Source organism: Zootoca vivipara, chromosome 1, assembly GCF_965207765.1.
Source record: "Zootoca vivipara chromosome 1, rZooViv2.hap1.1, whole genome shotgun sequence".
In the NCBI taxonomy this organism is placed as follows: Eukaryota; Metazoa; Chordata; class Lepidosauria; order Squamata; family Lacertidae; genus Zootoca; species Zootoca vivipara.
The window spans coordinates 116,121,321-116,193,409 of NC_142582.1; the positions used below are offsets into that span (position 1 = coordinate 116,121,321).

Below are 72,089 nucleotides of genomic sequence, written 5' to 3' on the forward strand. Positions count from 1 at the left end.
TGTCAGGCTTTTAAGCAGGAATATACGTATTTCATCTTCCCGGGGTCCTTTTTTGCTGCTTGAGGCTAGATCTCTGCTGTGTTCTCCTTCTTTTTCTTATATGATTTTTTTTCCGGCTTACATTTTGTGTTTGCTGTGCTCTTAACTTGCGATCCCCCTGGAAGGACCTTTCGAGGGAAAAGGTGGCACTGAAAGCAGATGAACAAAAGAGAAGGGGCAAAGAGCACCAGCTTCTTCTCTCTGCATTTTCACTCGACAGATCATGCAACAATGTTCTGGTGCCTTTCCCCCCATTGTTCCCCTAAAATACCTGTGCAGACACATTTCTGTCACATTACACGGGTGGGCGGCTGGGAATTCCATCAAATTACTGATTATTTATTCAGTTCCCTAAGTGGTGCTGAAGTATGAATGAAAAATGTAAAGAGTTCCTTAAGTGCATTTTCTTCTGGCAATTCAATCCAATCAGGCTCTGGTATTAAAAATTCAGCATCTCTCGTCTGCTTTCTGTTGTAAGGAAACAACAGGGGGTGGAGTGGGGGGGGGTTGGGGGTTGGCAGACGTTCTGCACTCTTGTCTCCAGGCAGGGCTCCTCAGATCCATTTGGACGGGGCTCACCAAAGGCAGCAAATTTCCAGATGCTTCGGTTGGGTGAATCCCACGGGGCTCCCTAGTGCAAAGCACAGAACACAATAAAAATGGGATGGTGTTCATATGGGGACAGTGTTTAATTGACAACACTGTAAATGCATTCAAAGGTTACCATTCAGGATACAGATTTATCTTGTTTTAAGTCTTGTGTCTGCCCCACTCTTCAAAAGGAAGAGGCAGGGGGACGTGGAGCTTGTTGGATCAACGTCTCAGCTTGCAACTAGCCATGTGATTCACCCGCTGCACCTGTAAACCTTATCTTGCCTATATATATATCCCAGATCTATACATTTATTAAACACTGGCAGAAATAGAAACCCGAGTTTGAGTTCTTCTGGCAGCAAGGGCCAGCTCACACTCTGCATAGCCTACCTTTCAACCAACAAGTATTGCCAGGAAGGATGGATGATGATGATGATGATGATGATGATGATGATATTTGTATGCTGCCCATCTGACTGGCTTTCCCCAGCCACTCTGGGCAGCTCCCAACAGAATATTAAAAACACGATAGAACATCAAACATTAAAAACTTCCCTAAACAGAGCTGCCTTCAGATGTCTTCTAAAAGTCTAACAGTTGTTTATTTCCTTGGCAACTGATGCGAGGGCGTTCCATGGGGTGGTTGTGACTACTGAGAAGGCCCTCTGCCTTTGCCCTATTGAAAGATTAAAGAGTGATACAGACAAAAAAAAGGTCCTAGCCATGATGGGGACTAAGGCACTAGCAGAAGAGATTTGAAAAAGTTAGACAAACACATGAAGGATGTGAAGGTGTGAGGGAGGAAACTGAGGACTGGTGGTTCCCCTGTTTTCTGCCCCCACCCCCACCCCCACCCCCCGCCAGACCTTCACTTCTCTAGTCCAGAGGCAGAATGCAATTGTGGGTGGATGGTTATCTCCATCTTGTGAGATTAAAAACAGGGGACTTCGCTAACTGGGCCATGAGTCTCATTCAGCAAGCTAATCCTCGCATTCCAAATGTTTGTATTGTTTAAAAGAGGTCTAAGAAAGGAGAACTTTGAATTGCTTTGGGGACTAGAACACAACATACAGTAAATGCAAACACACATAAATACATGCACATTTTTAAAAAAATCCTCTTTGGATGCCAGACTCAATTGTCAAATTTCGTTAGATGTGCTTTATGAAGCAAAAGCAGAGCTTATGCACACATTCAGTGCAACAAAGGATTTCCTACTATGCCTCAGGAAATCTGACAAACCCAACCATTCACTAATTGACGTATGTTCCAGTGCTCTGAGCGGGGTGGGGGTGGGGACGACAAAAACCTGTCCTCCCCCCTTTGAAGTAAACAGCTTTAAAGCAAATCTTCATGAAGCACTCTAATAACCCATAGTCTGTTTTTGAGTGAGTGGTGCATAGATGTCTATGAGAAAGTTCAGTTACTCCCAGGCAAGCATGTGCCGGTATAAGATAGTGCAGCCTGCATTTGGCTTCCCAAGTGATATCGAGTTACGTATTGCATAATTTGTTCAAGGCTCTGAGTCAACCTTTGCCAACCCGGTGCCCCCTGTTGTCTGGTGGTGACAGTGACCACAATGGGAGTTGTAATCTAAGCTGCCCAGAGGTCACCTGGTTGATGAAGGCTCTTCTAAGGCATGGGGATGTTTTCTTTGTTTCTTTATTTGGGATAATTAACTAGAGAATCCCTTATGAGGAAAGTTTGCAGCACAAGGGGACAAGATCGAAGTTCTATAAAAATTATTCATGGCCTGGAAAAAGTGGATAGAGAAAAAGATTTCTGCACTGCTACAACACCTGAGCCTCTAGTGACAAAGATGCATCTAGGACAGGCATTGCCAAACTTCGGCCCTCCAGATGTTTTGGACTACAATTCCCATCTTCCCCAACCACTGGTCCTGTTAGCTAAGGATCATGGGAGTTGTAGGCCAAAACATCTGGAGGGCTGCAGTTTGGGGATGCCTGATCTAGGACCACTACCAAACCACATACCTGCTCCTTCAGAGGTAGGGCACCCAGACAGGCCAACTGACCTTTTTCTCAGGCATGAGAGCCACTCACCCACAGAGCCCTCCCCCTTCCTGGGCTTCAGACTGAATTTCCCCCCCTCGTCCAGCTTGCTGCAGCAGCTAGGCAGTGTGCTGGTCCAGGGCTACAAAACTACAAACAATTGGAGGTCCCCACATATGGGAACACAAACAGCAACATGACCTGGAACTTTGTGAAAACTTAATAAAAATGTACATATATTGAAGTCTCATGGTTGCAATGCCCATTATGGACAACGAATAAACTTACCAATACTGTGGAGTGCTGGTAAGGGTTGGTTTTGACATTACAGTGGTACCTCAGGTTACAGACGCTTCAGATTACAGACTCTGCTAACCCAGAAATAGTACCTCGGATTAAGAACTTTGCTTCAGGATGAGAACAGAAAATGCACGGCGGCAGCGCAGCAGCAGCGGGAGGCCCCATTAGCTAAAGTGGTACCTCAGGTTAAGAACAGTTTCAGGTTAAGAACGGACCTCCAGAATGAATTTATCTTCATCATCATCATTTGAATTTATATACCGCCCTATACCCGCAAGTCTCAGGGTGGTTTACAGAATAAAATCAAAATAGAAAACCACAAAATCCATTTTCATTTGGTTACTCACCAAAAATATGAATGCAAAAGAAAGGGAGGAATTACAGAAACGGACAGGAATAGAAGTAAAAACAAAAGCAAAATATTTAGGTATTTGGATAGCACCAAGATGTATTAAATTATATGATGATAATTATAAAAGAGTATGGAGGGAAATTAAGCGAGACATGGAAATATGGAACAAATTGTCACTATCACTGTGGGGAAGAATATCAGCTGTTAAAATGAGTATACTCCCGAGGATGATGTACTTATTTCAAATGATACCGATTCTAGGAGGTATGAAATGTTTTTCAGAGTGGACAAAGGAATTTATCTAGAGTGGTAGAAGACCTAGAATAAAATATCAACTGCTGACCGATAGGATTGAAAGGGGGGGATTTGCTCTCCCAGATTTAGAACTGTACCATGCGGCAGCAGGTTTGATATGGTTAAAAGAATGGATAATTCTGAAGGACACGGAATTACTGGACCTAGAGAGGGTCGACAACCGTTTTGGTTGGCATTCATATCTAATCTATGATAAGGTGAAATCTCATAGAGGTTTTCTGAACCATCTGATAAGGAAATCACTATATCTGATCTGGATTTAATATAAGGGTATTTTAGAGCCTAAAATACCTCTGTGGGTTTCACCAAAGGAGGTGGTAACAGTCAAAAAACTCAACATGGATACCAAAAATGCCACATACCATGAATTGTTAGGGGGAAAACAAAATGAATGATCATTTTTTAAAAAAAGAAGAAGTAAAAGAACATCTATCTGATTGGCTTCAATATTTTCAAATAAACCAAAGATTCATATTAGATAAAAAATTGGGACTTGCAAAAGAAAAATCAAAATTTGAGATAGAACTGACTCAGAGGAAAGGAAAATACATTTCACATATATACGACCTGCTATTAGAATGGGAACTTAAAGAAGAACAAACAAAATCAGTGATGATAAAATGGGCCCAAGATTTTGGATACAATGTCCCAATAGAACAAGGGGGAAAATTATGGAAACAAGATATGAAATTCACTGCCTGTTATAACCTAAAAGAAAATATATTAAAAATTATGTACAGGTGGTATCAAACGCCAGAAAAAATTGCCAAAATGTTTAAAAATAATTTGGATGTATGCTGGAGATGTAAAGGAGAAAAAGGATCCATGATACATATGTGGTGGAGCTGCCCAAACATAAGCAACTATTGGAATTTGATATATGAAGAACTGAAAAAAATATTTAAAAGTACATTTAAGGAAAAGCCTGAGATTTTTATTAAATTCAATACCAGAAGAAATTAAAACAACAAAAAGGATTAGTGGGATTATGTATGAAGAAATTAAAACAACAAAAAGGATTATGTATGGATTAGTGGCAGCAAGGATCCTGATAGGCCGTAACTGGAAATCAGATAAAGTACCAAATATAGCAGATGGGCAAACATTGATGGTAGAATATATTCAATTGGCAACAACATCAGCAAGAATAAGGGGGCAAACAAGACAAAAAGCAAAGAAGGAATGGGAGATGTTTGAAGAATATTGATTTAAAAGCGGAATATCGAAATCCCTAATAGCAGGCTTAGGCTGAATCTGATTTATTATGTATGGAAAAAGTATTAAGTAGTTAATATATTCTTGAATGTGCGATAATTTGGGGAAAATATGAATTACAGACTGGATAATTGGAAGAACAATTTCTTTTCTTCTTTTTCTTTTTAAATTTGTTTGGTGTTAATCCTTTTTTCTTTTTGTATTTTTCTTTTTCTTTTTTACTCTTTTTCTTTTTGCTCTTTTTTGTGCCTGCAATGGGGTTTTTTGTTGTTGTTGTATACTGTCTGGGGAAATTGTGTATGTATGAAGTATGAAATGTTTGTAATTACACCTTTTTAAAACAATAAAGATATTTTCTATAAAAACAACAACAAAAAACAAAATCCATAATCAAAATAAGAACAACAACCTAATAACCCAAAAAGAACTTCACAATTTAAAAAGGCATAGGACAGGCTTCCTCAAACTCGGCCCTTCAGACGTTTTGAGACTACAATTCCCATCATGCCTGACCACAGGTCCTGCTAGCTAGGGATCATGCGAGTTGTAGGCCAAAACATCTGGTGGGCTGAGTTTGAAGAAGCCTGGCATTGGATGTCAATCAAATCAACCAAAGGTCTGGTTTATAAGAGTGTTCCTGTACATAGGCATGCACATATATAGACAAGAGATGCTTCATGAGTCATAATGCCCATTTTGCCCATGGCCCCATACTCCAAGTGGCCTTGCTGCTTCAAATGCCATAAAGTGAACTCTATATCCACGTTCTCTTTTTTTTTTTTTTTAAATATTTTTATTAATTTTCCAATTAAAACCAATTATATCACATTCAATATTTCAAATTATACACATATATATATCAATCAAACCGAATGTTATGCCAAATCATCTAAATAATTTATTTTTGGGTTCCCATGCTTCAAGAAATTGGGAATTCCTCGCAACTGTCCACTGCCGTCTTATTTCTAAAGTTCAAATCGTCTCTATATCCACGTTCTCAATGCTGAGTAATAAACAAACCATGAATCTAGAAGAAGTGAAGTTGGGGAGAGTCAACTAAATTACTTTCATTAGTGCAATTTTTATTAAAGGGTATTTTACCTATTTATGAAGCGCACAGAATGCTTTTCACCACAATGTGGTCCACACCTCACAGCTTCCAATCAAACACAATAAAACCAGGACAATTAAAACAGAGGACAACAAAGATCTGCAGGCAGCAATTAATGTTAACAAGACAGCAGGGCAGACTTTGCCTGAGAGAACAGCTATGCTTTAACTAGGCAGCAGCAGCAGCAGCTTATCAAAGCTGTAGCCATCAATATTTTCCTGGGCAGGGAGGGGGGAAATTCCAGAGTTAGGGTCAATGCGTCCAACCATAGAGGCAGAGCGTAGTCAGAATGGCTAGTAGTCATTGAAATTCTCATCCTCCGTGCATCCTCTTCTAAAGCCATCCAAGTTGGTGGCATATCACTGCCTCCTGCAGGAGTGAGTTCCGTAGTTTAACTATGTGCCATGTGAGTAAATATTTTATCTGTCCTGATTCCTCCAGCCTCCAGCTTCATTGGATGCCCATGAGGGAGACCCAATGAGCATATACAAGAAATTAAGGTTTCACCACAACATATACAGCTTTACACTTTTCTTTTACGCCAAACTGCATTTGCCAGTTTACCACCCATTCACTCGGTCATCCTTTTGGTACTCTCCACCTTGTTTTTATCACCCTGAACCATTTAGTACAGGCCCACGCCTGATCCTTGTGGGGTGAGGGTTGGGGACACTCCACTTTCTACATCTCTCCGTGCAGAGAGCTGTTCTTTTATCCTTACTCCCTGCTACATAACCAAGTCCTGATACAGGAAGCCCTCTCCTCTTGAATCATAGGATTGTAGAGTTAGAAGGGAGCTGGAGGATCATCTCCAGGCATGCCCAACAGGTAGGTCGTGATCTACTGGTAGATCACTGGACATATGTGGTAGATCACCAGCTCCCCCCAAAGAAGCCTGCACCCCTAGAAAGAGGCTTTCCTCCTCCCAAAAAAGCTCAACAACTTTGACCTGAACCCCCAAAAGGGGGTAGATTACTGCCAGTTTTTAACTCTGTAGGTAGATCGCAGTCTCTTGGGAGCTGGCCACCCCGATTCCGTTGCAGGAATATGCAGCTGTCCATCAGCACCGCGCTCTAACCAACGGAGCTATTTCTTATTTCGTAACTGCGCAGCTTGCTCAGGAGCCTTTGGTGAGGCGCCTTGTAAAAAAAATATATAGAAAGAAAGCCTTTTGAAAATCTAATGAGTGCCTACGAACAACGGAGATGCTGTGCGGCTGGGCAACAGAAGTGACCTGTTGAACGTCTGCCTGCCTCTCATATCATCCGGGCATTTTTTTTTAAGTCACAGGAGAACTGCCAAGGGGGAACACAGACACACTCCATCTCTGTGTGCGTAATATGTGTGTGTTTGGCATCGTAGCTGGGGACTCAGGTGGTTGGCTGGCTTAGCAATTTCCCTTGCACCAGGCAGAAGCCCTCGCTGGAGCAGGAGGCGGAGAGAGGAGAGCCTGTCCCCCTTTGTCTGCTGCTGCTGCTGCTGCGACTAAGCGGCCCGGGAAAGGGGGCGTGGCCAGGCAGCAGCGAAGGCGGCTCCTCGCGCGGACTAGTTGCTTGTGGAGGCTCGAGCTACAGCAAGCATCGGGGCGGACCATGTTCCGAGGAAGCTGGGGACAGCCAGGCAGCCGCGCGGGCTCCGCCACCCCAGGGAGCTGGAACTGGTAACGCGCCCCAAGCTGCTGCTGGGGGAGGCCCCTCCCCAGCCCCCCAGAGACGAAGCCACGCCGGGGGGTAGCAGCAATCTCAGCACCAGCTTCACCGCCAGTTCGGCGAGGAGCACCAACAACAACAGCGCCAGCAGTAGCAGCAGCAGCACCTCGGGATCCAGCAGCACCATGGATCTCTCCTTTATGGCCGCGCAGGTAAATGGCGAGAGGCAACGTCCCGACCCCACCCCGTGATGCTCCGCGAGGGTCCGCTGAGCCTTCGAACCGCCCCTCTCCGCGCCCCCGAATATTGGGGGGGCGGGCGGGCGTGGGTCATCCACCTCTGACATCCATAGCTGTCGTGATGAATGAGGGGGGATTTTGCGTAAAGCGCTTAGGATTCCAGCGGAACCACTTTGAGGTTCTGGGCGACTAAGCGGGATACAAGTCCCGTCGAGTGAATACAATGAAAAGAATGGAGGAGGCTTTGTATAGAGGGGCGACCTCGAAGCCGCCCCTCGCTAGGAAAGGGTGTTGCGGTTGCACAGGTTTCTGGGTGGATGCTTTGAGATGCACTGATTTCCCCCCCCCTTTTCTATTTTTAGGCGAGGAGCTGGAGGAGGGGAGTGGGGAAGCCTCTCTCTCTCTCTCTCTCTCTCTCTCTCTCTCCTTTGTTACTGTACTTTCCAGCCCTGGGGTTTTTGGGCGTAGTGAAATAACCCCGAGAAGAGCGTGGGGTGGGAGGGATAAAGAGGTTTGTGCGAGATTTTTGTTTTCCTCCTTATTTTGAATGCAACAAGCCAATTTCCCCCTGAAAGAGATGAAGGGCTGCGTCTCCCTTGCAGCAGCAAATAATAGAATTCTCCAACTGTACTGATTTCTTTCATTTGCTTAAGACGTTTCTGTCCCACTTAATAATTTGCATTTCTAATAATAATAATGTATTACCCGTCCATCACCCTAAGGTCCCAGGGTGTATGCAAAATTCAGTATGCTTGGAAACCTGATAAATGTGGGATAATTAGATGTGGTGGTGTGTAGCATCAGGAAGTACACTTTCCTGTGGGGATAGAGCAGATGGGTAGGAATAATTTTCAAAAAACAACAACCCTATTTCCATGTATATATAATGTAACAGCACTATCCTCTACTCAGAGTAAGCGCCACTAAATTCAAAGGGATTTACTTCCAATTATTATAGATATAAGATTTGAGCTTTACCTGTGCTTGTCTGCTGAGAAATAAGCCCCACTGTGCTGCTCTGTGCCTGGTCCATCCATCTTTCCATCCTCTCTGTCTTAACCTACCCATCCAGCACAGCCATGCTGACTATGGCTGATGGGATTTGTAGTCCAAAACATCTGGGAAGTATCAGGTTAGCAATGTTTGATCTACTGTTAGATTTCTGGCTTGCAGTAGATAACCAAGGATTTCCAACACCCAATTGTTTAACGATAGCAACAACAACAACAACAACAACAACACACACACACACACACAGAGAGAGAGAGAGAGAGAGAGAGAGAGAGAGAGAGAGAGAGAGAGAGATGCTGAAATGAGTGGGGGACAAGGACTTAAGGGAAAACAACAAGTGCAGTTTTGTATGCGAAGACTGAAAACTGAGTTCCTAGACATGCACAGCACAGGCAACCTCCTGGACCACAAGACTAGAGTGTGGTGCTGATAATGCCAAGGTTGCAGGTTTGATCCCCATATGGGAAAGCTACATATGCATTGCAGGGGGTTGGACTAGATGATCCTCAGGGTCACTTCCAGCTCTATGATTCTATATATGTAAGGTGCTCTGTTCATTAATTCTAAGGGTGTATCCACCCCTTTCCTAAACTACTATTTAACACAGAATCATAGATATGTATTTTGGACTGGACTGGACTGGACTAAGCTCCAGCTAGTGGACTTCAGTATTCTAGGGTAAAAAAAAAACTTAGTTGATTCTGCAAGCTTGATGTCTGCCCACCCCTGCCTTATGGCAAAAGGTTTAGTAGAGCCTCAATGAAGGATTAAAGTTTAATTTCCTATATGGAAGAGCTGAAGGGAGGAAGCTCCTGCTGGTTCTTATCTCCCCAGCTGGTTTCTTGACTGACCTCATATAGTGTCACTGAAGTCGGTCATAGGATAACCAGTGTTAGAAACTGAGATATGAAAGCTAGGAGCTAAATGGTACCTTAAACCTAGGTTATGGGCACAACGACGGAATGTCTCGGCACACTTTTTTATAACTAGAATACAAAGCTGAAAATGAATGAACTGCAGCTAAAATATTATGTTCATTTTTCACATGGTCTAGTCCAGGCATCCCCAAACTGTGGCCCTCCAGATGTTTTGGCCTACAACTCCCATGATCCCTAGCTAACAGGACCAGTGGTCAGGGATGATGGGAATTGTAGTCCAAAACATCTGGAGGGCCGAAGTTTGGGGAAGCCTGGTCTAGTCCTTCCCTTGCCCACTTTCCTAATATTCTTAAGAAAGTCTTCAGAAAGTAGGTGGAAGTGGGGAGGCAGAAGAAGGTCCTCCTTTCTGTCCACTCTGCAGTTTTACTCCAAAATCTTAGGCGCAGTACTGCGCCCAGAGCTCAGAAAAAGCTCACACTAATGAAATTCCCTGTCGTAAAATGCACCTAGAACATTGGGAGTTTTGAACAATGAGGGTAATATATCTGGTGTAATTCTACTGTTCTTCCTGTAAAAAAAGAAAAGAAAAGTGATCTTTGGGCCTGACCAACCAAGAAATTCTCCTGCACAGCCCTAGAGAAATGAACAAGAGGCGCATGAGACATGGGTGCCTTTTTGGTGGTTCCCATTAATTGAAATGGACTGTGTGTGGGTGTATACCTTAGAGTGCTCTTTGTTTGGAAAAGGTGGGTTGTTGTGGTGGTGGTGGAACCCCTTCACCAAAATAGATTTAATCAAAGTTCCCACCTCCTGGATAAGTAGGCACCCAGAGTATGTTTTGAAAAGTTTCCTGTCTTTGCCATAAGGGCAGCTGAAGTTAGAAATCTCAATAATAATAAACAGCACCTCCAGTTGTCATTGGTCATTACTGGCATGCTTTCTCTCCCTTTTTCTCAAACATGGCATCTTAACAGTAACATTAGGAGCACAGCCAATATATTCTTGCCTGCTGGTTACTATCTAGCTGTCTGGCCCATTCATACTTATTGCAAAAGCTTTGAGCTTATGTCAGGTGATTTCATGTTAAATTGAATTAGGCTGCATTAAGGAGAGATGAAATATTTGTCTGCTGGTAATCCTGACAGGCTTCCCCGCCCCCGCCTGACATAAATTCCTGTCTCTTCTCTCGGGAAGGGATGAAAACCATTTGCGAAATGGCTCTCCAGTTACTCAGTTATATTTTGCATGATGTATTTCAGTAATAGGTAAAGGTAAAGGGACCCCTGACCATTAGGTCCAGTTGCGGACGACTCTGGGGTTGCGGCACTCATCTCGCTTTACTGGCCGAGGGAGCCGGCGTACAACTTCCAGGTCATGTGGCCAACATGACTAAGCCACTTCTGGCGCACCAGAGCAGCGCACGGAAACACCGTTTACCTTCCCACCACAGTGGTACCTACCTATTTGCACTGACATGCTTTCAAACTGCTAGGTTGGCAGGAGCAGGGACCGAGCAACGGGAACTCACTCCGTTGCGGGGATTCGAACCGCCGACCTTCTGATCAGCAAGTCCTAGGCTCTGTAGTTTAACCCACAGCGCCACCCACGTCCTTATTTTGGTAATAGAGAGAGCCAAAAGAATGTGGTTGTTTTACACCATAGCTCAGTAGCTTTGCATTCAGCAGGTCCCAGGTTCTGCCCTTAGCATTTGTAGGAAAGGCTGAGCGAGAACCCTGCTTAAAACCTGACTTAGTAAAAGACAGCTTAGAATCACAGAATTGTAGAGTTGGAATGGACCACAAGGGTCATCTAATCCAATCTCCTACAGTGCAGGAATGAAAATTTTATTCCTGTTTTTGACTGTTTTTGCCCCAGCCACTCTGGGCGGGTACCAACAAAAGTATAATAAAACATCAGCTATTAAAAAACTTCCCTATACAGGGCTGCTTTCAGATGTCTTTGAAAAGTCAAATAGTTGTTTATTTCCTTGACATCTGATAGGAGGGCGTTCCACAGGGTTCCACTGCCAAGAAGGCCCTCTGCCTGGTTCCCTGTAACCTCACTTCTCACAATGAGGGAACCAGTTTCTACATCTATCTTACATTGTATTTAATTTATGTATTGGATTGCATGCTTATCATACCCTCCCTTTGTTCTACATATGCACTGCTCTGATACAAACCTGAAATGGTTTCCTACTATAAGAACTGCTTGCAATATTTATGAAAATATGTGGATTTTTTTGCCCAACAGGTGGCATATATTTATGATAAAAGAAATCGGGTTGTAGTTGTTGTTGTTGTTTTTTTAAAAAAATCTATAGAGGGAAGGATGCAAACTACAGCGTTTGGGGGCAAGAATGAACTTCCCTCAGTCCTGAGTTGCTTGTGTTTTGCAGAGACAGTCTCCTTTAAAAGTAAGAGTAAAGAAGTCTGAGCTAGGCCTTGTGGCTTCCCTCCTCTGTAAGGATGAGCCAAGAGCTGGCTAAGAAGGCAGAATTACTGAGCTCCTGTTAGTGGAGCTCATGCTGATTGCACGGTCCTTTTGCGTTTCTGCATCTTAGAAACAGAGCAGGAGCAAAAAAATGAATCCCGTCCGTTATCTGCTTGGAAATGTAGGCCTTCCAAGTTTCGCTCCTGGCCTGTGTATAAGTATCCATGACAGTAATGAATGTTCCATTCCCGTTTGGCAATGTATTCTTTTCTGGAACAAATCCAAGAAAATGAGCTTTAAAAAGAGAAAGAGGTTATATATTTTTTCCAGGGGTTGGGGAATAGAGAACCTGGTGGAGACACCACATGTTAAAAATGCATGAATACCTGCCTAGATGTGGCACACAGACATCAACTGCTCAGAGATGAAAAACACACGGCTTCTTTGATGCTTGGCAGCAAACCTTCATAGTGTCACAATCTGGGTTTCTCTCATGGGAAGCTGTTGACCTGGTTCCTAAGATAAATTAAGGAAGTTCATGGAAGGCACCTTAAGGTGTAGGTTTGAATTAGTGCAATGTCAGTATATGGCTAACAGGAAACAGTAAGTAATTGGTCCCATCGCTTGGCTCTGGGGCTCCATTTTGCATCGGTTTCATCTGCCTCCCAAAGCCCCAATTTTGCACTTGGTTTCATTTGGGGGACCTCAGGCTTCTGGTGGGTGGGGTGGAAGCAAAGTCAATTCAGCAAACCTGAGATCTGCCTGTGCCAGTCCAGTGGGCTTCGTCAGATGCTTCTCCACAAAGCTTGCTCTGTGTCTTTGGAACATATTGCATGACAATATTGTTGTTGTTTCATGCAACAGATGACCGGACAGTCACCCCCACTAAATTGTTTTAGTTCTTTAATTCTTAACAGGAATGTGTCTGTGGCTTTCAGTTGCATTTTTAAAATTATCTCCTATATGTGCCTTTTTCCCCCGTGTATAAGACTATATTTTTTCCTAAATACGGAAAAAATACGGTAGCCTGGTGGGGAGGGGAGGGGGGTGAAGCTGCAGTCATGCATGCTGGCCCCTTGGAAGCTGGGGTGGAATCCAGAAATAATAATAATAATAATAATAATAATAATAATAATAATAATAATTTGTGCTCATCTTGCATTATTGCCGGAGTGAGCCGGCGTTCAGCTCCCAGGTCATGTTGCCAGCATGACTAAGCCACTTCTGGCGAACCTGAGCAGCACACGGAAACGCCGTTTACCTTCGCTCTGTAGCGGTACGGTACCTATTTATCTACTTGCACTTTGGCGTGCTTTTGAACTGCTAGGTTGGCAGGAGCTGGGACCGAACAATGGGCGCACACCCCATCGCGGAGATTTGAACTGTTGACCTTCTGATCGGCAAGCCCTAGGCTCAGTGGTTTAGACCACAGCGCCACCAGCATCCCTTAATGTCTTTTATTAGGACCAACTGAATATCCCAAGGCAGTGAGAAATCGTTTGCCACCTGCTGCACATGCCTACCTGAACCTTAAGGCTTGGGGCTGCAAAAAGAACTGAAAATATGGTTCTTCTTAGGATCCAAACTGTGATCAAAGCTGCATGGCTCGGGGTAGCTGGGAGGTGTGGCAGATCTGGCCTTTGTGGAGCACAGCCAGTGGGCAGATGGTGGTAGATGTGGGCACGAAGCAGAGGAGGAGGCAATAGACATCCATTCCCTTGGGAAAACGCCCTGGGAGATGTTCTGGGAATGTTTTTCCCACATTGGTGGTGACAGATGAGTAATTCAATCCAAATTGCATTAAAAGGTGAACCGACGTAATTCGCTCTTTCCGAAACAGTGCACAAACCAAAACAGCCCTCCTTTGAAATTTGCACTTCTCTGAATTTTGCCACGCATTTCTCCAGCCAAGTAATGTGCACAAAAATGGGTAAAGTGTGGATGAAGGTGTATATATTAGTGAAAATAGCATACAAAAATGCATGATATTAAGGGAAAGTGTTTTGCAAAAAGAAAAAAATGCATGTTAGGCAAAAATTGCATGTGTATATCAGGAGGAAATTGCACTAAAATGCTGACGAATGCTCATTAAAACTCTCATGAAAACTTTTTTAAAAATTGCAAAGTGAGGTGGAAATGTGGAGAACTACATTTAAAAATCGCCAGATTTGCCAGTCATTGGTCCAGAATCTATAAAACTACCTAATTGCACCACAGATTTCTATAACACAGGAGAAGACTCCATTCTGGCTGCCATACAGACATTTTGAGGTGGGGAGCCTCTACATAGCCCTAACTTCCCTAGTGGGGTTTTAGAATGCTTTGGCCGAATCATGCCTGTAGGGGCTCCCATAAGACCATTGCGTCCAGAATCTAAAATTGCCTAATTGCACCAGTGGACATAGGCCTGCTTGGCAGTGCAAGCAGGCAGTGTTATGTCTTCTCGATATGCCTCTGCTTTGGGGGGGTAGAAAGCCCTGTCCACCCTGGATGGTGCTGTATAACTCTTTGGCAGGGAAGTCTGTACCAATTTGCAGTCTGCCAAATTGAAAAAGCATGCACACATCATTCACATCCCCTGATGTAACCGAAGGGGTGATCATCATTTTGTAGTCTCGACTCCATTGCAAAGAGCTAAACTCTTTAAACAAGCATGCCTACTGTGACATGCTAAGGTTTCTTTTCTTTATATCCAAACAGGGTTCGGTTCTTGACAATTGATTAGTTTCAATGATTGGGTTAAAAAGAACAGCCCATCACCCATTCCCACCCACCCCCCACCACCCTCTGTACATATATATATATAAGGGTCTGACACTTCCGTTTCCAGTGTATCTGAAGAAGTGTGCATGCACACGAAAGCTCATACCAAAATAAAAACTTAGTTGGTCTTTAAGGTGCTACTGAAGGAATTTTTCTATTTTGCTTCGACTCAGACCAACACAGCTACCTACCTGTAAATGGGTTAAAAAGGAAAAGGGAAAAAAATCATCCCAATCATAATTTTGCAAGCCAGGCATTTGGTCTAAAGTGGGAATACTATTCTACCTGGCTCTTGTTAGGTTGTTAGATCCTTGAAATGAAATGCGGCGAGGTGGAAAATTAGAACAATGTCGCCAGGAAGTTCAGCAGTGACCAAATGTGTTAGTGCAGGCACCGCTTCCACGTGAAATGCTTCGTGGCACGAAATCCCTTCAAGGAGTGTGGAATGTTAATCCTTTGACACTCGGTTGATCCATCAAAACCTCCAGCTGTCAAATCTGCTAGGTCCTCGATGAATGTGATGCACAATAGCACAAAAGTGGGGTGTCGCTGGTGGCAAAGCACTAACCAACCTGTGCTTTGGAGACAGGATTAGGATTGTCCAAGGTGAAAGTATCCTTTTAGGTCAGGGGTCTGCAACCTTTAAGACAAAAAGAGCCACTTGGACCCGTTTCCGAAGAAAAAAAATAAACTGGGAGCCGCAAAACAGGGACGTAATTAGAAATCAGAGGGCCCCATAGCAAAATTTGCTATGCCCAATAATCAATGCCCCAAAATGCCATAGAAAATTAATCAGGGCCCCAGTGTACCATAAATCATAATCAGTGCCTGATGTAAATAATAATTAATAATGAGGGCCCAATGTCATCCTCATCATTATAAAAATAACTTTGAGTTTGGGCTGCCTTGATTACTGGGAATGGGCAAATCTCTGACTCCCTTATTAGGACACCTGTATGGTTTCATGTGTGTTGCTCCCATCAAGTGAACTTATAAAATTTCCTCATATTGAATCAACCCATTGATTAATACATCTACCTCAATCTCCTGACCAGGCCGGCAGGAGGCCACAGGCAGGCCGCAGGCAGGAGCAGCAGCAGCAAACACGCGATCCGAGCCCGCAAGCCTTTTCTGCTGCTGGGCGGGAAGAAGCGCGCCTGTTTAAAAAAATAAATAACTCTGCCCCCGCCCCCGTGAGCCTATTGGCTGCAGAAATGTGGCGGGGAGGGGCTGATGCAGGGAGGGGGCCGACCACGCTCCCTGGGCTGCTAACGTCACCTTGCGTCCTTTTTGCACAGCGCACGCGCACAGCGGAGTTGTGGACTCCGGCGGGCGCCGTGCGGGGCGCAGGCGCACAGCGCGCCGCCGCACCTGTGTGCTCTGGCGGCGGTGGGCACCGCGCGAGTGTCTGGTGGGCGTGGCGGGCGCCAGCGCATGGCTCAGGCGGCGCATGGCTCGGACGCCTCCTCCCCTCGTATCCGCTCCGGAGCTGCAGCAAAGGTGTAAAAGAGCCACATGCGGCTCCGGAGCCACAGGTTGCAGACCCCTGTTTTAGGTAATTCACTGTCCAGCCAGAAGGCCTTGGATAAATAGCATCAGTTGTGTCTTCTCCTACATACATTCAAAAGGAAAATGTGGTTGCATTGGCAGGAACTTTAATTGTATCACAATAATGTAGTGATGCAGAATGGGAAAGGGCCATAGCTTGGTGGTAAATCTCATGTTCAGTCCAGGCATCTCCAGATAGGGCTGGGGAAGACTCTTGCCTCAAACCCTGGAGAGCCATTCATCACAGGGAAGCTTCCTGTGTTCAAGATATATGGAGTAGTGGTCAGAGTGTTGGTCAATCAAATCCCTACTCAGTTGTGAAGCTCACTGGGTGACCTTGGGCCAGTCACTATCTCTTAGCCTAACCCATTTCATAGGATTGTTTAGAGGAGAAAATGGGGAGGAGGAGAACATTGTATGCCACCTTGAACTTCCTGGAGGAAAGGTGGGATATAAATGAAAAAATATAAATATAAATTTATCTTAAATGAGATTGGTAGGATCAGCAGTAGTGGGGAGATTTTTTTGGTAAATAATTTTTATTAGGTTTTCACAGTTACATTTTCACAAATAAAAACAAATACCTTTTCACAAACCTTCTGTTTGAGATTCTTTAAATCTCTGGACTTCCCTCTATACCCTCTTCTGGTTGCTTATATTAACAAATTTCTTCTGCATATCCATTCTTAAACTTTTTCTATTATTATTTCCCTTAATTTTATCTAATTTTCTACTAATTGTAAGCATTTACTTAAAAGCCTCAACTTGTTTACAGTATTTTTATCAACTTGTTTACAGTATTTGTGCACATAAACAATAAACGATTCCCACTCTTTTTAAAATTTCTCGTTATCATAGTCTCTGAACTTATGCAGTTAATTTTGCCGTTTCTACATAGTCCATTAGCTTGATCTGCCATTCTTCTTTTGTCGGTGTCTTTTCTTCCTTCCATCTTTGTGCTAACAGTATTCGGGCGGCTGTTGTAGCGTACATAAATATTTTCTTCTGTTATTTAGGTAGTTCAGTTCCTATCAATCCTAATAAGAAAGCTTCTGGTTTTTAAACAAAAGTTAATTTAAACATTTTCTTCAGCTCATTATAGATCATTTCCCAGAAGCTTTTAATAACCTTACATTCTCACCACATATAATAGAACATACCCTCCTTTTCTCTACATTTCCAACACTTAGCTTATTAGAAGTGGTTTTTAAGTTTCTCCTGGATATCTCTCTCTCTCTCATATGTGTGCTCACGTGCTATTCACAACACATTTCTGAGAAGAGTAATACACATAGGGTTGCAGTTGGCTTTTTAGCAAAAAGGTTAATCTGTTTCTCAAATCCCGATTAACCCCTATTTGTAGGTTTAAACAGATTTTGCATGTCTTCAAAGTACAAGTGAATTTTTCAGAAGTGGATAGTCAGTGCATGGGTTTATATGAATGAACACACATGTATATCTGCTTTAACTGTTCGTCTTTGGATAGTTGTGTTTTGTTTGTGGTGATAACGTTCCCTTTCTGCTGTTAGCCCAATTACCACTCATTCCCATTTGAGAGTGAATTTTGTACTCACAAGCTCTAAAGGTTCCAGCAGTCAGTGAGTTGGAAAAATGCTTTTAAAATTCTGTCCACATCTCTTATTGGCTACAAGCGTGTTTGAAATCCTAGGTTGATAAGAAAGGTTGTCCTGGCTGCAAGAGGCCAAATCCCTTGTGGTGTCTGAAAATTCAGCGATGTACATTTTAAGTCATATGAGGAATTTATCTTTCTGAGTTTCCTAATGCCCAGCAGGCTCTGAATCTAGAAAATGAAGAATGCATTACAGCTGGATTGTCTGACCTGCTTGCAAAAATTATGCAAGGTGCCACCCGAAATACTGATACCAGCCTTCTGCAGCCTTCTGCATTTCAGAGATCTTGGACCATTATCTGTGCTGGCTGGGGCTGAAGGGAGTTTCAGTCCACAACATTGGACTGGGGAAGGTTGGGCAGTGTCATTGTCTGGGATCCTAGTTTGATTAGCAACCACAAAGCAATGAGTGCCAAAGCAAATGAATACAGTGCAGTCTAATGAACGTACGGAGAATCTGATACATGTCTATTGAGAAGTAAGCCCCACTGAATTTAATGGGGATTATTCCCAAGTATAAGGTTGCAGCCATATTTGAACAGACAACCGAAATAAATGAGTTCATGTCCTAGTAAGGCTGTTGGGGTTGACAATATTCGTTGCACGGATCAGGAAACACTCCAGCACCCCAGAAAGCAGGTTTGATTCCTAGATTTTACAAGCGTTAGTTTCTGCTTGCACAGGGAGCTCTTCTTTGGGAATTTGCCAGGGTGATGGAAGCTGGAGAATAAGCATACCCCACACTTCTTGGTGTGACACAACCTAGCTTGTTGGTTGGGGTCATAACCAACCAATCAGGAAGTGGCATGGGGAAACAGGGCCAGGTCTGACCTGAGTGGAGGAACTCCTTTCCTCTGTTCTGCTCCCTTGGGAATTAAACGCTAGACTTCCTCAAACCTAGTTACAACATTTCCAGAATGTACAAAGCATTTTGCCCTGGGGTAATAGAATGGAAAACGTTGTTGTTGTTGTTGTTGTTGTTGTTGTTGTTGTTGTTGTTGTTGTTGTTGTTGTTGTTGTGTGTTGGAAGGCGCCCAGAGTCGCCAAATATTAATAGTAACAACCAGATCCTATATAAAAGGTCACAATAACTTTAAAATAAACAACTTGTATCAAATAAAGCAACATTCAATAATCCATTAGAATCCAATAGTAAACAGTAAAATTAAACATCAGCAAATTATAATTAAACAGTTTACACTTATCAGTTGCTTGCTTTCTCTCCCTCCATGCTTAAAAAAGGGGTGACACAGCAAATTTAAATTCCCAACTTCCCCTCTTAGGAAACAAATTGCAATAGCATAAATTGTTTTTCTCGGGATGTTGGTGTAATAGACTTGTCTCTTGAATAATCAGAGGGGTAGAGAGCTCATCTGTGTAATGCCAAACCATAGTTTGTTGTTACGTCTGAACTGAGTGACAAAGAAGTGCTCAGCTGCCTGAACAAGTCCATTCTTTCTCATTGAGTCTTCCACAACCTGATGCCCTTTGGAGATGGTTGGGCTTCAGCTCTTACCATCCCAGGGAGTCCAACAACCTCTGGAAAGCACCAGGTGGGCAAAGGCTGATTTAGTTTTTAGACCTACTTAATATGTCTCTGCACATGGTTTTGGGCAGACTTCAATCATGGCAACACAAACCATCATCTAAGCGTTGTGATGCCATGATTCACCCACATGGCTCAGCACGCAGAGCTGTTCTGTGTGACATGGTTCTGATTTGCGTTTAGTTTGTGCAGTCTTCTACCCCATCGCTTTTAGTTAGCCCTCCTCTCCCGGTTTAAATCCCAGTTCACTATAATGGTAAGACACAGTGAAAGGGCATGTGAGGACGCAACGGAAACAGATGTCTTAGGCATGGCTAGCACCTGTGAAATGACCTATTAGTGGAGTAGCCTTTGCCAAAACAATGGGGGGGAGCTGCCATTTTTGCAACTCTTGAATTTCACACTGCTAGTTTGAACATACCAAGGAAATGACAGATGGCTAGGAGACTGAAATCATACATTTTAATGACAGATTTCGTGCTGAAGGTGAGGCAGATGGCATGCTTTTCCTGACAAGTGTGCTCAGAGATGGGAAAAAAAAAGATGGGAGTGCAGCGACTGAGGAAGGAGCAGAAGGGCTGCTGCCTCTTGGATCTGCCTCTTGGATCTGGGTGACCCATCTTTTTGACCTAGGGCAGCAAATCTCATACGTTTGTTAGGGGGGACCTAGGCCTCTTCCTCTTTCCCCCTTGACCTCAAGGTTTTCAAGATGGAGGTGGAGGGAACAACCATTGTCACCTGCAATTCCTGTGCAATGTTTGTTTTCTTGCCAAAGGATGTGGGTAGCTACACCTGCAACAATTGCAAGTTGGTTGCCCTACTGGAAAACAAGGTTGCCCTTCTGGAAGAGAAGGTGCAGCAGCTTCAGGGGCGTGTATCTACGCTCCAGAGAATTAAAGAGCTGGAGCTTTTCTTGGATGCAGCAGAGCACACTGTCTGCACCAAGGAGGAGACAGGGGATCTCCCTGAGGAGGAGGTCAGTTCCCCAACACAGCAGCCAGATGTATGGAGGAACGTGACTCATAGAAGTAGAAGGCCCAGGGATCGCTCTGAGTGCTTAGAATTACACAACCGTTTTGAAGTGCTCATGGAAGACGAGGAACAGACTCCACCTGAGGATCTCTCCCTCATCACAGTTGATGAGGAATATGAAGACGAGCAACCAAGTCAGTCCTCTGGAAATATGCAGGTAACCTTGGAAGGGACAGCACATAGAAGAATCCCAACCAAGCCTATGAAGAGGCGTGTAGTGGTGATTGGGGATTCCCTACTGAGGGGTACAGAAGCAGTGATCTGTGGGCCTGACAAGATGTCTCGAGAGGTGTGCTGTCTACCTGGGGCCAAGATCAAAGATGTAACAGAACGGCTGCAAGGAATCATAAAACCCACCGACAAATACCCCTTCCTTTTGGTGCATGTGGGAACCAATGACACTGCAAGCCATAGCTTACAGAAGATCAAAAATGATTATGAGGCTCTGGGCAGGAAGTTGAAGCAATTAGATGCACAAATTGTCATCTCTTCTGTCCTCCCAGTTGAACGACATGGCCCAGGGAGAGAGGGAAAAATAGGGGAAGTGAACAACTGGCTTCGCAAATGGTGCAAACAGGAACGGTTTGGATTCCTAGATCACGGTCTGCAGTTTCTTGAAGATGGACTTCTGGCAAGTGATGGACTGCACCTCACAAAAGTTGGGAGGAATGTTTTTGCCACAAAACTCAAAAACCTCATCAGGAGGGCTTTAAACTGACTTATGTGGGGGAGGGAGACAGTGGTCCTGAAGGTAGGAGTCTATCAAATGCTGAAGATGATCATCCAAATGTCAAGGACCAAATGGAGCAAGCAGCATGCAGACCTAGTGGTGGGACGAAAATATCCTTAAATAAGAGACATGGGGGAATGATCAACGGTCTTCAATGTCTGTATACTAATGCACAGAGCATGGGAAATAAACAAGATGAACTTGAGCTCTTGGTACAGCAAACTAAATATGACATAATAGGCATCACTGAAACCTGGTGGGATGAGTCTCATGACTGGAATGTAGTAATAGAGGGATACAATCTATTTAAGAGAAATAGACCAAACAGGAAAGGAGGAGGAGTAGCTTTATATGTTAGGGATATGTATACCTGTGAAGAGATCCAGGATTTAAAACTTCAAAGCCAAATTGAGAGTATCTGGGTCAAAATTAAGGGAGAGAAAAACAACAGTGATCTCATTGTGGGAGTTTACTATAGATCCCCAAGCCAAACTGAGGACACAGATGATGCCTTCCTGGAACAGATGGCCAAGCATTCCAAAGGAAGTGAGATAGTAGTAATGGGGGATTTCAACTATCCTGATATTTGTTGGATGTCAAACTCAGCCAAGAGCATAAGGTCGAACAGATTCCTCACTGGCCTTGCAGACAACTTCATTGTCCAGAAAGTGGGAGAAGCAACAAGAGGATCAGCCATTTTAGATCTGGTCCTAACCAATAGTGATGACTTGGTTAGTGGGGTAGAAGTGGCAGGATCATTAGGTGGGAGTGACCATGCTCTTCTGGAGTTTATTATCCAGCGGAAAGGAGCAACCAAGCATACTAAGGTCCAAATTCTAGACTTTAAGAAAGCCGACTTCAGAAAACTTAGGGAAACGCTGGGTGAAATCCCATGGACAGTAATACTAAAAGGGAAGGGAGTTCATGATGGTTGGGAGTTTGTTAAAAGGGAGATATTAAAAGCACAACTTCAGGCAATACCAATGAGACGGAAACATGGAAGGTGCCTAAAGAAGCCAGGCTGGCTATCTAAAGAACTTTTGACTGAGTTAAGATTTAAAAGGGATATGTACAAAAAATGGAAAAGGGGGGAAATCTCCAGAGAGGAATTCAAACATATAGCCAGCACGTGTAGAGACAAAGTCAGAAAAGCTAAAGCACAGAATGAACTCAGGCTCGCCAGAGAGGTTAAAAGCAACAAAAAGGGCTTTTATGGGTATGTCCGTAGCAAAAGGAAAAACAAGGAAACAGTGGGGTCACTCAGAGGAGAAGATGGTGAAATGCAAACAGGGGACAGAGAAAGGGCAGAACTCCTCAATGCCTTCTTTGCCTCTGTCTTCTCCAAGAAAGAAAACAACGCCCGACCTGAAGAATATGGAGCAGATGATTCAGCAGGGGAAACACAGCCCAGAATAAGTAAGGAGGTAGTACAAGAATACTTGGCTAGTTTAGATGTATTCAAGTCTCCAGGGCCAGATGAACTACATCCAAGAGTATTAAAAGAACTGGCAGAGGTGATTTCAGAACCACTGGCAATAATCTTTGAAAATTCCTGGAGAACAGGCGAAGTTCCAGCAGACTGGAGGAGGGCAAATGTTGTCCCTATTTTCAAAAAGGGGAAAAGAGAGGACCCAAACAATTACCGCCCAGTCAGCCTGACATCAATACCAGGAAAGATTCTAGAGCAGATCATTAAGCAAACAGTCTGTGAGCACCTAGAAAGAAACTCTGTGATCACTAAAAGTCAGCATGGGTTCCTGAAAAATAAGTCATGTCAGACTAATCTGATCTCATTTTTTGACAGAATTACAAGCCTGGTAGATGAAGGGAACGCTGTGGATGTAGCCTATCTTGATTTCAGCAAGGCCTTTGACAAGGTGCCCCATGATATTCTTGTAAAGAAGCTGGTAAAATGTGGGCTAGACAATGCTACCATTCAGTGGATTTGTAGCTGGATTACTGACCGAACCCAAAGGGTGCTCATCAATGGCTCCTCCTCATCCTGGAGAGTAGTGACTAGTGGGGTGCCACAGGGTTCTGTCTTGGGCCCAGTCTTGTTCAACATCTTTATCAATGACTTGGATGATGGGCTTGAGGGAATCCTGAGCAAGTTTGCAGATGACACCAAGTTGGGAGGGGTGGCTAACACCCCAGAGGACAGGATCACACTTCAGAATGACCTTAACAGATTAGACAACTGGGCCAAAGCAAACAAGATGAATTTTAACAAGGAGAAATGTAAAGTACTACATTTGGGCAAAAAAAATGAAAGGCACAAATACAGGATGGGAGACACCTGGCTTGAGAGTAGTACATGTGAAAAGGATCTAGGAGTTTTGGTTGACCACAAACTTGACATGAGTCAGCAGTGTGATGCAGCAGCTAAAAAAGCCAATGCAATTCTGGGCTGCATCAATAGGAGTATAGCATCTAGATCAAGGGAAGTAATAGTACCACTGTATTCTGCTCTGGTCAGACCTCACCTGGAGTATTGTGTCCAGTTCTGGGCACCACAGTTCAAGAAGGATACTGATAAGCTGGAACGTGTCCAGAAGAGGGCAACCAAAATGGTCAAAGGCCTGGAAACGATGCCTTATGAGGAACGGCTTAGGGAGCTGGGTATGTTTAGCCTGGAGAAGAGAAGGTTAAGGGGTGATATGATAACCATGTTCAAATATATAAAAGGATGTCATATAAAGGAGGGAGAAAGGTTGTTTTCTGCTGCTCCAGAGAAGCGGACACGGAGCAACGGATTCAAACTACAAGAAAGAAGATTCCACCTAAACATTAGGAAGAACTTCCTGACAGTAAGAGCTGTTCGGCAGTGGAATTTGCTGCCAAGGAGTGTGGTGGAGTCTCCTTCTTTGGAGGTCTTTAAGCAGAAGCTTGACAGCCATCTGTCAGGAATGCTTTGATGGTGTTTCCTGCTTGGCAGGGGGTTGGACTGGATGGCCCTTGTGGTCTCTTCCAACTCTATGATTCTATGATTCTATGATTCTATGATTCTAAACAGGAATCGGCCAAAAGAAACTTTTGCTGTGAAACACCTTGCCTTCCTCTGTAGACCATCAGCCTTGCACACAGAATGCCCTGTGTGCAGCAAAGTGTGTGTATGTATGTATGTATGTGTGCGTGTGCGTGCGTGCGTGCACACACACACACACACACACACACACACTTTCTTGGGAGACTCCACACAATACTGAGGCACCCTTGAATGTTTTTACAGGATAGAATTCATAATGAACTGGAAATACTTGTGTGAGGGACAAGGGATACAGGGAAGTCCCTCCCATCTTAAGTTCCAGCCCATCACCAAGTGCTGGAGAGAGTAAGGAGAGCTCTGCCTCCAGCGGAGAGTCAGGAAGTGGTGTCCGAGGCTCAGGCAGGGTTGCGGAGCCCATGCCTCAGGTGGGACAGGAAGTTGGACGCACGGGGGGGAGGCCAATCCCCCCAACTCCCGAATTGCGACGCAAACGTAGGGGGAAGAGGTTGGGTCTGCCAAAGTTGTGGTGCTGGAAGAAAACGCGCCAATCGCCATTCGGGAGTTCTGACACCTCACCTTAAGGATGCATTTTCATTGCTCTGAACACTGTAAATAATCAGCACTTAATAAAAGCCTTAAAAGACCATGCTGGAGTCGTTACTCTAGAGTAGCCACACCAAGCCCTCTGACAGCAACTCCCGAATCTTTTTTTGGCTACTTTGGAGTGCAGCGATGAGCGCTCAAGAGGCTGAGCATTGGAGGCTGGAGGCCGAAGCAGCGAAGCAGGAGCTACAGAACCTCACAGCGCACGCACAGCAGCAATTGCATGCCGCTCAGGAGGAAGCGCGAGGGGCGCAGGAGGAGCTGAACAAGCTGGTGGACCAGGTGAGGACAAAAGAGGAGACTGAGAAACAGCTAAGGGTGATGGTATTAGACCTGCAGAAAAAGTTGGAAGAGGAGAAAGCCGCTAGAGGTGGGGGGGCACCCCAGCCGCAGCTAGTCCAAGTGAGAAGGGGACAGAGCCTAGTCACCAAGTTCAGCGGAGACCCGAGGGAGTACCTCGGATTCGAGACAGAAATAAATTATGCGCTGGAATTGCATGCAGCAGAATTCCCAGATGACGCGCACAGAGTCTACTTTATCATAGAGCATTTGACGGGGGCCGCCCGGGAATGGGTAAGACCGCTCATCGCGCAAAAAAATCCTTGCATGAAGAACGCAACTTTATTTCTAGAAGCTTTAAAATTAATGTACGCTAGCGACAGTGAAATGGAGGCCACTAAACAGGAGCTTCATGACTTAACACAAGGAAAATCGACAGTTAGGGACTACTGGGCGAAATTCACCATGCTGGTGCACAAACTGGGGTGGGATCTGAACAGTGAGCCAGTGAAATCAGCCTTCTACCTGGGTTTGCATGCAGACGTTAAGGATGAGCTGGCAAGAGGTCCTAGACCGCAGACTATGGATCAGCTCAGCAAAGCGGCGCTAGCGGTGGGGGTGAGACAGGAATCCAGATGGTATGACAAACAAGCGACGCGCGCAGCAAAACCTTGGTTCCCACGCTCTCAGGACAGACCACATCACCAAACCCCACCCCAGGGACCGCCCCCAGACCCGCCCAGACCAAGCCCAGAGCCGGAACCGATGGAGATCGGGGGAGCGCGCGCGCGGGCTTTTCAAACCCCGGCGGCGCCAAGACGCAAGGAGGGAAGAGGCGGGAATTGCTTTCTCTGCAACTCCCCCCGGCATCGCGTCAGAGACTGCCCTCATCGCAGAGAGTGGCAAGGAAAGGCGGGAACGGTTGTACCTTCCCCCACTGACGTAGCACCACAGCAGGGAAACGAGACAGCCTGGCTGCAGGAGACAAGGGGCAGCAGCCAGGCACAGTCAGCAGTGAACAGCCCCAGCCCGCCCACCCGCACAGAGAGGAGCAGAGCCAGCCCACCCCTCCCAGAGCAGGAGTGGTTCTAGAAGTCACGCTGACGCTCCCAAATGGCTATCCCCTGACAGTCCTCGCCTTAATTGACAGTGGTGCCTCTGCCAACTTCTTCTCGAGAAACTTTGCAGAAGAGCACCAGATCCAACTTCTGCAGCTGGATTTTCCCCTGCATGTGGCCACCATTGATGGCAGAGAGTTGCTGGGAGGGGCCATCACTCATCAAACCCCCCCCCATGAGAATGACAGTGGGAAGGCACTCAGAGACACTGGCTTTCAACGTCACGACCATCTCAGACCCCCCCATCGTTTTGGGAATGAGCTGGCTGGCGCGCCACGACCCCTCCATAAGTTGGCACCAGAGATGCATCACGTTTGGGTCGGACTTTTGTCTGGAACATTGCATGCAGCACCAACCAGGGGAGGGGCCTCCGATAGCCACGGTGGCCACCATGCACGTCAAAGGGGGTGAGGCGATACCCAAGCCGTACTGGGACCTGCAGGAGGTCTTCAGCGAAGCGGAGTCCGACCACCTACCTCCACACAGGCCTTTTGACTGCCAGATCAACCTGGTGCCTGGGGCAACGATACCCCCAGCCAAGCTGTACGCCATGTCAGACCAGGAACTGGAGGATCTGCGCGCTTTCATCGACAAGAACCTCAAGCGGGGGTTCATCAGAGAAAGCAAGGCAGCAGGGGGCAGCCCGGTCTTCTGGGTGGACAAGAAAGACACGCAACAGCGCCGTCTGGTGGTGGATTTTAGACGGCTGAATTCGGTGACAGAGCCAGTGGCTTTCCCCATGCCCAGAGTGGATGATCTTCTGACAGCGGCACGCAGGGGCAAGATTTTCACCAAGCTAGACCTAAGAGGGGCGTACAACTTGATCAGGATCCGGGAAGGCGATGAATGGAAAACCACGATGTTCACGCCTCTGGGCTCTTTTGAATATCTGGTGATGCCCTTCGGGTTGCAAGGGGGCTCAGCCTGCTTCCAGGCCTTCATGCACCACGTCCTGGGGTCCCTCCTCTTCAAGAACTGCTTGGTCTTTCTGGATGACATCCTTATCTATTCCAATGACCCAGTGCAGCATGTGAAGGATGTCAGGGAGGTGTTGCAGCGCCTGAAGGACAACCACCTGTATGTGAAGCTGGAGAAGTGCAAGTTTCACACCAAGGAGGTGGACTTCCTGGGCTACAAGCTGTCAGACAAGGGGCTGGCGATGGACAAGGACAAGGTGCAGACCATCCTGGACTGGCACAGCCCCAGGACGCGCAAAGATGCCCAACGCCTACTAGGCTTCGCTAACTTCTACAGGAAGTTCATCAAGAACTTCTCTCGTGTCACGGCTCCCATCACCGACTGCCTGAGAGGCAAGCAGAAGTTCAGGTGGACACCGGAGGCACAAGCAGCGTTCGAAAGCCTCAAGAGGGTATTCGCTTCAGACCAACACCTGTTCCACGTGGTGCAGGATGCGCCCCTACGCCTGGAGACAGATGCTTCTGATAAAGCTGTGGGAGCGATTCTGTTGCAACTGGACGCCAACAGAGAGTGGAGACCCTGTGCCTTCTTCTCCAGGAAGCTGACCCAGCCTGAACGCAACTACACAGTGTTTGATAGGGAACTTCTCGCGATCCACGCTGCGTTCCAGCACTGGCGACACTTCCTGGTGGGCGCCAAGCACCCCATCCAGGTGTGCACAGACCACAAGAACCTGGAGTTCTGGAGAACGGCCAGGGTGCTCAACCAGCGGCAGATACGGTGGGCAGAGTTCTTCTCGAACTTCAACTTCTCCATCCACTACATCCCGGGGGAGCAGAACGTCAGGGCGGATGCCCTCTCCCGCAAGCCAGAGTACATGGAGGAGGAGTTGCCACCAGCACCCAGGCACGTTTTCCCCCCATCTGCATGGTCATGCGGTGCAGCAGTGGTGAGCGAGGCAGAACTCACAGCACTGACGGCAGCGGATGAATTTGCCACCCGCATCTTCAGAGACCTGAGAGGGGGGAGGGAGCAAGCCAAGGACTTTGAGGAAAGGAGGGGTTTGCTTTTTTACAGGGGAGCCCTGTACCTCCCAACCAAACAGCTGAGAGGTAAGGTTCTCAAGCAGATGCACGACAACCCAACGGCGGGTCATTTCGGAAGGGACAAAACCACTCACCTAGTCATGAGACACTTCTGGTGGCCAGGGGTGCGGGAGGATGTTCGGGATTATGTCAGGGGATGTGACACCTGCCAGCGAGCAAAGGTGGTCAGAGCGCCACCAGCAGGTTTGCTGGAGCCATTAGCCACACCGCACAGGCCGTGGGAAGTAGTGTCCATGGACTTCATCACAGACCTGCCGTCGTCCAGGGGCAAGACCGCAGTGTTGGTGGTGGTGGACCTCATGTCCAAAATGTGCCACTTTATACCGTGTGCCAGGGCGGTCTCGGCAGAAGAGACGGCCAAACTGTTTGTGGACCACGTATTCCGACTGCATGGATTGCCTTTAAGAGTTATTTCGGATCGTGGCCGCCAATTTGTTTCCAGGTTCTGGCGACGGCTAATGAACCTCCTGCAGGTGGAGGTCAGCTTGTCGACGGCTCGGCACCCGCAGACCAATGGACAGGCGGAGCGGGTCAACGCCATTCTGCAGCAGTACCTGAGATGTTACGTCAGCCAGAGGCAAACGGACTGGGTGGATCGCCTGCCACTAGCAGAATTTGCCTACAACAATGCGGTGCACGTCTCCACAGGGGTGTCGCCCTTTAAGGCCAACTACGGGCGCGACCTCAGATCTTTCCCGGAGAGGGAGGGGGAGGAGGAGGAAGAGGGCCCACAGGCAGAGGATTGGGCAGAGGACCTGGAGACGGTGCACCAGCAGCTCAGAGAACACTTGGAGAGGGCCAAGGAAGCGTACAAGAAAGGGGCAGATCGCCACAGGCGGCCGGGAGAGGTCATCAGGGTGGGGGACAAGGTTTGGTTATCCTCGGAAGGTCTTCCCACCAGGGGGCGATGCAAAAAGTTAGCACCCAGGAGGCTGGGCCCCTTCACGGGCACGCAACAGGTCAACCCGGTAGCCTTCAGGCTAGCACTGCCGGAGGACATGAGAGTGCACCCAGTGTTTCATAGATCACTGCTGTCGCCGTACAGGGAAAGTACCAGGTTCAGGGACAGCGATCAACCTCCAGAGGGAGGGGGGGAGACGGGAAACGCCCGACAGCTCAATGAGGCAACTGAGATTTTAGACTCAAGGAGAGGGGTGAGAGGGCTGGAGTACCTGATAGCATGGGAGGACACTCCGCCATCCCACAATGAGTGGATACCGGCCACGGAAGTACCTGAGGAATTTTTAGTGGAAGAGTTCCACGCCCTGTTCCCCCACAGGCCCAAGCCCTGGCACATGGAAAGGGAGGGAGAGGGGGAGGAGCAGGAGGAAGGGATAGCAGGCAGCAGCTCCCCATGGAGATGGGAAGCGGAATTTGAGGACACGGAAGAAGAGGTGTGGGTTTCACCGAGGTCGACGACGTCAGAGGCAGGAGAGGACTGGCAGAACATTTTTACTCCCACCAGCTCTGATGCCACTGACTTCTTGGGATTTCCGTCTTCTCAGGGGGAAGGAGAGAGATCGCAGGATTGGGGGGAAATTTTCACACCCACAGGCTCGGATGCCACTGACTTCTTGGGATTTCACTCGTCCCCAGCAAGCAGAGAGCCACTAGGGAGGGGGAGAGAGGAGCCTGGGAGGGGGGTGGATGTGAGGGACAAGGGATACAGGGAAGTCCCTCCCATCTTAAGTTCCAGCCCATCACCAAGTGCTGGAGAGAGTAAGGAGAGCTCTGCCTCCAGCGGAGAGTCAGGAAGTGGTGTCCGAGGCTCAGGCAGGGTTGCGGAGCCCATGCCTCAGGTGGGACAGGAAGTTGGGCGCACGGGGGGGAGGCCAATCCCCCCAACTCCCGAATTGCGACGCAAACGTAGGGGGAAGAGGTTGGGTCTGCCAAAGTTGTGGTGCTGGAAGAAAACGCGCCAATCGCCATTCGGGAGTTCTGACACCTCACCTTAAGGATGCATTTTCATTGCTCTGAACACTGTAAATAATCAGCACTTAATAAAAGCCTTAAAAGACCATGCTGGAGTCGTTACTCTAGAGTAGCCACACCAAGCCCTCTGACAACTTGGAACAAATCTTTGCAAACTTTCTAAAGGAAGGGTAGCCTGCCGTGTGGCTTAAGACGTTTGCTCTTAAAAACAGATTTAAGAGGTGTTTCACAGGCCCATGACACAAATTAGCATAGATTTGTATAGAGTGCCTCTGGGCAAATTAAGGTGGCAGGTGGATGGGTGCTCTCTTGCAGTGCCCCATCAATATATTGAATTTTAAGTGCAGGACTAAGGGACAGGAGGTCTGGTGCCTAATATAAAAGTTCTGGTGCTCATAACCTCTGGGAAAACCCATTAACAATGTCCCCTGTCCAGGAATATCAGCGGAACATAGAAAAATGCCACAAACTTAGTCTGATTATTGGTCTATCTAGCTCAGTGTTATCTGTACTGGCTAGACCCTGCTCTCCAGGGTTTCAGGCAATGGATTGAATGTGAGACCCTTTTCATGCAGATGACTTTTCATGCTTTATTACTGAGCCCAGGGTCTGCTAGGCTCTCAGTGTGATGACCCTATATGAAGTGTGGGGGACATTTGGCCTTCTAGAAGTTGCTGAACTAAAGCTCCACGCAGCCCTGGAAAGCATGGCCAATGGCCAGTGGTTGCTGGGGGTTGCCATTGTTGCTGGCATCATGGAGTGCACCTCCAGGAGTGAAGTCGAACCACTGCATTAGCATCACTGAAGTGACCTCCCTGGGGCACAAGCCTGGGCAGTGCGTATGGAGGTCCTGGGCTGCCCAGACGACAAGATCCTCATCTCAGCCTCACTGATGTGGTCCAAAGGAAAGCAGAGCAATATGTTTGATCTGAGCTTGCAGGAATTGCCAGAAGGAGGTGTACAAGGTGCCATCCAACTGCCTTAGGGACTCCTCTCCAGATTTGTGTGGGGTTTAGCCTTTTCTTCTCTCAAAGATATACTGCAAGGCAGCAGAGGTTTAGGAAGAGAGTTTTCCTTCTCCCAGGTGGGCTACTTTCCCACATTTACAAGCTCCATCTGCCCCTCATTACAGCATGTTCAAAAACTGCCTTCTTGACTGTTTGGTCTTGTCTGCTCAATCTGCCGAAGCCCGTCTTCACATGCAAGTTTTGTCTAGGCCAGTGTTATCTGTACAGACTGGCAGCTTTGCAAATGTACTGTTGTGTGCTTTAGAGTCTCATAAGTCACTTTGTGAAGGCAGGGCACCCTCAAAGTAAAAACAAACAAACCTCCATGGCATCTCTGTTAATTTTTGCTTGGTGTAATCTATGTACAGGTGGTTGGCTGTTAAATGTACAATGAATGATGAATGATGATTCCATTCACCATTCTCCGGTGAATGGAAGCTGATGTAGGAAGCAAACACAACCCATTCATAACAATAAACACTGCTGTAATGCTTGTTTCAAAGGTTGCTATTTGAATTCTACAGACTAATATTTTTACCGATTCAGATCATTCACTCTGTTGTATCTGTGCTGTGTTGGTGTTTGCTGACTGCGTCTTAATTGGAGGACGCAGCTTACATGAGCCAAGTTCTTGTGTTAAAATAGCATATGTGGTGGCTGCTTGGAAATGGAACTGACGGCCTTGCTTTTGTGTGGGAAGCAGCTACCGCTCTTGCAGTCGCTGTGTTAGCTATTGATCACAGATCCTTCAGATGAACAGCTTTGTAGCATGGAATGGAGCAAAAGCAGATGTGCTGGCAATAGCAGCTTGGAGAAAAACCAATCAGGTCACATAAATGCATCTTAGAGTTCTAAGCAGGTACATTTTCATGTAATGCAACAAGTCTTTGTTTCCTTGCTGAAAGCTATGCATTGGTATATTTATACACACTTTTCATTAGTGGGAAAGGCCATTGTATGAACAAGGGAAGAAGGTTTTTCTCTTTTTTTTAGCTTAGTAAAATGGGAGCATCGCTCTTTGTTTTACTTTCATCTGATTCTGCCTTTGTTTTACTTTCATCTGATTCTCTTCCTTGCTTTCAAGCCATTCTGTTTACTCTTAAATGATCTCATTCTTTCATCCATAATAGCAGAGCAGTGCTTTAAGAGAAATAATGATAGTACAATCAATAGCTTGTTGGACTGGGTAATTCTTTTGATAAGCTTCTTAATCTGAGCATTTTCCTTTTCATTCAAGTACATTAGTAACTTCTCTTGAGCATGCTAGGGCTTTGTTCAGAGAGCAGTGAGATCTTAACTGTTTTGCACACATCATTTAAACTGTGCACTGGGAGCCAAACTGGATGTTTTCCCAAGATCCACAACTGATCTCTTGACTTTCCTTTTTAAATAAAAACCAAATGCAACTGGGGTTTGTTTTTTGGGGGGAAGGGGTGTGTGCTTCTAATTGTGACTGGTGACAGAGTGAGCAAAAAGGTGCAAGACTGCAGTCTAAGACAGTTCTTCAAGTTGCAACTGTAGAAATTAGAATCATAGAATAGTGGAGTTGAGGGACCCCAAGGGTCCTCTAGTCTAACTCCCCTGCAATGCAGGAATCTCAGCTAAAGCATCCATGACAGATGGCCACCCAACCTCTGCTTTAAAACCTTCAAGCAAGGAGAGTCCACTACCTCCTGAGGGAGAGACCATTTCTGTTAACTCTTCAGGTTTAGCAAAGTCCTTCCCCTGGATTCCCATCCTCTTTTAGGCAAATTATGAAATGGGAATGCCAGCAACTGAAATTTCTAGGGGCTCACCTTTGATACTAAGACCATAGGAAGAGCCTGCTAGATCAAGCAACAGTCCTCCCAAGGCCCAATTAGTTCAGCATCCTGTTCTTACAATGGTCAACCAGATTCTGACGAGAAGCCTGAAAGCAGAAAGCAACAGCACTCGCAGCAACTGGCGTTCTGAGATGTACAGTGGTACCTCGCAAGACAAAATTAATTCGTTCAGCGAGTTGCTTCGTATAGCAAAAAATTCATCTTGCAAAAGTGCGGTTTACCATTTACCCGGTCTACCCATTTAATTAATGCGTTCCTATTCATCTTGTGAAGCACGGCCATAGGAAACTTCGTCTTGCCAGATGCCTTGTGCAACGCAAAACGCTTTCGTCTTGAGAGTTTTTCATTGCACGAGGCATTCGTCTTGCGGGGTACCACTGTACTACCTCCCACAGCAGAGGTAGAACATAGTGATAGTGTTGGGTTGCCATGTGTCCTCTTTTTCCAGGACACGTCCTCTTTTTCAGGGGTAAATATTGTGTCCAGGCGGATTTTTAAAAAATTCGCCCAAATGTCTCTGGCTATAATTTCTGGATGGGACATAGACATAACTGGTGGCTGAAGACTTGCTTTCCTCTTATCTTCTCCTGCCCCCCTCAGCAATATATCACAGCTTCTATAGCCTACATATAGTAGGGGTATTTAAACGAGAGTCGTCCTAGCGTCCTCTTTTTTTGCTCTTCAAAATATGGCAACCCTACAATAGTGTCTCTAAGTAGTCATTTATAGCCCAATAGTCACACAGCACATAGTTAATCTATGAATTTGCCCCCAGGAGAGGTCGTGATGGCCACCAAGTTGGATGGCTTCAAGAGGATTATACCAGTTCAGGGAGGCTAACGCTATCAGTGGTTACTTCTTCCGTCCTTACTGGCGGCCAGCATTCTAGGTTATCGCAATTGAATCTCTTTATACTCTTCTGTACAATGCTCCTTAAATCATTCTATCATGCATTGGTGTTTTTATCTCAATGGAAATACTGTACCCAAAAAACCTATCATTTACGCTCATTAGGGTACTGGGTTTCGAGTACATTTCCCCCACCCCTTTTCATTATACACTGTAAACATTTTCCCAAAAGGAAGGTAAAACCCCCTAACGCTCTGAAATCAGTGACCTAATTATGTATGACAGTCATTAGCCCAGTGGAACAGCAGCCTGCCTGAGAGCATCTGTTTGAGAAAGCCCTGTGTTGCCGTTTTACTCTGATGCATTTGAAATGCAAATCGCAGCGCTAATTAGACAGCCTTTCTGCATCGAACCACATAGGTCTTTTCTCTTGAAGCTTGCATGCAACTGTCAGGCAGGCTTCAGAAGAGTTTGGGGGGAGGGAGTTCCTCTTGTCGCTGCCCACAGCATTCTCCGTTTCCCAAATGTGCAAGAACGTTTCTTATGAGGCAAGCGATCTGAGGATGGATCTCTGTAACCTTGCATGCTCACAGAGCCACTCCCATTTCTTGGGGCCCTAATCTCCAAATCCTTCCATGCAACTGTGGGGTGTGGTTCTCCATGAAGCCGCAGTCAACTGAGCCTGCGTGCATGAATATTGTTAAAATAGCTGCTCCCTTAGAACAGCCTCCTGGCTACAATAGTCACCATACGCCTCCTTGAATAAAAAACGTCTTTCATTGCCTGTGGGGAAAGTGCTGTCTCTGCTGGGCTTCAGGGGACATCTATCAACAATGGAGGTAGAGGATCTCTTCAAGTAAAGACTCCTAAACCAACCAAGTTGCATCATTGAAGCTCTACCGAATGCTTGGGGGAACTGGAGTTATGAGGCAAGAGGGCAGCCTTGTGGGGAGGAAAGCTTATCAATGGCCCACATAAGGGTGGTCTTTTATGCATTTGCAAAATGAACTACAACAGCAAAAAGAGGTCAAAAGAGGTTGCAGGTTCAGTGTAGTGGTGAGAGGGTTGGACTAGGACTTGGGAGGCTAGGGTTCAAATCCCCACTCAGACATCATCATCATCAATAATTTTTTATTTATACCCCGCCCTCCCCAGTCAAAACCAGGCTCAGGGCAGCTAACACCAATAAAATTACAATAAGACATAAAAGAAAAGAAAACAATTAATTAAAATACAGATTAAAATACAATATTAAAATTAAAAATGCAGCCTCATTTTAAGTAGTCCATAAATCCAAACCATGAGGGAGGAAAACACAGGGGTCAGACTGAATCCAACCCAAAGGCCAGGCGGAACAGCCCAGTCTTGCAGGCCCTGCGGAAAGATGACAAATCCCGCAGGGCCCTGGTCTCCAGTGAAAGAGCATTCCACCAAGTTGGGGCCAATACTGAAAAGGCCCTGGCCCTAGTTGAGGCCAATCTAGCCACCTTATGGCTCGAGATCTCAAGAATATTGTTGTTTGTGGACCTTAAGGTCCTCCCCGGGGCATACCAGGAGAGGCGGTCCCGTAGGTATGAGGGTCCCAAGCCGCATGATACTCTCACTAGCTGATCTTGGTCCAGTCTCAGCCTAACCTACTTACATGGTTGTTGTGGGGAACAAATGAGGGAGAGAACCACCTTGAGCTCCACAAATAAAAAAGTGGAATATAAATGCAATACATAAGTAATAAACAAACTTGTGTATCAGTTTAAAATTTCTTTTTGCCTGTGATCTAGATGGTCCGAAACTGGAACGACTTATGGAACTCGCTGAAGTATCTGGGAGACCCTGAGTCCAGGGGAAGGGGGACTGAATTAGTTTTTAAGTGTTTAAATGTTAGTATGATAGAAGAATTGATATTTAAATTCATGGGAAATTCTTGGTAATAAATTTTAGGCTAAGGGGAGAAATAGAAGATAGAAGGACGGGAAAATAAATTTTGATTTGGATAAATTGATTAATTATTGGCGAAGAATAGATGATGCTTTTAGAATAGAATATTTGAGTGATAGTGATAAAATGTGTTAGAATGATTTAAGATATAAAATGGAAATTGCTTAATTGGAATTCCAAAATGGACCCAGTGAGGGGGAATTTGAGGAAGTCAACAGTGTTAAGTAAAAAATGCAAGAATTGATTTTTTGTGTGTGTGTGTGTGATTTTGTAATATTGGAAAATGAATAAAAATTATTTGAAGAAAAAAAATTCTTTTTGCCTGTACTCAAACCATTGATATATCCCATCCAATCAGGCTGTCAGAGCTGCTTGTTTGTCCATTTAAAGCATTTTATTTTACATGTGCTCATCCATCAATAAGGCTCTCAGAGAAGTTTGCATGAGATCAACAAAAACAAGACAGCCTTTGCCCACTGGCTTGAACCATAAAAGACACCATACAAAAAGGAAAATGGAGAGGAAAAGTAAACAAGGAAAGTCGGGTACTAGTTCTCGAAAGTCTTAAAATAACCAGCTGGGATAGAAACAATTCAAGGAGAAAAGCCTAATGGAGCTCATTTCTCAGGAGAAAGTATGGAAAAGTCAAGATACGGTGCTATGTGTTGCCCTGATCCAATTCAAAGGTGTTACTGGCATCAAGCTTCAACTCATGAGGTGAGGGGGAAACCCCATCTGCCGGATCACCCCGATTTACCTTGTTACCCAGTCACCACAAAGAGTCGATGAATACCTTGAATCAGTTACTGCTTCAAGCTATTTCAAGGAAGAGTGCACGGCGGCCATTTTGGGAAGCCATGAGTAGCATTCAACTAAGTCTTGCTCAGAGAAGGCCCTTTGAAATGAATGAACATGGCTTAAGTTAGGTTTGTTCGTTTCAGCGGGTCTATTCAAGAGTAAAAGGTACTTGAATAGCACCTCATGGAATCACATTTTCTCTCTCTCTCTTAAAACTGAGATCATGACGAAACGTACATATGTCGTGAGGCCCTAGAAGGAATTGGCTCACCAATGCACAGCGACAGTAATTCGATTAATAGCAAATGCTCTCAGAAAAGATTACTGAAAGGCACAGATTGAGTCATACCCTGTTTCTCATATTTTAAGACATACCCATAAAATAAGCCATAGCAGGATTTTTAAGCATTCAAGGAATATAAGCCATACCCCGAAAATAAGACATAGTGATAGGCGCAGCAGCAATGCCGGCCGCGGCAGGAGGAGGAAGAAAAAAATAAGACATCCCTTGAAAATAAGCCACAGTGTGTTTTTTTGAGGGAAAAAATAAATATAAGACATGTCTTATAATATGAGAAACACGGTAGGTTGGGCTGGTTATTTTTCAGGCTGAATTTTCAGCACTGTGAATAAAATAATCAACAATGTAAACTTAATGTGCACCATGCATTTTTGTTTTTAAAAAGAAATATTTACATTGGCCGCACAAAATGTTAATTGCACACACATAAACAGTGCAAGGGCGAGTCTACTCAGCCTCCTTTCCAGGCAAATGTTACAAAACTAAACAGATCCCTTATGATTTTTCTCTGAGGCTCTGGTTGAAGGGGAAAGCTTCCCATATGGTTCCTGAAATACATCTCAGAGCTGGGTTTTAATTCTTCTTCTTTACAGCAGAGCTTAACACTTTATCAGATTATTTGCAAAGATTTCAGAATGCAATGCTCGCCAGAGGAGTACTTTGCTTATGTGTGGTGATGGTAACGGGACAGAGCTTGGTTTCTTGGTTCCCTGGCTTTTGTTTAAGAAAAAAAAACATGCTTCTACTTCTGAAGCAGGAGCCAGGGATTAACACATGTGACCAGCTTCTACGTTTGGTCTAAAATGGAAGGGATTAAGAACATCAGGCCAATGGTCCACCTAGTCCAGCTAGACTTCCTCAAACCTAGTTATAACATTTCCAGAACATACAAAGCATTTGGTATCTGATGAAGTGTGCATGCACACGAAAGCTCATACCAAAATAAAAACTTAGTTGGTCTTTAAGGTGCTACTGAAGGAATTTTTTTTATTTTGTTTTGACTCAGACCAACACGGCTACCTACCTGTAACTAAAGCATTTTGCAATAGCTTTTGTTTACAAAGCTATTGTACTACCAACCTTACTATATGCTTGTGAAACACAGACCACTTATAAACGCCATCTCCAACTCCTTGAAAGATTCTATCAACGATGTCTCCGAAAAAAATTTCACATCACTTGGGAAGACAGGCGAACTAATATCAGTGTACTGGAAGAAGCAAAGATCACCAGTGTTGAAGCAATGATTCTTCAACATCAACTTCATTGGACTGGTCATGTTGTACAGATGCCTGATGATCGTCTTCCAAAGCAACTACTCTATTCTGAACTTAAAAATGGAAAGTGTAATGCTGGTGGTCAACAAAAGAGGTTAAAAGACTATCTCAAGGCAAATCTTTAAAAATGTAGTATAAACACTGACAACTGGGAAACAATGGCCTGCGAGTGCTCCAGTTGGAGAACAGCCTTTACCAAAGGTGTCATGGGCTTTGAAGTCACTCGAACTCAGGATGCAGGGGAGAAATGTGCTAAGAGGAAGGCATGCTTGGCAAATGCACACCATGATCAACTCTCGCCCGGAAACCAATGTCCCCACTGTGGAAGGACGTGTGGATCCAGAATTGGCCTCCACAGTCACTTACGGACTCATTGTTAAAACTGTGTTTATGGAAGACAATCTTACTCGGCTATGAGTGATCGCCAAAGAAGAAGAAGAAGCCTTCGAAAGAGGAGTGGGAACATGGCAAACATGGCTAGTAGCCGTTCATGGCCTAGCTATGACAACTATGTGTTTGAGACAGTGCCACTTACTGGAAATCACAAGTAGGAAAAGCGCTGTTGTACTGATGTCCTGATGCTTGCAGGCCTGCCGTCTCATCGGCCTCTGCAGGATGGGAAGAAATACTTTATTTTGCCTGTTCTGAATCTTCCAAAATTCAACTTCATTGGATGACCTCTAGTTCCTTTAATATGAGAGAGGGAGGGAAAATCTTTTCCCTGTTCTAAAGTTAAAGATTCGGAACACCATAACTTTTCCCTGTCAAGGACAAAAGGAATGTTTGTGATTTCGAGTGCATCAATGGCTGGGGAAGGGAAGGATAAACAGTCCTTACTTGTCACACAGGTAAGTTCAGAAGTGATGCTAAATGTGGGTTGTCAGTTTGTGGGGGGGGGGAAGCAGGTTTTTTTGGGGGGGGTGGACTCCTGCCCAGAATTTTTCTGGCACATGTTTTCTTTCCAGTGTTTAAGGCTGGTGCACTTTCTGTTGATCCGGAGAAAATACCAGTTAAATGACATGGTCCTCTTTTTTCATGGGGAGGTGGGTCTAAGACGATGGTTAACACACCTCCCAGATTTCATAATTCGGATGAGGGGGGTTGGAGAAATGGCATAAATAAAATAAAGAGTTATAGCAGTTAGGCTTGGATTACTGTTATAACAAGGGCTGGTGCCGTGCTGTTTTTATTGTAGTTATGTTTTTAATAGATCTCTAAAAATTATATACATTATTAATACTATTAATGTTTTAAAAAAATTCTCCTTGTTTTTAGCTGTTCCTATTTTATCTGTAAGCCACCTTGAGTCCCTGTCCGGGGGAAACGCAGGGTGTAAAAAAATAAATAAGAATAAGAATAAAAGAATAAGAATAATTTGGAATGTATTGAGGGATGTATATTTCTACACAGCATTGTGGTTCTTGGCTAGTGGGTCTGACAACAGCCTGGAAGGAATCAGCCCCAAATAGGAAACAGGGTGTTTGACTGAATAGATCTTTAATGTCATCTGTACATTCTTCTGCTTATTGTGTTGCGGCAGTTATATAAACCTCATAGTACTGTTAAATCTCAAACCACAGTCCAACATCTAAAACTTGAATGACCATCCAGTTATCTCACATCAAGGCACTTTGCCAAGTTTCACTGCAGAAGGCATGTTGATATTCTTAGGGGGGATATACAAGCTTTGGGCTGGTTCATTCTGTTTGGGGATGCCATTCTATAGAGGGAAGTTGAGATGTATTTACTAAAATGAGTAGAGTCATTGCTTCGGGTAATGGCAGAAAATGCTTCATTCTCAACACCTGACTGCCAGCCACCTTGGGGATGCAATCGTAAATATACCTATTTAGAGACAGGTCACTGCCCACAGCAAACTGTAAGCCCAATGGCAATACTAAAATGTGAATTGTCCATGACAGCAGGACTCTCAAATGAGTTTTTTTAAAATATATATATATAAACAAACAAACAAACAAAAACCAAAATGCCCATGTCCATTTCATAGTTTATAAGTGTTCTCGAATATATAAAGTGGGGAGAGACATGGGCATATACTTACCTTCTGCAAAGTACTTTTAAATAATGTGCATGTGTTGACTTTTTATTTAACATTCTGCTAATCATCCAGTATTCATTTCACAATGGTATGGGAGGTAATTACAAGAGCAATGTGAGGTAATTAATTTTGTATATTTCGAAAATGGATTTTCCATTGCTGTTTCCAAGGTCTGCTTTCTGTTATTTTGATTTAATTCGACAATTAACCAGCAATACAAGGTCATGGATGGAAGCGTGCAAACTGAGTTTGCCATCAACCTGTCTGTATCACTCTTGTTATGCGTTTGGACTGCTAAATTAAGATAGACCAGAATTGCTCCAGGGATGAAGCCTTAAGGGTTTCTTGGAAGGGACCATGTGAAAATAGCCTTCTGGAGTCCAGAGGCAGGGTGTGGAGACACGAAACTCTGCTTTGCAGATCCTCTCCCCCAATTAGATAGCTGGGTACTCGTCACCATTATGCAGCATGTTGTTCAAACAAAAGTTTTGTGTCTAAGTAGAATCACTGCTGATTCATTTGTACAGTAAACTTAATTGATTGACAAGCTGGACCGTGTTCAGAGGAAGATGGCCAAGATGACCATGGGTCTGGAAACCAAGCCTTCTGGGGAACGGTTGAGGCAGCAGGGTATGCTTAGCTTGGATGAGAGGAGACTGATAGAATATATGATGATGATGATGATGATGATGTTTAGTCCTTTAGTCATGTCCAACTCTTTGTGACCCCATGGACCATAGCACGCCAGGCACTCCTGTCTTGCACTGCCTCCCGCAGTTTGGTGACACTCATGTTGGTAGCTTCGAGAACACTGTCCAACCATCTCGTCCTCTGTTGTCCCCTTCTCCTTGTGCCCTCCATCTTTCCCAACATCAAGGTCTTTTCCAAGGATTCTTCTCTTCTCATGAGGTGGCCAAAGTATTGGAGCCTCAGCTTCACGATCTGTCCTTCCAGTGAGCACTCAGGGCTGATTTCCTTCAGAATGGATAGGTTTGATCTTCTTGCAGACCATGGGACTCTCAGGAGTCTCCTCCAGCACCATAATTCAAAGGCATCAATTCTTCGGCGATCAGCCTTCTTTATGGTCCAGCTCTCACTTCCATACATCACTACTGGGGAAACCATTGCTTTAACTATACGGACCTTTGTAGGCAAGGTGATGCCTCTGCTTTTTAAGATGCTGTCTAGGTTTGTCATTGCTTTTCTCCCAAGAAGCAGGCGTCTTTTAATTTCGTGACTGCTGTCACCATCTGCAGTGATCAAGGAGCCCAAGAAAGTAAAATCTCTCACTGCCTCCATTTCTTCCCCTTCTATTTGCCAGGAGGTGATGGGACCAGTGGCCATGATCTTGGTTTTTTTGATGTTGAGCTTCAGACCATATTTTGCGCTCTCCTCTTTCACCCTCATTAAAAGGTTCTTTAATTCCTCCTCGCTTTCTGCCATCAAGGTTGTGTCATCTGCATATCTGAGGTTGTTGATATTTCTTCCGGCAATCTTAATTCCTGCTTGGGATTCATCTAGTCCAGCCTTTCGTGTTACTAGTTCTCTAGTTCTCTAGTAACACTTCTTTATTAAAGCAAACAAGACTAAGCTCTGAGAGGAGGAAAGCTACATTTATAGGGACGGGGGAATAGCTAGAAAGGGATACATTTTGGAGGGAACAATATCAGGCAATCACAGTGCTGCCTTTTGGAGGAAACCAATAAGACAGAGGATCCAAATACAGCACCTTAAATGAACCAATAGTAGCTTTACCTTCTGGAACCAAAAGGCAGTTACTTTACCCTAAACCAACAATCTTATGATTAGTGGCCTAGTTCTTTAACTAATTTAGCACATAAATATAAACATTTTAAAGCATGAAACATTACACAGTGTCAGAGAGGGTTGCGGCTACTCATGAGTAAAGACACTCCACTTCATCTTTCCTTTCAGAGTTTTATTCTGCATGCTATTTACAGTGCAAGAGTATCGGGAAACATGACTGCTCGGTCTGTATCAGAACCTCGCAATGGCTTCTTCCTGGTCTTCACCCACCATAAGAGCCTGGGGACCCCAAAATGCCGCCCCCTTGCCCTACAGGTTCTAGCATGCCCAGGGCCGGCGCGTCCATTAAGGCAAACTAGGCAGCTGCCTAGGGCACTAAAATGGAGGGGGTCTGGCCAGCCTACCCGCCGCCCGCCGCCCCCTGGTGCTGCCTGGGGCCGCCTCCACTGCGCCTGTCACCTGTTGAGCGGCTTCAGGCGCAGTGGAGGCGGTCCCAGGCTCATGCTCCCCGCGCAAAGCTCCGGAGACGCGTGGGGAGCGTGAGCCTGGGGCCACCTCGCTGCGCCTCTCAGCTGTTTTTTATTTCATTTTTATTTTTAATTTTAATTTTTTCTACTTTTTATTTTTTCTATTTTCTTATTTTTATTTTTTCTATTTTTAATTTTTATTTTTTATTTTTTCTATTTTCTATTTTTATTTTTTCTATTTTCTATTTTTCTATTTTCTATTTTTATTTTTTCTACTTTTATATTTTTATTTTTATTTATTATTTTATTATTTTATTTTTTATTAGGGGGGGGGCGCCAGAAGGTGATCTCGCCTAGGGTGCAAAAATACCTAGCACAGGCTCTGGCTGCACGACTCAATTCAGGCGTCGGGGGAAACGGCCGCCCTGTGTCTGATGGTTGTCTCAGCTCCTCCTCCCCTAGCTCTCCCTCAGAGGGCTCTGTAGCATACGACAGCCCTCTCTCCACCCCGCTCACGTCCTCATTCCTCTGCTCTGACTCGCTGCTGGTGCTGACACTGGGTGATGAGCTGGTGAAAATGATGGGTGGGGGCTCTCTGTAAAGAGACCCCCTGACATCCAGCTATCTGTTTTTTTTGCATCCTATTGTTATTTAGAGCAACAACTGTGAGCAAAAGGGGAAATTGGCGCAGATAGATATTTATTTTATGATGAATTGAAATTCAAACGTGAACCTACTTAGTATGTTGGTAGCCTTGTTTGTTTCACTTTATATAATTTCATTATTATATTTCTCTTTCAGTTTTCTCTCTCTCTTTTTTATATTTTAAATGGCAAGCTGTATAATGTGTGGGGTTGCATCAGGCTGAATTTATTGACAGTATCATGCTATTTGGAGCATTTTGTATACACAGATTTTTATTTTCACTAAATAAAACATTTTTGGACTTGACTTTTAACACTGATTTTTATCCATAGCAAAGAGATTTCCTTTGTGAGAAAGCTCGCTTTCACATTAATACTTTAACATATACATTTCAAGGCATAAATGTGAAGGTTGCTGAGGTAAAGGGGGCCAGGAGGAGCAATATAATTTTTTTATCATTTAGCAGAACATGGAACCAGTGGGAACTGCACACTCATTCTGAATCTTGATTGTCTGAGGAAAATTTACATTATTTCATGTAAGAATTATTAGTTACATAAGTGTCAAATATGCTAGCTTTGGGGGGGTGGGTCACAGCATACATTTTTTTCATTATTGCATACTAATCATAAGTATTTGTGATGTTGGGCCTCTCTCATTTAAACAATGGTACGAAAAGATGCTGAGCCACAAGGTCGGATTACATGGCACGTGTGCAACCGTGTGCTTTTTGAATTCAATTGCTTCCATAGCAATAGGTGCTTCATTAGAAAGAATTTATTCTGCAGACTCTGAGCTCCCTTGAGAAAGCTTCATTTCCTTAATATGCGCAGACTGGCATACCTTAAACCTTCTTTTCCTTTGCATCTCTTGTGCAAAGTATTGATGTCCTGCAAGAAACCCTTTAAATATCTCATGGCTCCTAAAACATCAATCCTCTGCAGGGCCGGCCCTCCCATTGGGCAGAATAAAGTGGCTGCCTCGGGCAGCAGTTGCAGGGGGGCAGGGAGTGATGCAAGGTGTTGGAGGACAGAGAACTGTGTGTCAGACAGCTTGCCCTGTGCCCCCTCAACTGAACTGCCGGCCTCCATTGTTGTATAGGAAACCACCAGAGTTCAAGTTCGATTCAGGAGGCACCATCTGATCATCTGAGAAGCTTTTCCACTTTGATCCATGTTTATTTTGAATTTCTTAATTAAAAGAAGTAGGGTGGGGAAATCCGGAACTGTCTCTACCCCCCCCCCCCAAAAAATAAAGGTCTGGGTTGTTTGCAATCTGAATTTTTAGAGTTTCTTCCCCTTTTTCAGTCTTTCCTTTTTATTTCCCAATAATCTGTTGGTGAAAACAGATGTCGTCTGTTCGTACAGCTTTGTCCTGGGCCAAGATCCGTTGGAATGGATTCTAACATACTTAATCTTTTTAAGCATACAAGGTACTTAATCTTCCCCCAGAGTTTACAAATACTTGCATGACCTTGAGATAATCTTGAAATGTACAAGATGGTGAGTAGAAAGATGGAAATGTAGGGAACTGCCATATAAAGCAGGTCCGACTATTTTCCGTATACAGTCATACCTCTGTCTACGTTTGCTGCGGGTTGCGTATTTTCAGCTTAAGAACACGGCGGACCCGGAAGTGTTTACTTCTGTGTTCTGCGCGCTTTGCGCATGCGCGGAAGCACCACTCCAGATACATACTTTTCGGGGTGAGAACAGCACCCGGGAACGGATCAAGTACGTATCCAGAGGTACCACTGTAGCCCCGTATTCGTAACTTTGAGTTGCAGTGGCTGTCCACTCTCCGAAGCAGAGGTCTTTCACATTGCCTGCCACCTGACCCTTTTTTAAACTGGAGATCCGGGGGATTGAACCTGTGACCTTCTGAATGTGAAGCCAGAGCTCTACCGCTGAGCTGCGGTGCCACCCACCCCCATGCTTTGGTTCCCCTCTTACTGAAAGACATTAATGAGAGATTTTCCTATTGAGTCCGGCTGCTTCTAGACCATCACACTATAATTCATTCATACAAAGTGGAGTTGATGGTCTTGCGCAACAAAGCCGCTTCCCAAAGAAGTGGGGGTTTTGTGGCAAGGAAAGTGACAGGAAAATGCACTGGATAATGGCAGTGTTGGGCGACATCCTAAAACCACCATCCAAACAAGATGAATGCTCGATAAAACAAGACAATCTGGCAGAGTCCCCTGTTGGATGCTGGGATCGGAAACCTAAAGATTGCTTTAAACCACATCGTTCAGTTTTCCCGCAGCTAGTATATGTTTGTGCCAAACAAAATCAATTTCCACAAGCATCATTTCATTTGTTCCCTGAACTTTTTCTAGGGATTGTTTTGTGAATACAGAAAACATAGTCTAAAACACCCCTTTCCAAGCTCCTTTTCTAAATGTCTTGTAAAGGGCTTGACACTGATGTCTTAAGATTTTCTGCCAACCCTGGGGAAAGTAAGGCACCGAGGGTACAATTTAAATGGAAAGATGATGTATTGTGGGGCTTTGCTACAAATAGCACATTGCCCAATTATAAGAATAATCTTCTCTAAAGCTTGCCTAGTAGAGACATGTTAGAAACCCAATCGGTCCCCTTAGCTATTTGGCTATCTGGGCTTAGGGCCAGCTCTGATGTGTCTTTCTTCACTGATAAAGGCTCTCAAACCACTAGACTTTGAGAGCTTTCTGTAACAATGATTCACATGGACAATTAAGAAGAGTAATTCCCCCAGCTTCCCCCAAAGGAAGAGAACTCTGGGTTTTCCCAGTTGCTCATTTGACAAGATCTGCTCTTCTTACACAATTTCCTTTTGTGCTCACTTATTCAAATCACACAGTACTACAGAAGATTTTTAACTATACAGTGGTACCTTGGGTTACAAACACCTCTGGTAACAAACACTTCGGGTTACAGACTCTGCTAACTCGGAAGTAGTACCTCGAGTTAAGAACTTTACCTCAGGATGAGAACAGAAATCGTGCCGCAGTGGGAGGCCCCATTAGCTAAAGTGGTACCTCAGGTTAAGAATGGTTTCGGGTTAAGAACAGACCTCCAGAATGAATTAAGTTCATAACCAGAGGTACAACTATACTGGTATTAGACACCTAGGGCAGTGTTCAACTAAATAACTGTGCAAGTGGAACATTTCTTCCAGTGGGACTGTGTGCCCATCCCTCAGTCTCTGTGTGTCCTGAATCTTCTCCAGAGAATTGGGGTAACATTTTTTGTTTAAAAACACAATAATATGCAGCGGAAGTCCACAATAAGTCCTAACATCCAAATGAACCACACCAAGAAAACGCAATAAAATCAAGAGCTGATAACATACTAACAACATGATTAGCAAAATGCCAGAAGTTAACACTACCGTGAAAGCTGGGAGAACAGAAAAGGCTTCGCTTGATGCCTAAACGACAACAATGTCGGTACTCCCGGGTGCTCTGAGGAGAGAGGAGGGGGTGGAGGGAAACCCAGACACAAAAATGGATCTCCTTTGGAAGGCCGCACCTCATGGATTCACCTTGTGGCAGGAGGGGATCCGTGGGGAGGGGGCACGAAAAAGGAGGAGGATAATGTGAATATTTAAAGGAAAAGGTTTTAGTCATGAATAGAAAATCCGCCACAATTATGTTAAGAAATTAGGAAGACCAGGAAGAAGAGATCTGAGGAACCCATAAGTATAATGTTAAGATATAAGAATTGGTAAATTTATTTGTTTGTTTTATATGTGTGTGTTTAAGGAACAGCTGGGGGAAATCCAAACCATGCTGCTCTTCCGCACCTGGCCTTCTGGTGGCAGGGGGGGCCGGGGGTGGAGGAGGAGGGGGGAGGACGAACTTAGCCTTAAAATGGACCCCTTCGGCTCTCAACGCCTACTGGTCCTACTGGTGGCAGAAGTGGACTGGTGGGGGAAGGGAGGATGGAGGGACAGAAAATATATATATTGTTGTGTTTTATGTTTTGTTTGTGTTTATATAAAAAATTAATAAGAATATTATAAAAAAAAAAACAATGTCGGTACTCCCAAGCCAGTTTCCCTTGGGTGAGCATTTCATAACCCAGCAAGAATGAATGTAAGAATGTACTGGATTAGGGCCAGTGGCTCATCTAGTCAAGCATCCTGCTATCACAGTGGTCAACCAGGTGCACATGTGAAGTCTTCAAGTAGCACTTGAGCACAGCAGCACTCCTCCTGACTCTTTTGGTTTCCAGTAACTGGTATTCCCAGGCTTACAGAACACCACTGAGAAATGTTCTCTTTCTCAAAGTCTTTCTGATTGAGAAGACACTTGGATGAGGGGCTCCATTGTCAAGCGTGGCATCATATGGGAGGAGACATTCCCTTGGGTACTGAGGTGCCAAGCAATGTGGTACCCCAAACTTCTTCAAGCAGCTCAGGGTGGCAAAGATGGAGGGTGCTGTTCTCATTTTATCCATGCAGCAATCCTCTCTGAGGTTAGATTCTATTAACTCAGTGAGTTTCATGGCTTGGCAGCCCTTCAAGCTGAGGACTCGTCTTTTTAAAATAGGACATGAGGCCACACCAGCTCAATCTCTTAAAGTTTCTTAAAATTCTCTTAAATGATGGGTCTTGTCATATCAGATGCTTAACTTTGTCTTAATTGACTGCAGAATTTGTGGGGAATGGCTGTGGCAGAGGCTGCCTGTCATTGGAACTTCAAGCCCAGCTGTTAGCTTTCATGGCAGAATTTGTCTCAGGCTCCAGACAAACTCTGAATTAGAATTTAAATTCATCTGAAGGAAAAGACTCTTAATTCACGCCCCCCCCCAAAGTACTGGTTTCTTGCCTGGGATCAAGAAGGCACTTGGACATGCTGAATTGTGTGTCCACATGAATATGTTTTCCCCTCCCACCAAAAACTATGTAAGATACTATGTTTGAAGCTTGAAATCCCATATCAAATATTTATCTTGGACAAGGCCTGTTTACTGAAATGGTCATTCTGGAAGAATGACTCTTGAACAGATCTCATACAGAGAAAGGAGGGCTTGGCTTTAGTGAGGATAGAATCACCAGCCTGGCACATCAGGCCTTCAGAAACCAGGACTAATGGGCAAAATTAGCCACTTGCTAGCCCTCTCTCCCTCACTTCCTTCCACTAACTAATGTTACCTCACCATACTGTCCAACTTTTTCTGACACAAAACTGGGAAGTGCATCTTCTGGGATGTGCTCGTAGCAAGTTACGTGACCCATGCTTCACTTTCACCCCAAAGAAAACACTTTTGGGGGGCAAGAGCACATGAGACCGCAGCACCCAAAATGGCCGCCAAGGTCTCATATGAACAAATGGGATGCCCTGTTTTTTCCAGGGCTCTTGGAAGGTATGCCTCACTTCATGCACCTCTACTATAACACATTGGAAACCCATCATCTGCATGTTAGGAGTCCTTTGGAGGACACCTGCATGTTAGGAGTCTTGCACCTCTCTTTAAGGTATATTTTTGCAATCCTCACCATTATATCACCAGATATTGTTGAACTCCACCACAAACAGCAGGTGATGGGAGTTGTAAACCAACAGCAAACAGCAAACAAGTTTCTATTTATGGACCTCTTCCTCCAATTCTTGACCCTAATGTTCTAAATTATTCTTCCACAGCTTCCAGTTATGGGAGGAGCCTTCATGGATTCGCCCAACGAGGACTTTAGTACGGAATACTCCTTGTTTAATTCCTCTGGCAACGTCCATGCAGCTGCTTCAATGCCGAACCAGCCTGAAGATGCCTCCCGTTCTTCAAATGACGCCATTTTGTTATGGATTGCAATTATAGCCACAATTGGAAACATAGTTGTTGTTGGAGTTGTGTATGCCTTCACGTTCTGAGAAGAAAGGACAACAGCTAGGGGAGGTGGACAGTTGCTGTTTCATCAGCGCAGAGTGTGTGTGTGTATGTATGTAGATATATATATATATATATATATATATATATGCGCACATGCCTATATACAAATGTAAATCTTTTTAAATATTTGTAGGTAGACCCTTGTTAGCTAAGAACAAGCTTAACAATAGGTGACCAAAAGATAATGAGGCCGGGGAGCCACCCTTGAGGTCCTTTGTAAATGATGTCGGGAGGAAGCATCTCATTAGCAGCATAATCAATTAAATGTAAAGCTTAACATGAAAAGCCAGTGAATCTAGCTCGCTATTGTCTTACTGACTGGCAGCAGATCTCCAGGGTTTCAGACAGAGGGACTTTACCCCATCTCCTATCTGGAGTTGCCAGGGATTGAACCTGAGACCTTCTGAATGCAAAGCAGAGGCTTCACAACTGAGCTACAGCCTTTCCCCATCATGCAAACTGCAACGCACACAAAAGAAAAGGCAGGTGTGCTCCCCAAGGGCTCTGGTGCTTGCTGGCTAGTGAATTTGTTGCTTCTCTCATTTCTCTTTGGTTTTAAGTATCTAATTACTCCTGAACTGGAGCTTTGTACGTGAATACTTTTCCTCCTTACGTTCTGCAGCAATATTTTTCTTGCCCTCCATAGGCACTGGACAAGTAGACATGCAGAACTGGTTTTAATTTTTATTTTTAAATGACAGGAAGGTTCTGGCAAGGCAGCATGTGGAGAGTACCCCTTTTTTGTTGTCCATTACAAAGGCACATTGAAATATTTCAGTCGGTTTTGTAGATACGGTTACTTTCCTAGCAGTTCCTCCTGCCGGGGGAAAGAAAACGGCTCAGGTGTCTAGAAAGTTGTACAATCCAGTTGCATAAATCTGAAAACCCTGAGTCTGGAAGGATAACATGGTGGAAGTTCAGGATCAGATAATGAAATAGAGGCTTGTAACAATATTGATAGAGTCTTGTATTGATCTTGGTTATACAGTATGGAGAAACATAATGGTGACAATCCTGAAGCCACTCTCTCATGCACAGAGAGAGATTCTAATGTCTTCTAACCCAGCTGCATTGAACAAAGTCTGTGATGGTCTAGAACAGAATGAGATGTTATTGTGTGTCTGTGGCTCAGAAACCAATGCCACTCTTTCACCAGGTCCATAGAGATATTTGTATAAAAACTAATGTCAAAGGGAATTAGGAGAAGACCTTTTTTTTTTTTTTTGCTGTTGTTCTAAACCAGGGATAGAGAACCTATTCTTGTGGCTCCAGTTTCCAGCAGACCCAGCCAGCATGGGCAATAGACAGGGAGGATGGGAGTTGTAGTCCAGCACCATATGGAGGGCTCCAGTTGTCCACTCACTGCTCTGCACTCACTTGCCACCTGCTACTTCTCTGAGTCATCATTGCTACCACCTGCTTGCTTGTCAGACACAGTCAAAAAACAATCAGACAGTGACGGCTGGTTATCAGCATCACTACTGCAGCACATAGAGGTCCAAAGGCAATGGTGTAGTGGCTTATGGAGATGTCACCGATCTGTTACCATTCCTCTTGTAGGTCCCTGTTTCCAGTGTTCTAGAATCACCCGGAAAGAGGAGCTTTTGTAGCCTCTGTATGTTCTCAAGCTAAGCATTTAGGGACACCAAGAACACAAGGTGCTTCAGTTTCAGGAGAAGGTTGTAAAATGGAACTTCATGGGAAAAAACCCACACAACTCAAGTCACTCTGAAAGAAGATACTGGAACACTCTGTGGACACGCACAGAAAATGGTAGTTCTAAAAAGTAATATTTTAGAAAGTTATATAATTGTAGAAGGGATATAGCTGTGAGGGGGCATGACTAGGACTAGCAGGAAGGGACACTGCACTTCTAAATTTGTCACTACAGTGGTACCTCTACTTACGAATTTAATGCGTTCCAAACACACATTTGTAAGTCGAAAAAAATTGTAAGTTGAATCCCATAGGAATGCATTGGGAGAAAAATTCGTAAGTCGAAGCAACCCTATCTAAAAATTCGTAAGTAGAAAAAATCCTATCTAAACCGCATCCAAGATGGCGGACGGAGCTCCATTTGTAAGTAGAAAAATTCGTAAGTAGAGTTATTTGTAAGTAGAGGTACCACTGTACACTCCTGGCATAGGTTCTCCACCCCAGTTCCAAGCCATCGTTTGTACTGCTTATATGTCTTCTACCTCTTCCCATTCCCAAAGCTCACCCCCCCCCAATTTCAGACCTTATGTGATTATTCCTCAAAAGCATCTGTATTATTTTTCTGGCCAACCTTCTGGTTCTGCACACTTGAGTGGCTGTTGTTATCAGCAGGTTAATGAGTGTTCTCCCTGCACTGGCAACATGGTTTCAGTTAGCATGTCATATAAAAATATAATCATGACGAATGCTATAAAAGTGCACTTTGTGTTTTTATTTATTATCATTTTTTTGCAGTCAAATATTTCAGTGTTTCCAAAAGTGGATGTACATTTTGGTGAACATTTCCTTTATTGCATTTGGAAATGCTGTGAGGATTAATCCATTAATAAGCAACGGCCTGATTCTCAAGATCATTGCACTGTGGTTGTTGCATGGAAGGCAGAGTCAGAGGCTGAAATCCTGTGCACATATCTTCCTGGGAGAAAGCCCCATGGAACATAGGGAGAAAAATGCTCATAGGACTGGACCGGGAAACTTCTGTCATAAACAACTGCAGAGATAAAGATGGAGGATGCAGTGAAACCTCTAAAAATGATGGAAGAGGTATCAGTAGAAGGAAAATATCAGTATGGCTAGTGAATATTTATAGGCATCGTCTAACTCCCCCCCCCCCATTTATGCATCAGACCTACCTTTTAAACAGTTGACTAGCAATACATCTTTTCTTGCCTTACCATTATTTTCCATCAAGTCATCAGTCATCATTTGTTCAAGCAGCACATTTGCAAAGCTAAGCAGGGTCTGGCCTGGTTTCAAATTGGATGGGAGACCGAGTGTTGAGATTCCATTGCAGGAAATAGGACTAGATGACCCTCAAGATCCCTTCCAGCTCTACGATTCTGTGAGTCTACTGCTCAAACCCAAATTTCCCCAGTTCACCCCTCCCCCGTCAGTTCCCATTCCAAACCACTAATGAAAACTAAATGACTTTAGTTTCACGCTCCTGAGTGCTTTTTTGTTTTGTTGCAGGCCTATTGCTAGCTTCATGATTAGATTGATTAGATATTCATAGGAGTTTCAGCAGCTCTGGCACATTTTTGCAGCAAAGACAAACTTTGCACCACCAGTAACCATTTCACCATGGTTACACACAATTGTACTTATTTTATTTTATTTTTACCCAGTCGGCTCCCTGTGCTGCTTGATGAATTTGCTGATAACAATGCTTTGCTTTAGCTAATTTGTGGGTTTTAATCTAAGTGCAATTAACAGTGTTTGTGTTTGTTTGCCGACGGACTAGACCAAATTTTAAGAGATCATTCAGCCTTGGAAAAAAGAGCAGACAAATTGTGGAGAAAAGAACTAAGCTGTCTTTTTAAAGAGCGAGTGATGTAATTTCATTGCATGAGTGTAGTGTTTTCAGAAAACAAGACAGAGAAGTAGTTCTTATCTCTCTCCACCCCATATTTTCCATACCCACAGTTTGCTAATATTATTAGTAATGGTCTCACATATCTCAATTACTGATTTAAGACCAAACTGCTACTAATATTCTGTGGTATCCCACAAGAGGCAGTGATGGCCACCAAAATGAATGGCTTTACAATTGGACAAATTGAGGATAAGGCTATCAAAGGGTTATATCCGACTAAATTCTGCTCAGAGGAGAATTGTTGGAATTAATGGACCTAGGAAGGGACAAATGAAATTGACTATCCTAGTTCCGTGATTTGCTGTGTGTTTTTCCCTCCTATGAAAGCTTCCTCTGCGTATCCTAGAGTATTTCAAGATCTTTATAACTTCTCCACATTTTCCTGCAGGGGAATTATTAATGTGTAAAGCAGTTCTGTTTTTCACATCATTTCCCTGATAATGTAATTTTGCCCAGTGTCCTGCAGGTAATCACAGAACTGGAGGGCCTGTGAAATGAATTCAGTAAAAATAAAATAAAAAACCTTTGAAAAAAATTAATTTTGCATTTAGAGTCCTCACAGTTTTAATCTGCTTCTCTTTGCTTAGATCAGTGGTTCCCAACAGGGGTCCGCGAGCTATGCCAGAGGGGTCCGCAAGATGCTATTAGAATAAAAAAAATATTAAATATATTTTGTATGATAACAGATTTTTTGTTTTGGCCGCTTCCTGCATGAGCAGAGTCTAGCGCAAAACTAGAATTAGATAGAGGCAGTAGTTCTGCTGTATGCCGTTAGGTGGCGCTTTACAAACACTACTGTTTTGCAAAGAGGCAGCACGCGCATTCTACTAACGCTCACCTCCCCAAGATGCTTTGCGCGCATCGGCTTCATTTGTGCGCTACTGCGCAGGTACCCTGTCTTCTCCATTCCCCTCCCTCCTCCCTGGCGCGCGCTGCCTCTTTGCAGAACAGTAGTGTTTGTAAACAAAGTGTTGTTTTTCGCGGAAGCTACAGTTCGCGTAGTTAAAAATGGACCGTTGGTTAAAAAGTAGTTCGTTAAAACGACAATGGCCTACAGATGAAGAGGAAGATAATGCATTTGATGTTCAAGCAAGTAAGTCAGTGACTCTCGAACCGATCTTGCCAGTGTCCATTGAACCTAAATCATCGTCAGCGTCCCTTGAACCTAACCCTTCCAAGATCAGTGTTAAGCTTACTGGAAAAATTAGATTAGGAATTAGGAATTAGATTTAGGATTAGGAATTAATAGGGGTCCTTGTCACAATAGCGGCTCGATGAGGGGTCCTCGAGAAAATTTCGTTGGGAACCCCTGGCTTAGATGATGAAGCGCTACCCATTTCTAGTACAGTGGTACTTTGATTTTAAAACAGCTTAGTTTATGAACAACTTGGAAACAGAACGCTGCAAACCCAGAAGTAGGTGTTCCTGTTTGTGAACTTAGCCTCGGAAGCTGAACATGTTCTGTTTCCTGTTGAGTATGTTCTGTCTGTAAATTGAGTCCCCTGCTGCTAACCAGAGGCTTCCTGTTGAGTCTGTCGGCTGTTGAGTCCCGAGCACCCGTGCAACACAGAGGTGATATTTGGAGCTTTTGTTTTTACTATTTTCTTGCATTTTTGTTTGTGTGGCTTTTTTCATTTTTTTTTACTGTGACTTGTTCTTTGTTTTATGGGACTGACTTGTGACTGTGGCTTGTGACTTCGTTTTTGGGACTGTGTGGAATTCAGTTCAGCTCCCGGTTGATTGTGTGACTGCAGAAATGGATAAAAGCCCCCCATCCAAACAATGACTATCATCAGTGCCCGTAAGAAAAAAAATATTATTATTTTTTAATTTTTATCATCTGCAATACTGTCTTGTTTATTTTAGAGTGCAGTACATTGATTATTGCTTTTATTTTATGGATCAATGGTCTCAAAAGATAGTAAAATTCATGTTAAATTGCTGTTTTAGGGGTTGTCTTTAAAAGTCTGGAACGGATTAATCCATTTTGGATTACTTTCTACGGGAAAGCACACCTTGGTTTTAGAACACAGATTCCAGAACGGATTAAGTTTGGGGACCAAGGTACCAATGTAATGCAGTGGTGAATGGCCACAGCTGTATAAGGAACAAATGAATGAAACCATGCACTGTAGCAGCTTCTTATTAGGGAGAGCACAACCTTTTAATCTTAAATGCATGAACTTTGAATACTATGTGAGTGAGTGCATAGCCAAACTGTGGAATTTACCAGCACAGGAAGTCGTGATGGGCACCAATTTGAGTTGCCTTCAAAAGCAGGTTAGACAAATTCATGGAGGTTAAGGCTGCGTTACCCTGTTGGAGGCAGTATGCCTTGGATTACTAGGAGTCACAAGTGGGGACTGTGCTGTTGCATTCAGGCCCTGCTTACAGGCTTCCAATAAACTTCTGGCTGGCCACTGTGAGAACAGAATTCTGGACTAGGTGGGCCATTGTTCTTAGGACTTACAATCCTACCCACTTGTTCCTTGCATGTAAGGCTTTGCTGTGTTGACAGAGAAGCAGACCAGGGCTTTTAGCCATCATCACTATTCCTTTCCTGCAGAAAATGTGTGTTAGGGTGTGAGCATCTGCCCGCGAGTCTGCAGAATGGGGACGCTTGCACAACCAGGTCCCCTGATCTTGCTGAGATCAGGGTTGGCTGGAACAGAAATGATCAGGTGCTGATCTGTGTAAGTCTCCCCCATTTCTCAGTGTGTTCCCCAAACCGGGTTGTTCCCAGAAGTGACCGCCGGTGGTGTGGAGAGACTCTCTACACAGTGGGGGTGGTGAGCTTGGGCTATTTAGCTCCCCTGAGTCTGTTCATGCAGAGGAGTTTCCAGTATTAGGTAAAGGTAAAGGGACCCCTGACCATTAGGTCCAGTCGTGACCGACTCTGGGGTTGCGGCGCTCATCTCGCATTATTGGCCGAGGTAGCCGGCGTATAGCTTCCAGGTCATGTGGCCAGCATGACAAAGCTGCTTCTGGCAAACCAGAGCAGCACATGGAAACGCCGTTTACCTTCCCGCTGTAGCGGTTCCTATTTATCTACTTGCATTTTGACGTGCTTTCGAACTGCTAGGTTGGCAGGAGCTGGGACCGAGCAACGGGAGCTCACCCCGTCGCAGGGATTCGAACCACTGACCTTCTGATCAGCAAGCCCTAGGCTCAGTGGTTTAACCACAGCACCACCTGGGTCCCTAGGGCCAAAGCAAAGGTTATGCACTCTTGGGATTCTGGACACAAATCATAATTCTGATGTAAATTTCTCATGTGGATCGTTCTATGGTGAGTGGGTGGTTAATCTATTTATTTTTCACTATTTTGCAGAACTTTTTTTGGTGAGTGTGTGTTCTTTCTCCCTATTTTTTTTTTTTTTTGCAATGTGCTGAAAGCTCTTAAGGTGTTTGTGAGGTTTTGCACACAAAAAAGGCCATCAGTGTTGCAAGCATGTTCTTTCCGCTTTTTTAAGTAATCTAACATGACAGGTGTTCAACTACAAAGAAGAATCCTGTCATCTGTACTGTGGCATGTGCTGCAAATGAAGTCTCTGGCTGCAGCACCCTAATACGGTCAAACCTTGGATCTCAAACATCTTGGCTCCTGAACAAATTGGGTCCCGAACGATCAAAACCCGGAAGTGAGTGTTCTGATTTGAGAACGTTCTTTGGAAACTGAACGTCCAACAGGGCTTCTGCGGCTTCTGATTGGCTGCAGGAACTTGCTGCAGCCAATCCGAAGCCGTGCTTTGGTTTCCGAACATGTTGGAAGTCGAATGGACTTCTGGAACAGATTATGTTCGGCTTCTGAGGTACAACTGCAGGTGGAAGAGGCAGGTGGAAACAGATGTACAACTGCAGGTGGAAGAGGCAGGTGGAAGAGTTTCTGGATGCCATTAGCTGAGATGTTTTGAGCCTAGAGAGTGGCCAGCTGGCATGGTGCCACCATGTTGGTTGCTCAGGCAACTGCCTAGTACTCTAGGAGGGCCTACTACTCACACCTGCCCTGGGCCCCCTTTACCTTTAAACTTTTTTCACCCAGCATTTTGATGCAGGCCAGGCAATTTGAGTATTGGAGCTGCCATTTTTTATTTCCAACAACACCCTTTCTCAATGCATTGTGGGAAATTCAAATGGTCTCTCCAAGATCCAGCTACCAGTTCATTTTAGCACCGTGCTGCTGCTGTCAGGTGATCCTTCAGAAGAAGCCACGTCATCAGAAGTTCCCTACACCTGAGCTAGATACTGCTATCCAGAGTGTTGTGATGGAATCTTTATATTCTCTCTCTCTCTCTCTCTCTCTCTCTCTCTCTCTCTTTCTTTCTTTGGAAAGGTCTACAGTTGTACCATTTTTATCTTGTATGAATTGTTCTACAGAAACTTATTCTTGTAATAAAACATGTTCTTGATAACTGGGGTTTCTGAACAGAGGGCAAAACATTGAGAATGCTTCTGTGTTTTACCCGGGGTTTGCATAACATCTTGTATAAGTCTTCAACTGGTTTAAGCAAACCAAATCTATACTACTTTTTCACTACTACAATGCTCCTTGTTGTTTATGAGCCTCACTATACATGTAATTGTTGATATTATTATTATTATTATTATTATTATTATTATTATTATTATTATTATTTGGGTAGGGTGAAAATGCCTTTGTTAAAGTACAGTCATATTTGTGCTTTTCTAAAAAAAAAAACTATTAAAGTTATCAATGTTTGCAAATGGTGATATTTTGATTCTTTTCCTATAGTTACTGTTTTTCTTTCCATCGTTCTGCCGGGACACTGAGGTCCAGCACCGAGGGCCTTCTGGCGGTTCCCTCGTTGCGAGAAGCCAAGTTGCAGGGAACCAGGCAGAGGGCCTTCTCGGTGGTGGCGCCCGCCCTGTGGAACGCCCTCTCATCAGATGTCAAAGAGAAAAACAGCTACCAGATTTTTAGAAGACATCTGAAGGCAGCCCTGTTTAGGGAGGCTTTTAATGTTTAATAGATTATTTTATTTCATTTTTCTGTTGGAAGCCGCCCAAAGTGGCTAGGGAAACCCAGCCAGATGGGCGGGGTATAAATAATATATTATTATTATTATTATTATTATTATTATACAAAAATGCAATGCATCTGCAGTCAGGTAATGTGACTTTATACTGGATTTTCTTCCCTTATCAGATTATCTTCAGATCAGGAAAATTCAAATGGGGGGTGAGGTAGGCAGTGCAGGCTGCAACGTGGATAAAGAATATATTGTGTGGACGCCACAAAACCGAAACAAACACAAGCAACTTCAAACCCACCTTAAAAACCCCAGTGTGGATGAGCCTTTGTCTATGTCACAAGCCATGAACTAGCTCATTGCAATGTATTACGCTTTGCAGATGCCATTATACTTCTCCCGTTTTACCTTCACAGCAACGGTTGATTGTCTATTACAGGCACATCCCATGCACGGCACTCTTAGGTTGCCAGTACTCCCAGCTGAGAGATCCATACCATGGTTTAGACAAGAGGCATTTTGCCCTGAGGCTCTGTTCTGACTCACTATCCTAAATCCGTAAGTGCTGCTGCTGTAACCCTGACGCCTGGTGACAGGGTTGATTCACAGCTGTGGGCTCTGGAGAAATCCTGGTTGAATTACTGCCCTGAAAGTCAGTGTGCTCAACATTAAATGATATGTCTCTTAAGATCTTCATGGAAGAAATAATTTCAGTTCACCATAATAGGTTGCAATAGTCTGAGAATTTACATTGCCAGCCAAAAGAATAAGTCTGGGGGTACTTCATTGGATATATTTTCACTGTGTGTTGTTCCCTCCCATCAATTTCTTCTTCTTTGGTGATACCTAAGTAAGATTGTCTTCCATGAATATGGTCTTAACAGTGTGTCCATAAGTGACTGTGGAGGCCAATTCTGGATCCTCACGTCCTTCCACAGTGGGGACATAGGTTTGCGGGTGGGAACTGATCACGGTAAGGATTTGCCAAACATGCCTTCCTCTTAGCTCCATTGAGGGCATGCACACGAGTATTTGTTTAGCTGTCTAGCTGTGCTGCAGTCTGTCTCTCGTGGTCAAGCCCATTCCTTGTAGGCACCTGGGTGGCCACCATGAAAATAGATTGGCCATTGGTCTGACCCAACAGGCACTTCTTATGTTCTTAAGGCCCCATATTCATTCCCAAGCATCCGAAGAAAACCATACAAAGCTAGATGGACACAACATAAGACATCTTCTTATGTAATGAGAGGACAGTTGCCTTCAGGGATCTCCCAGGAGAAATGTGATCAATAGATCAATGGACAAGACCAGGCTTAATTCTGAATGGTTAGTGCCAGGAGAAGATTTAGGCACTCCCCAAAAGAGTGTCCCAGTGCACCTCTCTACTTTTGTCTGTAGCCAGAAAAGCCAATGTGGTGCTCTCTGGGAGTTGCTGGACTCCATGTCCCATCATCCCCAAACCAACACGGCCAATGGTCTAGTAGAATGGGTGTTGTAGTCCATCGGCATCTGGAAGGCACATTGGCTGCCCCTGGTTTGTGGGACTGAATGACAGTCTATGGAGGAAAGTGAAGCACTATACAGTATGTGGAGAGATTATTGCAGGGATGGCATCTCCAGACCTGACACAGGATACCCCAGACACAGTTACAGGGTTCCTCTATATAGTGCACTTTAGCTCCAGGTGTCTACCCTATAATATACAGTTCCTTCCTCTACCCAACCCACACTCAAATTAATAATGGGTATTCTACCAGATTCATGAATTTTAATCTTTTACAAGAGTTCATTGTCCAAAGAACCTAGATTATGGGGCAGCTGATTCATGGAATTAACGAATGGTAGATAAATAATAATGTCATTGTGTGTGTATTTTTCTTGATTTTGCTGTTCTGTGAACCAGTTTGAGGTTTGTTTTGTTCTTACAATCAAGCAGTGTACAAATTTCATGAAATAGATAAATACAGTGTTCTGTAGCTGTTTTTGCCTAACCTAACAGGATTTTTCCTCCCTGTTCTTTAATTAATAGACTTAGATTCTGTTGTTTGTGTTGAAAGCGTTTTGTTCCTCTATTACATGAGAATATAAGTCAGGCATCTCCAAATTTCGGCCCTCCAGATGCCTTGGACTACAATTCACATCTTCCCCAACCACTGGTCCTGTTAGCTAGGGATCATGGGAGTTGTAGGCCAAAACATCTGGAAGGCCACAGTTTGGGGATGCCTGATATAAGTGAACACCCAAGAGCAATTTTCTTCTTTGGCTGTCCCAAGGATTCTCACAGAAGGACTCGACTTGGCTTTGCCCAAACCACATAAATGCTAGAACTGCTTCCATCTTGCGCTGTTTTACATGTGGGCGAAGTTAAATGCTCGTGTCCAGGTGTTGCTCGTCAGTAACCCTCAACTGAAAACAGCCCTGCTAGCACTTTCTCTATATGGATTCATCAGTGAGGTGAACTTTTAAGAATGCAAAGATACAGAAATGCAAATCTGTATATGACAGTCTTTATCAACCTGGTGCCTAAAAGCTGAAGGCCTCAATTTCTCCTTTACAGAGAATATAAGAACATCATTGCTGTGTCAGACCCAAAGTCCAAATCAAGTCCAACATCCTGGTTTCTATGCTTCCTGTTTGCCATTTGTATGTAAGGTTTCACCTGTGGGCATCTGCCGAACAGTTTAATTTTTTAAGGATGCCATCTTTTTTTTTTAGATACGCTTTATTAAATTCTTTGAAGATGCAAATTAAAAATAAAACAAACAGCTAAGCAGCTACACATACGGATGATCTTAATACTTTCTTCTTTCTGTTTTCTTTACAGGGTTTTCTTTGTCAGATTTTTTATTACATGGTTTTGAGATGGCTCAAAAGAGCCATATTCCAGAGGATCTCCAGCCTGGGTGCATTATCTTTTACTTTTGTGTTGTCAGTAAGCACTTTCCATATTTTCTCAAAAAGGTCTTTTATCTTTTGTCCCCTATTTACCCTTAAGAGGGGATGTTGCCAAACATTTTGATACCACTGGTCAACATCTGCATTTTGCAGTACTTCCCAATTCTGAGCCCTCGGTGCTCGTGCAGCCGAGAGTAAGTGATTCAACAACTCTTTATGATCAAAATCTAGATTTCTTATCCAAGGACACATTCAGCAGCACCAAAGTTGGATTGACCAGTGATCTCACTGATCTCCTAGTATAAGAGCTTCCCAAACACTTGTACCACAATCTTCTCAAAGTTTCACCTTGAGCACTTCTCGCTGTTTTGGAGGTACAGAGCTGTTGCTTAAATCAGACTCTGTTGGCATAATCAAGAGTCTCATCTGCACTATACATTTATAGCAGTATCATATCACTTTAAACAATCATGGCTTCCTCCAAAGAATCCTGGGAAGTCTATTTTGTTAAGGGTGTTGAGAGTTCTTAGGAGAGGCCTGTTCCCCCTCTCAGAACTACAGTTCTCAGAGTAGTTTAACAATCAATTCCCTCATCCTTGGGAACTTCGAGAATTGCATCTCTGTGAGGGGAATAGGGGTTTCCTATCAACTCTCAGCACCCTTAACAAACTAAATTCCCCAGGATTCTTTTTGGGAGAAGCCATGGCTATTTAAAGTGGTGCCATACTGCTTTGAATTTATAGCACAGATGGGGTCAACGTCAAGGTGACGCAAGCATATTCCAGCCTAACTGTGTTGGTAAAAGTCAAGTTAGGTTTAATTTGCTTCTTGTTCTGTATACCAAACATCTGCTCTTCACTTCTGTATTCTGGTGACAGAACCAAAACAGAATTAAAGTTTCATTGCCAGCTGCAACTTACTGTTTATTTCAACCAGCTGTCCATCTTTTTCTAAGGCACTCGTGCTAGTTAAGGGAGCAGCACAGAGTTCTCTCATGGGGGATACATTTCTTGAGAGATGAAAGAGTGGCTTATTTAAGTTGAAGGTGGCAGACTTGGGGCACATTCACATGGCAAGTTCTCGTGGACTTGGTGCTGTTAAGGTTTTCTGCAGCATCTGCTTCCTGTTGTCGTCATCAACATGCCAGCCTGTATTCTTTCCCCATTTAATCTGGATTTTTCGTTTCTGTGGAAAGCCCAACCATTGTTAAAGCATTGGCACTGGATGCCCATTTACCACTGATCAAGGTTCAAAGTCATTGTGTGAATTCATAATGCCTGAACAATTTAGGTCTAGGATACCTGGGAGACTGCCTGAACCCTTATATCCCAGCTAGATCACTCAGATCATCTGCAGGAGCCTTGTTGGCTGTCCCCTGAGTTGACAAGATTCATTTGTCATGGAACGACCTCCCATCAGATGTCAAGGAGATAAAAAACTATACAGGGACTCTAGTCAAAGAACAGCTTTGAATGCATTATAAACATGCAACACCAGAGGGCGCCGTAGAGCAGAAAATCTTCTATGCGGCTTTACATAACTTTTTTTTTCTTTTAACGATTTAATTTCTGACTTATAGCGGGTTTTCCCTGTGTGTAGATCCACCCCAACTTTTAGAAGACACCTGAAGACAGCCCTGTAAAGGGGAGGGTTTTTTTTTAAAAAAAAATGTTTGACGTTTTGTTTTGCTTTTATATCTGTTGGAAGCCGCCCAGAGTGGCTGAGGCAACCCAGCCAGATGGGCAGGTTATAAATAATAATTTTTTTAATTGTTGTTGTTTAAGCCAAACCTTTAATGCCATTGGTCCATTCTTGGGGAATCTTCTTCCAATAAAGATTCAGCAGGCGCCTTCTGTTCCAACTTGTAAACTTTTAAAGGTGAGTGCAGTACTGAATTCAGCACAAGATCACATTGTCTTGAGACCAAATCACATTGACTTGAGACCAGGGCCGGCTCTAGGTAGACCCCCGGTGGCTCAGGGCACCACGGCGCCGGCCCGCCAGGAGGGCGCTGCGAGCTGTGCCCGCCCGCCCGCCCGCTGGCCGGCCGGTCCGCCGGTTCGACAACTGCGCTGTGCCTGCCCGCCCGCTGTGGCGCCGCGCAGCAGCCTGTGGCAGCCGCGCTGGGAAACGGGGCGGGGGGGCGCCAGAGTGATCCGTTGCTCCACGGCACCAGGGGCGCTTAAGACGGCCCTGCTTGAGACTGGCCTGGTGTAACTTTTCTCGCCCCTACTTTGCTTGTTGTTGTTGTTGTTGTGTATACTTAGCAGTCTTCTCTGGTGGTGCTGGAGATACTTTTGTTACATAATACAGTACACCTTTTCAAACTTTCCATTCAAAAACTAGCCCAACCCCTTGCACCCATTTTTGAGAGAGATGCCAAAGTGCCCAGTAATGTAGTATCTGGGGAAAGTCTTCTGGTTACCTAAATCCAAGACAACTCCCCCCACAAGAGACATTTAGGGGACATGCTCTTGGGTCAAGGGCTAGCTCGCTGCCTTTCAAGCAATATTTGTGTTGGAAAACCAATACTGAATGCGCACAAAGGACTCCTTTAATTCCCTCGAAACCAAGTGTTGCTTATACAACACAGCCAACCAGGTCATTTGCAGACTTGACCCTAAAAATGTCCTTTCTGGCATGGCACAGAGAAAGAACCCACCAATTTAAAACAATTTAACAACACTGGCCAGACACATCGGCACTGTTCTGTCCCAAACAATTCCATCGCAGTGTAAACCCAGGGTTGGGATCATGTAAGCTCTGCAAATGAGCTGTAGTAATAATAAATTCCCCAGTAATTGCTACTGAATTTTGTAAACAGCAGGTGGCTCGGTGAGCTTAAGCAGACTGCATGAAGACTGCTGAGCACTGTCAACTGCTTTCAGGACATTCCCTGCAGCATTTGTCTGTTATCGATTATCCCCTTCATTTTCTCACTCTCATCAGGGGGCTCTCTGCCTGTTCACTGCCACCTTCTAAAGTTTTGCGTGCTCTTTTTTCATCACTCCTGAGCAGCCGTTAACCAACAAGTTCTGGAAATCCACTTGCAAAGAAGGAACAAAAGAACCTAAGAAGGGCCTGCTCGCTACGAGAAGCCAAGTTACAGGGAACCAGGCAGAGGGCCTTCTCGGTAGTGGCACCCACCCTGTGGAAAGCCCTCCCACCAGAGGTCAAAAAGAACAATAATTACCAGACCTTTAGAAGGCACCTCAAGGCAGCCCTGTTTAGGGAAGCTTTTAATGTTTGATTTCTGTATTTTAATGTTTTGTTGGAAGCCGCCCAGAGTGGCTGGGGGAACCCGGCCAGATGGGTGGGGAATAAATAAATTATTATTATTATTATTATTATTATTATTATTATTATTATTATTATCATCATCATCATCATCTCTGGGCTAGTAACATCCGTGCAGCTGTGGTTGCATACATAAAGAGTCTTTTCTTATCCTTTGGGATATTGGTGCCTACAATTCCTAATAAAAAAAGCTTCTGTGTTTTTTTTTTTTTGTTTTACGAAAGTTTGTTTTAGCATTTTTTCCCCCAATTCATTATATATCATTTCCCAGAAAGCTTTTATTAGCTTACATGACCACCACATATGATAAAATGTACCTTCTTTTTCTTTACATTGATTTCAGTGAACTTCTCTGACCAGAACTTAGTTGGATACAAGGCCGCAGTGTCTTCTGTGGGTTACATTGAGATTCATATGAAAAAACCAGAGGATGTGAATTATCTTGATTTACAACCCAGAAAGGCAAACACATCTAATGTGGAATAATGATGATGTGCTACCCCAAAAAATAAATGTAGCCTTCCACTGGAAATCTTATCTTCTATCGGGCGATTTCTAATTATTTCTCCAGGCGATAGAATTACATTATTTGGGAAGTCAGGTTGGATGACGATACGGACCAAGGAGAATATTAGATTATAATGGCATTAGAGCTGAACGTTAAGTCAACATAAAAAAAGAAAACAGCTTTAGAACTGTTGTGCAATCTTCAATGGATGATTCATAGGTAGGGTCATTTGCATTATTCATAACGAGTCTTTGCAATGCTCCTAAATCGAATCTAAACAAAGAATCTTGTGGCATTTTACAGGCTAAGGATGCTTCTTATGCCATAAGCTTTTGAGAATTTGAGTCCATTCCATCAGAAGCACACCGTGTTATCATCAGTTGCAAATAGATATTCATGGTGAGCGAGTGTGTAATTGTTAACAGTGAGGTCAGAGGGACATGAAATGAAGAAAATACTATGTGCTGACTCGGTGAACCGGCATGAAAAAATGGCGTTCGTTAAGAATATTTGTGTGTGTGTGAAACTCAAGACGGGGAAATGAACACTCCCATCCTCTCTAAATGACATTTTTGCCCGATCAAGTTGCAAAATCCAGTGGATGAAGTATGCCTTAAAAGGGCAGGAAACCAGTTCCCAGGGCAGTGGAAACCTGAGTTAAGTAGGACACCAAGGAGGTGTGAATATTCGTAAGACTGTTCTATGAAAAATTACACTAATAGGACCTGTTGCTATAGCAACATTGCTCAGATTTCTCCTTTTCTCTCCACCCGTCTGCCTGCATATCATCACCAGTGACTTCCTTTCTGCTCACTGTAGAATGGGACGGCAGCTTCAAGAAGTAACACTCATTTGGAGGGCTACAATTGGAACACCATTTGACTTAGGATCTCTAGGCTTGGACAGGGTGATAATATAGAGCAGCATTATATAACGACCCTGTACGGTTCCACAGTTGGTTGTGATAGGCTACTGGTTGCTGCAGGGATAGCGAATGTGGTGCCCTCCAGATGTTGCTAAACTACATCTCCCATCATTCCTAGCCCTTGCCATGCTGGGTGGTGCTGATGGGAGTTCAGCAACATCTGGAGGTCACCATGTTTTTTTAATGATTTTTTAAAAAATCTAAGTTTCCTTGACTCCTGTTAGGGGAAAAACCGGTGTATAAATAAAAACATTACGAAAGAACGAAAGAAGGGTGGAATTGTAAATTTATATACAGGGTGGAGAAAGTGGATAGATAGAAGTGTTACTCCTTTCCTATAACACTAAAATTAGAGCTCACACCCCCATTTTTATTTTTATTTTTGCAGTAGATTTAGGGCAGACATTGCCCCTTGACCTGTAGATAGATCCCATACAAGACATTATTATCTTATGGAATTCACTGCTGTAAGATAATAATAATAATAATAATAATAATAATAATAATAATAATAATAATAATAATTTATTATTTATACCCCGCCCATCTGGCCAGGTTCCCCCAGCCACTCTGGGCGGCTTCCAACAAAACATTAAAGTACAGAAATTCATCAAACATTAAAAGCTTCCCTAAACAGGGCTGCCTTAAGATGCCTTCTAAAGGTCTGGTAATTGTTATTCTCTTTGACCTCTGGTGGGAGGGCATTCCACAGGGTGGGTGCCACTACCGAGAAGGCCCTCTGCCTGGTTCCCTGTAACTTGGCTTCTCGTAGTGAAGGGAACCGCCAGAAGGCCCTCGGCGTTAGATCTCAGTGTCCGGGCAGAACGATGGGGGAGGAGACGCTCCTTCAGGTATACTGGACCGAGGCCGTTTAGGGCTTTAAAGGTCAGCACCAACACTTGTTGGTTGATGATAGCCATAGAAGGGGATCAGGCAAATTCATGGGACGCGGGTGGCCCTGTGGTCTAAACCACAGAGCTTAGGGTTTGCCAATCAGAAGGTTGGCGGTTCAAATCCCCGTGATGGGGTGAGCTCCCGTTGTTCGGTCTCAGCTCCTGCCCACCTAGCAGTTCGAAAGCATGTCAAAGTGCAAGTAGATAAATAGGTACTGCTCCGGCGGGAAGGTAAACGGCCAGGGGTGTCTTAGCCATAGAGGCTCGTGGCATGGGGAACCACGGCGCCAAGCTCTGGAGGGTGCTGGAGGGCGCCACGGAGGAGGCGGAGGCCGGACGCAGCACCTTCCTGCATCAGCTCACCGCCCTCGCCCGCCTCCGCCATGCCGAGCGGCGCCCAGAGCCTCCGTCCCGTCGGAGTGCTGCCCGCCCAGAGGGTAAAGGATAGCTGCATTCTGAATTAGTTTGGGAAGTCTGAACCAGGCAAGTTCATTTAAAACTGCAGAGCATCCTTAGGGACTAGCTGCTTGCAGGAGTTCCTTTTGCCTCTTTCCCAGGCCCAGTTGTATCACCAGTGCTCCAAAGTATATACCAACACTTTATCTTCTTTTCGTCCTTCTGTTCAGCTACAGTTTCCTCAATGTGCAGCTCCCTTGTGGTGACCCTTGAGTCATTTTGTATGACAATTCAAAGTACCTCCATCCCTTTTCTGGGAAAGGAAATTGTTGCTCACATCATCATCATCATCCCAGCATACTTTAAAAAATGGATCCTGGGGCAATCCAAAGTTTATTTTTCCTTGATTATTTTACAGCAAGCAAGCATGAATAACAAGTTACATCCGAATAGTAATCTTTGAAAAATTACAATCAAGTGGAAGCATTTGTAACTGGCAACTAAATATTAACACCCAATGAAATTTCCTGCTATGCTTCGGTAATTGTTAAAGAGTTACTCTTGGTGTAAGAATTTCCTGGTAGTGAAGTATTTGGAACTCTTAACTTCCTTTAGGAAGTAGCAGATACTCATTGAGAAGTCTAGTTTTTCTACACAATTCTGTTGGGAGGCATGAAGAACTGTAATCCATTATTCAAATAATATATTTGGTCTTTCAGAAGGACACAATGGATTTTAGGCAAATATATTTGTATTTTATACGTGAAATGCTTCTTCAGAACATAAGAAGAGTCTTCTGAATCAGGCCAATGGCCCATCTAGTCCAGCTTCCAGGTCATGTGGCCAGCATGACAAAGCCGCTTCTGGTGAACCAGAGCAGCACACGGAAACGCTGTCTACCTTCCCGCTGTAGCGGTACCTATTTATCTACTTGCACTTTGACGTGCTTTCAAACTGCTAGGTTGGCAGGAGCTGGGACTGAGCAACGGGAGCTCACCCCGTCACGGGGATTCGAACCACCGACCTTCTGATCGGCAAGCCCTAGGCTCGTGGTTTAACCCACAGCGCCACCTGAGTCCCTATTTATACAGTATATGTATCTAATTAATGGCAATCTGAAAACCAATTTTATCAACACTGAAGAACAAAACTTACTGTTTCATTTTGCCTCTGAAATATAGTATGGTAATTATGATAATATTTAAAGCAGATGGAAGGGCTTGCACAGAAGGGAGAGAACTTGATTTATCCTGGGTTGAAGTGCCCGTTGGATTTCATTAGTTCCTTGGTTGAAATCCAGAAACAAGGGTGCCTTGAGCACCAAAAGTTATGCCAAGCGAGTCATCACTGCTTGCACATCCATCCACAGATGCGCATTTGCAGAATGTTCAAGGCTGCAGCTGTTTCCACACTCTCGACATAATCAGAAGAACCAGTGAATGGTGTAGCTGGAGGCATCAGAGCCTGGATGGGCAGCCACCAGAGCCCCATGTAAATCACTTGCTTTTCAACAATTGCTCAAGAACAGAAGAAGATCTCTGCTGGATCAGATGCATGTTGGCAAAGAATGAGCCCTGTGGCAGGGCTGGGGAACCAGTAGCCATTCAAATGTTGCTGAACTACAACTCCCATCATGCCTGAGCATATTGGAGTGGAGGTTGAGATACCTTTGGGGAGGATTGGGAAATAATCAACATTATGAGACACCAATATTATGGAAATCCACACTGCAGCATTTTTTGTTGCAGGACCTCCTTGTACCAATTAACTAGTATCGGTACCCAGAATTCTGTGTGTTTTGGCATACTCAGAATGTGTGGATGAAACAGAAAACAGGAAAATTGGTTTGAAGGAATGAATACGTATCATCTCCCTCCTGTCCACATTTGGACCTAGATTTGACAACACAAGGATGATATGTTTCCAGGGTTTTAGTCCTGAGTTCAGGAGTTCACCTGAGGGGGATAGAGAGAAAGGGGAGAGGTGAGTAAATATGTCAATTTTAGTTGATCCCCGCACACCCCACCACAAATCTTAAACTTAGTTCTCCACATTGCCACATCAGTTTGCAAATTATTCATTTTCAAAGTCTTCATGAAATTCACCAGCATTCTCCCAATATACACATTTTTGCAAAGCAGTTTCCCCTAATGTTATGCATTTTGTGTATTACTTTGCTTATGTAGTTACTGTTTTACAGTTCTATTTTTAACCATTCATTGTGCTTTCTTATCGTAGATGTTAGCATGGCAAACATCCCAGCTGGAAAAGAGAACTACCTTTTTTTTAAAAGCCTTTTAGACACAAAGAGTAAACGGTTTGCTTTTAAATATTAAAAGTCCTTTCACAGGTCAATAATGATGCCATTTATTTTAACATAAAGCTTTCCACTTGAAGACCAAAATGCCATTTCCCTACAACTTGCTTTTGGAAGAGAAAAATATAAGATTCACATAACCATTTGTTTTGTATTATTTATCCAATGTCAAGTCTAATTTGCCCATAAAGAATAAACAGAATAAGGTGGCAGTTTCTTATAGCCTGTTTCTGCCAAGTAGGACCTCATCATATCATGAAATCCTAGGCACATTGACTTGGAAGTAATTCCCTTTGTTTCCTTTGGCGCTTACTTCTAGGTGTGTGTACATAACATTACATCTGGGCAAAGCAACCCTATATATATCAATCTTCCCGGACCTGGTGCCCTCCAGATATTTTAAACTACCACTCTCACCACTACCCAGCCAGCATGGCTAATAGAGGTGATGGGAGTCATAATCAAAAACATCTGGATCAGGTTAGAAGGGATGGTGGCATCATGTTATGTGCATGCGGGGGGGGGGGGCACACACAACCAGAAAATACAAAATGGCTTCAGAAGGACAAACACACTACCAACCCAGACATCCTCCCCTCCAGTTTCTGTCTTCAGGCAACTGAGCCACATCAACCATGGTGGGGCTTGCCACCCTTAGATGGTAGCCTAGCATACCTGCCTGAGAAATAAGGGACTGGACCGGAAGTAGCAGACCGGGAGTAGCGCTGCCGCCATTTTGGAACTGGGCAGAGCATGCTCAGAAGCGACTTTTGATGCTGCTCTGCCCTGTTCCAAAATGGCCACCGCACCAAAAGTCGCGCTGCAGCCATTTTGGAACTGGGCAAAGCAGCATCAAAAGTCTCTTCTGAGCATGCTCTGCCCTGTTCCAAAAAACAAAAAAAATCCATTTTTTCGGCTGGGAACAGCTGGAAAAACGGGAGTTTCCCGGGGAATACGGGAGATTTGGCAGCTATGTAGCCTAGCAGCAGCAGCAGCAGCAGCAGCCATGAGAGATGCCATGCAGGCCCATACTTCTCAACTGTCCTGATTAAACCGGGATGTCCCATTTTTGAGGGCCATGTTCTCACGCATGTGTTTTGGGGCTCTGTGTAATGCAGGTCACTTGACACGGGAGCGTGCCCAGAAGACAGGCGTCTTGGTTTTTGACATGTTGGACAGGCCATGGAGCCGTAACCTGCATGCTGGTTCCAGGCCTTATTGCACTAGCATTTTTGGTCTACTAGACACACGTTTATATGCAAGCCAGCCGGATTCAAGATACACCGAGCCAGGAATTCCAGAGAGCCAGAAAAGTGGGCTACAAGCCAAAGAACTCTGCTGAACACAACAGCAAAGTTGGAACTTGGCTCAAAATAGGACTTTATAAAAGGTGATGTGAAGAATCCATTAGTGAAAGCGTCCCTTCCAAACCCCGCAGTCACATTCCTCCACAATGTTTATGATTGAAGCGCCAAATTGGAAAGGGCTCAGAACTGAGAAACAAACATGAAGAATTTGGAAGGCGAAGCTTATAAGGAACATTGGCTACAATTCATTTTGTTAAGTGCTGCAAACTGAGTGGAGGGTAAGGTGATTTATTGATGATCCCAGGGAGGGAAGCCAAAAGGACCGCCTCAAACTAACTGATGAAGGATTGGTGAAATAAATACCTTTATTTTCTAAGCCATGGAAGGGGCCATAGCTCAGTGGTGTAGCAATGCTGCACATGCAAAAGGTCCCCTCACAGAGTTACCATTCCCAGAGTTCCCTGGGAAGAGGGGTTGATTGTTATATCATGGATAATTGTAGCTCTGCAAACTGCAGCTCCCATGATTCTTTGGGGGGAGCCATGATTGTTTAAAGTGATATAATACTTTTTAAAGTGGTATAATACGTGGCCTTAGTTAGCCCCAATATCCTCCTGGTAAGATGGGTCACTTTTATACATTGCAGAACATCATATAAATTTTCCCAGACACTGGTCCAACAGCCAGAGGCGTAGGAAGGTCAGGTGGTACCCGGTGCGGAAAATTTACTGACAACAGAAGATGTCTAATTATTATTTATAATGCTTGTTGTTGTTCTTGTTTAGTCGTGTCTGACTCTTCGTGACCCCATGGACCAGAGCACTCCTGTCTTCCACTGCCTCCCGCAGTTTGGTCAAACTCATGTTGGTAGCTTCAAGAACACTCTCCAGCCATCTCGTCCTTTGTCGTCCCCTTCTCCTTGTGCCCTCCATCTTTCCCACCATCAGGGTCTTTTCCAGGAAGTCTTCTCTTCTCATGAGGTGGCCAAAGTATTGTAGCCTCAGCTTCAGGATCTGTCCTTCCAGTGAGCACTCGGGGCTGATTTCCTTCAGAATGGATAGGTTTGATCTTCTAGCAGTCCATGGGACACTCAAGAGTCTCCTCCAGCATCATAATTCAAAAGCATCAATTCTTCGGTGATCAGCCTTCTTTATAATGCTTAAATATTAATTAAATAAATAGATAAATAAATAAATAAATATTTATTTAACAGCGTCAAAATGCCAAATCCATCCATCCCTACTAATGATTTACATCAGGCATGTCCAACAGGTAGATCGTGATTTACTGGTAGATCACTGGATGTCTGTGGTAGATCACCGGTAGATCAGTGGCTCCCCCCCAAAGAAGCTAAAAATTTTTGGCTCCCCCCAAAAACATCAACAACTTTGCCCTGCACCCCTAAAATGACCTGAACCACCAAAAACAGGGCTTTCCTTCATTAAAAAAAAGCTCAACATCGCTTCCTTCCTAACTAAAGAAGCTCAACAACTTTTACATGAACCCCCCCCCAAAAACAGGGCTTTCCTTCATAAAAAAAAGCTCAACAACTTTGACCTGAACCCCCCAAAAGGGGATAGATCACTGCCAGTTTTTAACTCTGTGAGCAGATCACAGTCTCTTGGGAGTTGGTCACCCCTGATTTACATATATAGTTAAAGGCTAAGAAATAGCCCTACAGTTGGATTTCTATCAAGCTTTGGCTTGGCTTTTTCTCTCAGTTTACATGCCTTTAGGATGTATCAGTTCTGTGACCAATATGAAAAAGCTTTCGACCCTGGGTTCTTTCTGGAACCGTGCATTTGTGCTCCTCATTTGTCTCTCTCCGCCCC

At 44.4% G+C, this 72,089-nt stretch overlaps 1 protein-coding gene across 1 annotated transcript; it reads left to right on the top strand.

The window, feature by feature from the left end:
* Positions 1 to 7,494: 7,494 nt before the first annotated feature.
* On the top strand, positions 7,495 to 57,353 carry C1H14orf132 (chromosome 1 C14orf132 homolog). Its single transcript, XM_035117261.3, has 2 exons — positions 7,495 to 7,799; positions 48,897 to 57,353. The coding sequence occupies exons 1-2, from the start codon at positions 7,773 to 7,775 to the stop codon at positions 49,119 to 49,121; spliced, it is 252 nt and encodes an 83-aa protein (XP_034973152.3). The 5' UTR covers positions 7,495 to 7,772; the 3' UTR covers positions 49,122 to 57,353.
* Positions 57,354 to 72,089: the final 14,736 nt, after the last annotated feature.

Coding starts and splice junctions, on each gene's coding strand:
- C1H14orf132 (XM_035117261.3), top strand. CDS start 7,773: ATGGATCTCTCCTTTATGGCCGCGCAG. Junction 7,800..48,896: donor TCTCCTTTATGGCCGCGCAG/GTAAATGGCGAG, acceptor ATTCTTCCACAG/CTTCCAGTTATGGGAGGAGC.